The following is a 72089-nucleotide window of genomic DNA, read 5'->3' on the forward strand; positions in this document are numbered from 1 at the left end:
CTGGCTCCATTGAATTCAATGGGCAAACATCGTTCTTCTCTGCCACAGCTGTTACAGCTATGGAAGAGGAGAACGATCTTTACGCTGACAGTGCGGGGGGGGGGGCACTCTTGCCGCTATTGTGGCTTAATAGTGGGACCTGTGAACTTGAGATGCAGCCCAACATGTAGCCCCTCGCCTGCCCTATCCGTTGCTGTGTCGTTCCCATCACTTTCTTGAATTGCCCAGATTTTCACAAACAAAAACCTTAGCGAGCATCGGCGATATACAAAAATGCTCGGGTCGCCCATTGACTTCAATGGGGTTCGTTACTCGAAACGAACCCTCGAGCATTGCGAAAATTTCGTCCCGAGTAACAAGCACCCGAGCATTTTGGTGCTCGCTCATCTCTAATTGAAATATCACTGTTAACATTCAGAGGCCCAAAATCTGCACAGTTTAGAGAGGTATTCCAGGCATTTTGAACTGACAATGTATCCTGTGAATGGGTCATCATTAGTGTATCGATGGGGATCCACCGCTCAGGACCACCCTCCATCAGCTAATCACATATGTGACATTTTGACCATAAGAGAAGCTCAGTGCTCCCATTAATTTCAATGACAGTGAAGCAAGTGCTCCCACCTCCTGCTGTGACCACTGACAGCAGGCTGGACGATCAGCTGTTGGACTAGGGTCCCGAGCGGTGGATTCTCATTGATCAACTATTGATGAACTATCCGGGGATAGGTCATCAGTTCAAAAAGGCCAGAATACCCCTTTGAGGCCTCAGTCACACGGGTGCATTGGCGCCCGTGTCACTGCAGGAAGGAGACGGACGTACCTGAAGACGGCCGTCTCTCTGCAGCGCCGGAGGAAAGAACATGTGATCGGCTTCATTGCCGGTCACATGTTCTTACATCAGCGCTGGAGAGTCACATGGGCGCATCTTCTAACTGTCAGTCACATGGGCGCATCGGTGCTGGTGTATGGATGCCGATGCGCCCATGTGACTGAGCCCTGACGGCTATGTCAATCTCACATTTGGAACACACACGGCACAAACATATTTGTATATAAAAATACATTTTTCCATAAGATATTTCTGGAATAATAAATTATGAAACCTTCAGAAAGCACAAAATGTATATGTCTGCATGACAAAAGTATCTGCTGCTATGAGAATGTGACATGAGGTACAGGCGATGTGTTGCAGACATTTTTTCACTGCGTATGTTTGCCAATTTATGTTTCTATACCTGTTCTATACCTCTATGTGTTTCTATACCTGTTCTATGCCTCTATGTATTTCTATACCTGTTCTATGCCTCTATGTGTTTCTATACCTGTTCTATACCTCCATGTGTTTCTATACCTGTTCTATACCTCAATGTGTTTCTATACCTGTTCTATACCTCTATGTGTTTCTATACCTGTTCTATACCTCTATGTGTTTCTATACCTGTTCTATGCCTCTATGTATTTCTATACCTGTTCTATACCTCTATGTGTTTCTATACCTGTTCTATGCCTCTATGTATTTCTATACCTGTTCTATACCCCCATGTGTTTCTATACCTGTTCTATACCTCTATGTGTTTCTATACCTGTTCTATACCTCTATGTGTTTCTATATCTGTTCTATGCCTCTATGTATTTCTATACCTGTTCTATACCTCTATGTGTTTCTATACCTGTTCTATACCTCCATGTGTTTCTATACCTGTTCTATGCCTCTATGTGTTTCTATACCTGTTCTATACCTCTATGTGTTTCTATACCTGTTCTATACCTCTATGTATTTCTATACCTGTTCTATACCTCCATGTGTTTCTATACCTGTTCTATACCTCTATGTGTTTCTATACCTGTTCTATACCTCTATGTGTTTCTATACCTGTTGCCACCAACTACATTAACCCTAGATCTGACCATAAACATTACATTAAATTAAAAAATGAACTAAAAACATCAGAAAATGTTATTTTTTAACTAGGCTACAGCAGCATGGAAACCACGGTGCTAACATGCAGGAAATCTACAGTGAACAAGCTGCTCTGCGCTACATGGAGCAGCCCATTCATATGTCTGTGCTGCAGGCAGAGTGCTGCCGCTTCTCCCATGGCCGATGGTCAGCACCATGGACAGTGGCTCAGCACGGAGCTGACAGGCAAGCCGGCACTCACTGCCCTATCTTTTTTACCAGATTCTGTGCTGGTAAAGAAAACTCAGTGTGAGCGCTACCATAGCAAGCTATTGGTTGCTATAGAAGTGTGGCTTACATGCTGTTGTAACAGCCTGTAAACCACGCTCGTCTGAACAACTCCTTAAATTGTATTTTTACTGAAACAGATTAGTAAGTAATTTAAAAAAAAAATCCATGTTTTGTTGGGTTCTGTTGGCTAGCTTGCACAGTATTTTCAATAATTATTACCAAGGGTCTATTTACACTGCTGTTCAAACTGTGGTATTTGTTCAGTACGTTTTGACTGTATGGGTATATCAAAACTGACAGAGACAACTCCTTATGCTGCTTTTCCCACTGATGTACATGTAGTTTAGGGATTAAAAATGTTACGTGGGGTTGGTGGGGGTTCTCAGATCCGCGTGCAGGCATTTTTCAGTCTCCTTTGACTTGTACGAGCAAAATCAAAATTAATGCCACACTCAATATAGCATGCCATGATTTATATGCGCCGTAATAAAAAAGAACAAAAAAAAAACATATTGTGTCAAACACAAGTACAGCAACCTCCATAGGAAAACATGAGCTCTCTGTTATGAACCCTATTCACAGACGTGACTTGGTTAAAAGTAATAAATTTTATTAAGTTTTATCTAAAAAAACACGATTGGGCACAACAAAGGACACAACACAAAATCTAAGTTGTAATGGAAAGGCGTTAACCCACCAAATAGTGGATAGAAAAATGATTGGTGGGTTTCAAAATTACAACTTGGTATTACTTCTGATACTCCGTATTTCTTAATGTCGCACGTCACTTAGGAATACAGTCTGCATGGGGGCTGTTCATGGATTTCCCAAAAACCGGAACCCCAATTAGATATCTGTAGTTTTATTAATATAATGACAGAATTCGACCAGAGATACTCAGGTTGCGGAAACGTGATGTTCAACCTGAGGAAGTGAATATCTCTGTCAAAAATACTGCCTAGTGGGCTGAAAAGTTTTTAACAGCTCAAAAGGACAGTATGTCAAGGAAATTGATTTTAGTCAATTTTTATTCCTTATGGCCAGTACTCCTACTCATGGCGACAATGTTTGAGCAGAAACTTTCAGATTGCAAAAAAGTGATATTCAACCTAAGAAGATAGTTATCTCTGTCAGAGCTTGTTGCCTAGTGAGCTAAGACTTGTGAACGGCTCAAAAGGACAGTGTGTCAGAGATTTTAATTTTGTCAATGTTTTTTACTCATTATAAACAGTACTCCCACTCTACGCGTTTCACCACTGAGTGTACGTGGATCCTCAGGAGACTTAGTACTTAGAGAGTAGTAATAACAACAATAATGTTTACAGAGTTATGATGGTAAACAATTAGGGTATCACTCCATAGATAGAGTATCACTAAAATATTTAATCCTCAATCAGGAAATGAGCTCTTAGCGTTCAATTTGAGCTAGTAGGGTTTAACCTCGGTGAGGGAATAGATAAAGATTGTAAGTACGAGGTTCATTTCTTTCAAATGTTAAACCCTTCTTCTCTATCAATCCCTAGCCTACCATCAAGGCGATGGGAACTAACCTATGTCATGCTCTGACCTCTTGAGCACTCTATCTTTCTGTAGGGATTGCTGTCCATGCATTAACCTTGAGCTTACTGGGAGAGAGGAAAAGGGGGAAAAAAGATAGAAAAAAGAAAGGAGGGTGTAGGGAAAAATACTCCTCTCTACCTAGGGAGGATTGACTCCTTGTCCTGCTATGCTAACGGCCTCATTGCTTGTATTTGCATGAGTAGTTAAGGACTTTAGGACTTGAAACCTCCTTCACTCATTTATAGGGGATTTGGATCTGTTAGAGTTATTACCTCCAGACCAAAATTCCAAACCCAGTAATCTCATGCATGTAGTACTCTTTATCCCTACTCTCATTGTAAGGAGATCCTATTGACCATTACACCTGGCATGGGACTATTGAAAGTAGGATTGATAGAGAAGAAGGGTTTAACATTTGAAAGAAATGAACCTCGTACTTACAATCTTTATCTATTCCCTCACCGAGGTTAAACCCTACTAGCTCAAATTGAACGCTAAGAGCTCATTTCCTGATTGAGGATTAAATATTTTAGTGATACTCTATCTATGGAGTGATACCCTAATTGTTTACCATCATAACTCTGTAAACATTATTGTTGTTATTACTACTCTCTAAGTACTAAGTCTCCTGAGGATCCACGTACACTCAGTGGTGAAACGCGTAGAGTGGGAGTACTGTTTATAATGAGTAAAAAACATTGACAAAATTAAAATCTCTGACACACTGTCCTTTTGAGCCGTTCACAAGTCTTAGCTCACTAGGCAACAAGCTCTGACAGAGATAACTATCTTCTTAGGTTGAATATCACTTTTTTGCAATCTGAAAGTTTCTGCTCAAACATTGTCGCCATGAGTAGGAGTACTGGCCATAAGGAATAAAAATTGACTAAAATCAATTTCCTTGACATACTGTCCTTTTGAGCTGTTAAAAACTTTTCAGCCCACTAGGCAGTATTTTTGACAGAGATATTCACTTCCTCAGGTTGAACATCACGTTTCCGCAACCTGAGTATCTCTGGTCGAATTCTGTCATTATATTAATAAAACTACAGATATCTAATTGGGGTTCCGGTTTTTGGGAAATCCATGAACAGCCCCCATGCAGACTGTATTCCTAAGTGACGTGCGACATTAAGAAATACGGAGTATCAGAAGTAATACCAAGTTGTAATTTTGAAACCCACCAATCATTTTTCTATCCACTATTTGGTGGGTTAACGCCTTTCCATTACAACTTAGATTTTGTGTTGTGTCCTTTGTTGTGCCCAATCGTGTTTTTTTAGATAAAACTTAATAAAATTTATTACTTTTAACCAAGTCACGTCTGTGAATAGGGCTTTTTCAAATTTTCAGTCGACTTGTGCTGCCCTCTCTGTGAATACTCTGTTATGAACCCGTACTATACAAAACTGATATAAATCTTTTGGGGCCCTTTCACGCAGGGAGAATTATGAGCATTTTGCACCACAAATCACAAAAAATGTCACAGCAAAATCCACACAACTCTGTATGGATTTTGATGTTGAATGGAAATGCATCAAATCAGCCTGCAATTCTGCACCAAAATCTGTTAGATGTGCTGATTTTGATGTACAATTCAGCAAATTCGGTAAATTCTGTTGCATCCTGTCAGAAATATTCTGCCTGTGTGAAAAGACCCTAATATGGCCATATGTATGAGCTGTAATACTCAATGATCCTACTCTAGGTGGAGGTCAAAAATTTTGACAGGGCAGGCTGAGAAATTTCCCCCATTAGTGACCTTTTTTATGACTGAATTATAATTTTCCTTTAGCAAACTGTATAGATATTTCTGGCTTTGAAAATAGTTTTTGGCAGTTCTTTTTGAATAAACTATACTTATAAGAAAGGTCTTGGCTGGGAAAATTTGATTTGGAAGTGAAGTTGTAGAAAACGGTAGTATTTGGTGATTAAAGTATATTATGCGTTATTCCTTTAAATGCTGCTGCAGACCAGAGTAACTTTTGTTCTCATTTTCCAGAGGCAATTGTTCTCTACTTCCCGGTTGCCAATTCTAAAATATTATCAGCTGTCTAAAACCTAATTCAGACAAAACATTTGTGTTTAGAATTTGATGACTTTTTGAAGGACATATGCCTGATAACTAGGAGCTTAAACAATGTCAAGAATTGTACAATAAATCAATTATTTCATGGCAGAAAGTAGAATTCTGAAGGAAGTTAGTAGAAAAAATAATAAATTTTTTTGGAAGTCAGTTTTGACTGCTGCAGACATATTTATATGTTTGAACAGAATGTCTTATATTCTATTCGGGTCTTCAGGCTTTTTCATGGTTGCATGATGTCATGATTTATGTGATAATAGCCAATCATTTTATTGCTAGCCTTCCTCTATCTCTTTTATCTTTAGCTCTTGAGACTATAATTGTCTTTTCTAAGGAAACACATTTTCTCATATGTGGTGTTTATATACACTATGAGAAGTGTAACTTATTATCTGTCTATGTTTTCTCTCTTGATAATGATTTTCTTGCACTAAATCTTTTACATACTGTACAATATACAATCCATTTTCAGGTCTGCATGCTCGTGGCGGGTCAATTTTTCAATGCCTGCAGGCGGTATAATAAACAACATTGTGCTGGACAAGAGGTCAAACTCTGAAGCTATCAAGTGGAAGCCTTGGGAGTAATGTTAAAAAGTATTACATCTCCCCAGGCATATTAGATGTTCTATGGAATAGACATCCAATAGGAGCATATACAAATACAGAAAACAATATTTGGCACTAGAGCTTTTCTGAGGAAGAATTATTCTACCATTAGCCTAATAAATAATGAAAAAAATTGACCTTTGGACTTTTGAAGTTTTGACAAAATCAATTTGCAAAATCTGTCAAAAATGTATGAAGTAATGTTCTGTTTTAGATGTCTACTAGTGCACAATTGTAGTAAAAATGGCCTGTCATGAAATAAATATGTTTTAGCCTTAGACCAAGTAATAAATAAGGTTTCAGTGCCTATGCAAGGATTAAAAAAAAAAAAACTGGAGAAAAATAATAAAATGTACCATTAGAAATCATATAAAAATGCATTAAGCTTCAAGGGGCTCTCTCATAAGGATAATTTATTTTTAACCACTTCCCATTATTGTTAAGCCTCAAGTCACACGGGCGTTTGTACGTGCGTCTGTCAGTTGCGTTTGCCAGCCGCATTTAAATAAAACTAATGATTTTCAATGGGAACAGGCACATGTGTGAATTTTACATGTGCACAAAGGCATGTGGCGACAATTATAGGATACTGGTTCGCAGAACGCATGTAACTGCTTACTGCGGCAAACCGGTGTCCTGCGTATGTGAAACCTTGCGCTCAATGGGGCCGGCAGCAGCAGCGATGACCCCATTGAGAACATATAGTGAAGATCGCGATCTTCTGCCACAGCTTTCACAGCTGTGGCAGAGGAGAGTGATGTTCTCCCATTGAATTCAATGGAGCCAGCAATACAGCCAGCTTCATTGAAAGCAATGGTCTGCTGACAAGTGCTGCAGTGATTTAAAATTCCTGCCTGCTGAAAGGGCTGCCTCTGATTGGCTGAGCATTTTAACAAATTAAAGGCAGCTCTCTGCTATTGAATGACAGCTGAGAGCTGCCTCTGATTAGTCCCTGCGCTCAGCCAATCAGAGGGAGCACTCACCTATTCATGAACGGGTGAGTGCTCACTCTGATTGGCTGAGCGCAGGGACCAATCAGAGGCAGCTCTTAGCTGTCATTCAGTAGCACCTCAGCTAATCAGAAGCAGCTCTTTCAGCATCCGGGGATTTTAAATCCCCCCCTGCTCAAAGAACTACATTGAACAGCCGAAGACAGTGCAGAGAGGATGCGGCTGAGCCCCGGCAGCTGAAGGAAGGTGAGTATGGGGTGTTTATTATTTTTTACATTACTTTGCCTTGTTTTTCAGGGAAGGGCTTATACCTAAAGCCCTTCCCTGAAAAACAATTACTGGGTGCTGGCAGCTGGATCCGCTACAGCAGCTGTCATCTGTGACAGTTGCAGTAGGGAATTCTTTATTCCCCACAGGGATTTAGAGTTCCTTTGCTGCATCTGTCACAGTTCTGGCAGGTGCAGCAGGGAATTCTTTACTCCCAGCCCAGATAAAGGAAACATCTGCCGCATGCGGCAGATGTGTTCTTAGTTTCGGTGAGGGACACGTCGGCGGCGGACAGGTAACTATATTTTTATTTTTTTACACTAAAATGTTTGGTTTTAAAGGAAGAACTTATATTTAAAGCTCTTCCCTGAAAAACAATTACAGGGTGCCGGCAGACCCCTGTCTTCAATAGAGGCGCCGACAACAGCCGCGGCTCCATTGAAGACAATGCGTGCATTCCCTATTGTGCACGCATGTCCTATCTTTGCAGGCGCACGCCTGTAAAGCACTGTCATGTGAACACACCATAGGGAATGCATTGCTTGTAATAGAAGCGTGTGAAGCCACCCTCAGTATGTAAAAAAAAACTAAAAATAAATCATGTATGTGGTATCACTGGATTAGTAATGATCCAGAGAAAAAATGTAGTATGTTATTTAACCCTCACAATGCACGACATGAAAAAAAAGTACAAAAACATGACAAAAATAGTTAATTTTGTCTATCTCATCTTACAAAAAACGGAACAGAAAGGGATCGAAACGTCACATAGATCAACAAATGGTGCTATTAAAAAGTATAACCCTTGCAAAAAAAAACATTCACCTCACCGCTGACAAAAAAGAAAAATGTTAGGGGTCTTTGAATGCAGCGATAGACAAAAAACACAGGGGAAAAAAAGTGGGAAAAGATTGCAAAAATCCTAAATAAATTTAGTATTGACAAAATCATACTTTCCTGCAGGACTAATTTAACATATTATTTATACTTCATGGTGAACACTGTTAAAAATAAAAAAACAGGATCATCGAATGGTAGAGTTGAAATGTACCTCCAGGGTCATCGAGTCCAACCCCATGCTCAGTGCAGGATCCACTAAATCAACTCAGACAGATATTTGTCCAGCCTTTGTTTGAACACTTCCATTGAAGGAGAACTCACCACCTCCCATGGTAACCTGTTCCACTCATTGATCACCCTCAGTGTCAAAAAGTTTTTTCTAATATCTAATCTGTACCTCATCCCTTCCAGTTTCATCCTATTGCTTCTAGTCTTTCCTTGTACAAATGAGAATAGGGCTGATCCCTCTGCACTGTGACAGCCCTTCAGGTATTTGTAGACAGCTATTAAGTCTCCTCTCAGCCTTCGTTTTTGCAAGCTAAACATTCCCAGATCCTTTAACCGGTCTTCATAGGACATGGTTTGCAGACCGCTCACCATCTTGGTAACTCTTCTCTGAACTTTTTCCAGTTTGTCTATGTCTTTTTTTAAATTTAGCATATAAATAAACTGTATAAGCTTGGGATCACTGAAATCATGCTGACCAACAGAATAATGTTATCAGATTATTTATTTTGCACATTGAGGCCTCGGTCACACAGGCGATTTTTCGCGTGATTTGCGTATGCGCATGCGATCGCCGATTTTATAGAACCATTGCTTTGCAATGGTATCGTACACATGAGCTTTTTATGCGCTTGTCCGATTAATTATAGAACAGAATTGGCTCAGCGCAGGGACCAATCAGGGGCAGCTCTCAGCTGTCCTTCAATAGCTGATAGCTGCCCCTGATTGGTCCCTGCGCTGAGCCAATCAGAGGCAGCACTCACTCACCCATTCATGAATTCATGAAAAACGCCCATGTGACTGAGGCCTGAATGTCGTAAATTTGAAATCCAAAAAACAAATAGCAGAAATTCTTATTTTTACTCAATCTCCCTAAAAAATTAATAAAAGTTATACGATATGTTATATGTACCCAAAAATGATGCCATTAAAAAATACTTGTCCCACAAAAAAACAAGCCCTGGAATGCAATGATGAAAAAAAATATATATTAAAAATTAGTTGGTCATTAGAGCACAAACAGGCTTCGGTACTAATTTACTTCTTACTGTTGTATAGAAAAATGTAAAAGAAAAAAAAAGTGCAGATAAATGGATAAAATGCAATTTTGCCATTGTTTTTAGGTTTTGCTTTTACAGGTTTTGCTGTTCCCTGCACAGTAAAAATGACATGTAACTATATTCTGCAAGATAGTACAAGAAGGTAATACCAAGTTTTCTCTGGAAATTGCTTTTGAATTCTCCTCTCATTTTGTCCCTGACATTACACGCTACCTCTGCCTGAACAACCTCCCTCTGCTTGTAGTCTGTCCACAGCCATCCTATCACTAGAGGTGTTGCCTTGGGGTTTGTTGGATATTGAATGCTTTTCACTCTTAGCCTCCAGGTACTGAGATTCTTATAAGTATTAAGTTATTATCTACCTGGCTTTTATCGTAATAGATTTGTCGAAAGGTATAGGTTAAATGAGATATAAAGTTTCAGTGTTATATGTAACCAGGCTATTAAACAAAAAAAAATACAATGGGTTGTACAAATCTGTTATTGGCCTTTTCTTTCATATTTTCATAAAACATTAAAATTAAAGGGCAGACCTTCATGTCAAAACAGCCCAAATTCCATATCAAAATATACATGTAGCAGTGGATTTTGATGTAGATTTTCACATGGATTTCCGCCTCTTCAAATGACGCGCTGTGTCGCGGCGGGAAGGGGCCAAAACAGGCAGGTCACAGCGGGGAGGAGCCAAAAACTGGGGCGGGGTCGAACACGGCTTGATGCTCGTTCAAGTAACGAGCACCATCGAGTACGCTAATACTCGAACGAGCATCAGGCTCGGCAGAGTATGTTCGCTCAACTCTAATGGACAGGCTTACTGAAATCGGAACCTTTTTGTTTTGAGCATTAATGAAAAGGAAAAATGAACTAATGTTTATGCTCTTTTCGCTAATTTAGATGAAATTGCTGTTGAATCTCACAGTTTGTTTCTTCAGGTCTTCTAAAAACTTTCATGCATGAAATAATTCATATCTAAAGTTTGCTCCATGTGGCAATACTGTGTAAATTGAAAATGAGTGGAGCAGCATTGCGCATGGAAGTCACCCATTCCATTCAATCCCCTCCTCATTAAGGGGCATGCAGTACGACTGCACTGAGGAGGAGGGGAGAGCATGGGATCCCTTTCCTCGGGATCACTGGGGGGCTCAGCAGGGAGCATGGGATCCCTTTCCTTGGGATCAGTGGGGGTCACAACAGGGAGATCCCCACTTATAAGAATTGTATCCGCTTTTCTGTGGAGAGGTGATAAAAGCCCATTATGGTACAACTAGATCTGCTGTTACCAAACAGTTGTAGAGAGGACTCTCGGATAACTGTAGTTTCTTTTAAATCCATATAATTATAGTTTTTAATTTTTTCTATTCGTGTTTTTTGTTCATATTTTAACTTATTTTTGTGAAATGAAGTTAAAAGTATATATATATTTTCACTACTGTTTCTTCTTTACAGTGAAGTAGCTTTACATTCTGTTTTTCATTTTCTTATTCGTTTCACTGCCGGGAGTCCTAAAATCTTGAATTTTATTTCTCGGAATCCTTGCTATATTTATGATCTTCACAAAGTGATACAAAGTCACCGTAGACAGTCCTTGTTTATGAGCAGGCTTTTTTTTTTACCACTGAATATTGTAATATGTCGGGAGTTTAAGTACGCCTAAGCCCAATTATTTATTCCTTTCTGATTGTTGGCGTGTTTCTAGTGCAGTCTTTATATATCACTGACTCCAAGTACAGACATTGGTTTTAGATGTTTAAAATTCATGTGCTGCTTAGCTGAGAAATGTAAGAAGTATAAATCTCCGAGATGGTTATTTATAGACTTACTGTTATGTAATATTGTTCTAAGATGGCATTTATTACCGTCCTGACTTTTATTATAGCCTTTCACAGGAAGTCATTCAGGAATAGCATAGATAAAATAACTTGATTAGGAGATTCATCTGCTTCAAAAAGCCTTGTTTCATTCTGAACTTAAATAAGAACAGAAAAATCAATCTACGGCTTCCATATTTCCTGTTTTGTTCTTTCTGAAGGTGACCATTAGAATGTTAAACCTGTAAAAGATGATTAGATTTGATCTCCTTGAAAACATTTGTCTTTTTTTCTCTCCTTCCACCGTATATTCTCACTTCATAAAGTGTTCCTGTGGTTTCTGTTTTCATTTGTCACAAACCACCAACCTAATATATCTGCTGTAAACTTGAGCCTACAAGCTGAAATATTGATTTTTTTTTTCTTGATGTACTGTAGCCAATCATTCCTTCTTGTTCTTTCTCACTAAGCTCATGTTTAGGTTGCTAAGCCTTGTTTTATCGGTCTTTTAATTGCAAATTAAACAAGCAGAAACAAAGAGTTCCATTGTTAGGCCTTAGTCAGACGGGCGACTTTTCGCGCAATTTGCGCATGCGCATGCGTCCGGCGATTTTATAAAACCATTGCTTTGCAATGGTATCGGACACATGGGCGCTTTTTATGCGCTCATCCGATAAATTATAGAACAAAAAATCGCAGATCGCACCTATCTGCGATTCCTGTTCTCTTTTGTATATGCGCTCAATGGGGCCGGCGGCAGCAGCGCCGACCCCATTGAGAACATATACTAGACAAATCATTCTTCTCTGCCATAGCTGTAACAGCTGTGACAGAGAAGAACGATGTTTGCCCATTGAATTCAATGGAGCGGCAATACAGCCGCTCCATTGAAAGCAATGGGCTGCCGGCGTGCGCGGGGTGAATTGTCGGGAAGGGGTTAAATATATAAACCCTTCCCTGCAATTCATTCTAAAATGTGTTAAAATTAAAAAAAATTGTATACTCACCTTTCCACTGCAGCCGGAGTCCAGCCGCGGCCGCTGTCAGTTCTCCTGAACTGCTTCTTGGCACTATTCAGCCGGCGGGGCTTTAAAATCCCCGCCTGCTGAATAATCTGCCTCTGATTGGTCACAGCCCTGACCAATCAGAGGCTGAAAACACTCACACACCCATTCATGAATTCATGAATGGGTGAGTGACTGCTGCCTCTCAGCGCTGAGCCAATCAGGGGCAGGTCTGACTCACATCCATTCATGAATTCATGAATGGGTGTGAGTGAGGCATGCCTCTGATTGGCTCAGCGCTGAGCCAATCAGGGGGCAGGTCTGACTCACACCCCCTTCACACCCACTGCAGGACGGCCACGCGGAGCTCCGGCTGCCGGGAGAAGGTGAGTATACAATTTTTTTTTATTTTAACACATTTTAGGATGGATTGCAGGGAAAGGCTTATATATTTAAGCCCTTACCGACAATTCATCCCGGGCTCGCCCGCAGCGCATTGCTTTCAATGGAGACGGCTGTATTGCCGTCTCCATTGAATGCAATGCGCTGGACAGCTCCGGCCCGTTTCTAATGAAACGCGGCTAGGAGCAGATTTTCGGGCGATTTGTGGGCGACTTGCGCGCACCGGTCACGCGATTTGCGGATGCGCATCCGTCATGCGATCCGCAAATCGCCCGTTTGACTAAGGTCTCAAACAGAACTTATCATTTTACATAACCTTGTGAAAACCCACAAAATCTTCCCAAAAATATACCTTAATGGATACTACACAGCCTGTAAAGTGCAATGTTTGTAGGGGAGAATGCCTAAACAATACACTATGCAAAATATAGAACCGCGCTATAACTTTTTTCTTACATGTTCCATTGGAATCTGTAAGCAAAAATTCTTTGTGCTTCTATAACAACTTGGAGACGTATGCAGGTGCAGCATGAGCTACATAGACTTCTAATTATTTTATATTCAAGATTTCAGCATATGATCAATAAAACGTAACAGGGCTTTATGACATTGATGGTAGTAGAAAGATGAGATTGTGTAAAATAAGAAACACACATACTCACCGCCGGCTGTGTGCTGCTTCTCTAATGTTGCTGGCCGCCAATTCAGTCTCTGTTTACATTGGCTGCAATGGTGGCATGGGTTGTTTACTCTTGTGACCGCTGAAGCCAATGGAAGGCCAGCAGAGATGTCATTAGTGACGTTCCATAAGCTTGCCTTTGGGTCTCTACATTAGAAGCCCACTAGACAAGTTTGCCGAATGTCACCAGGCCTTCTGGCCAGGTGACATCACCTGTCAGATGCCACAGCACTGAACTGCCAAAACAGAGGTCCAGCACTGCGATGAATATATATTTATTTTATGTAGTTTTATGCATGGAGAAAACCTAACGAAGACGCTGGATATACAACAATTCAAGGAGGAAACTATATTAATTCTGAAAATATGTCATATTGTACCATATTTTATCTAATGGACTAATCAAATTAAATTGTAACATGACTGATATCTCTACATCTATGATCTCTTTTAAACTACAGTAAAAGGTCCAAGTAGTCAGATTTGAAGTATATGGCAATGAAGCCGAAATCCACTCTATTCAGGATGAAATGTAATGAAAGCGTTTTCTCTTCAGTTGGGTTAAGAAAAAACAAGCCTCAATAAAGTGAATTGGAATTGATGTCATTATTTACATGTTGATAACCACTTCAGGGCGCCCACCCACTGGCGTTTGCGATTTTCGTGCGTGAAAAACGCAGCGTTTTCGGCGCATTTTTCGCGGCATTTTCGCAGCTTTTTCTGTTAATTTACATTGACATTCATGGGTGCATTAAGAGAAAAATAAGGACACATATGCAACTGACAGTTCCTATGTTAAAAATTGCAACGGACTGAAAAAAAAAACGCCAGTGGACAGGAGTACATTCAAAACTAATTGCTCTTGAGAAAAAACGCAAAACGCAAAGGAAAAAAAATCGCCAGTGGGTGGGCGCCCTTAAACCAATTTTAATCAATGGAATTTCTCAGCAGATTCACTACCGTATTTTACATGCTATGTTCTATACGTAAAATATGGTAAATAACAAATTGAAAGTAATCCAACAATGGGTATCACATATCAAATTGGTCTACCAGGAAAATTGACCTTGATGTTCATAGCACCTAATCACTCTGTTTCTTTTGTTTAGTAAACCGTATGAACAGGAAGATGCTAAGTAAAAAAAAATATTTTTAGCTCCTCTTGGCAGTACGCCCAGTTATAATTTCAGATAGTTTTAATAAATGAGGTCACATATCTTAATTTTGCTGCTATCGGGGGTATTAACAGGCATATTTTTAAGGGGGAATTCAGACTCCTACCTGCCCTAATCTCCTAGGGGCACAAGCCCCAAAACATATATTTTGCCCTCCAGCCCCCCAAATACTTTATGTACATACACTTGCACACATATATGTACATACACAATGTTTAATAATACTGCCATAGGGAGCACAAAAATAGAGCTATACAGGATCCAAACAGTTCAACCAGTACATAAATAACAACATTATTGCTATGCACCACATGCATATAGTACTACCTGCATAATTATAATAAGAGTCGTAAGACATATATATATATATATATAAATTAATTATAATTGTCGCATATACAGAAATTGAAACATTACATACATAAAATATATTCATTGTTTACTCACACAAATACTGTAGCTTCCTGTTATAACCACCGTTATAATCTTAGTAGATGCACTTTGGATATTTTTTAAAGTATTAATGCATATTAGACGAATATATGGGTATCTTCTGACTCTTTCCTAGCATCAGATGTTGCAGATTAGTAGGGTTGGCCAAGTTTGATCCTTTGCTTCCTCAGGAGATAAATTGGAAATTGAAAGCCACTTACTGCCTTGTCATCACTTAAAACACATGAACGAATGAACATGTACCACTAAAAAAGGGTGTCTGAAGGAAAATATGTCATACCATTGCTACTGAGGTCTATAGACTCCTTATCTTTTATGGTGCCTCTACACAGTGCATGTTCACTGTGGGTTTTCGACAGTGGAAAATCCACAGTAATTACTTAGCAAATCCGTAGTGACCAATTCCACACCTAAGGGCTCAGTCACACGGGCGCATCGGCACCCCTACACAGGCACCGATGCGCCCGTGTGACTGAGCCCTCACTGCAGGAAGAAGACGGCCGTATTTCAAGAGGGACGTTTCTCTGCAGCGCTGAAGAATGAACACATGACCGGCAATGAAGTTGGTCACATGTTCTTTCTCCCGGCGCTGCAGAGAGACGTCCGTCTTGAGGTACGGCTGTCTTCTTCCTGCAGTGACACGGGCACCGATGTGCCCATGGGACTGAGCCCTAAAGGGTATGGATAATGCAGTGGATTTTGAAGTGCATTTGACAGGGATTTCAACCCTTTTATTGTAAAATTTGAAATCCACAATCAAAATCCATAACATAAATAAGCATGCAGCGGATTTAGAATCTGCAGCTTATTTGAAATCAGTTGCAGATTCTGTGTGGAAATATTCTGTTCCATGGGGATTAGATTTCTTAAATCCTGTCCACATGGCCTGTACTGTAAATGTTGTGGAATTTCCACAAAAAAATCCACTGCGGAACTTTTGCAGCTCTTATGGCATTTGTGAAGGCACCCTTAGGGCTCAGTCAGACCACTGTATTTTTAAACACATGTTAGGTGCGTTTGCGATTCGCATCTATTAGTACCAATGTTTTTCAATGAAAGCGGTCACATGTGCGTTTTTTACATGCAAATAAAATTTGCACCTTTCAAAATTAGGGCAGCGATTCGCCAAATGCACCTAAACGTGCACACGCACCTAAAATTCGCACATAAAGTGTGGTGCCATCGCTATCCCCTGCTGTGGATGTGACAGGTGCAGCAGGGGATTCCTTGGATGTGAAACCCCTGGATGCTGTCACATCCAGGGGTTTCACCTTGTGGTCAATGGGGCCGGCGGCAGCAATGCTGACCCCATTGACAACATATAGAGAAGATTGCGATCCTCCGCCACAGCTGTGACAGCTGTGGTAGAGGATTTCTTCATCTTCACGGGGGAAGGGGGGGGAGGGGGAGCCCCTCATCACTGAATACTGTGATAGCACTGTCACAGTGTCCAGTGTGAAGGGGACTCCCCACAGAGATGTAGAATTCCCTTGCCACAACTGTCACAGCTGTGGCGGAGGATCACAATCTTCTCTGTATGTTCTCAATCGGGGTCGGCGCTGCTGCTGCCCCAATTGGCCACCAGGTAAATCCCCTGAAGGTGATAGCATTCAGGGTTTTCCCATTAAATCAATCCCCTGTGACAGCCATGGAAGGGGATTCTTTCATCCCTGCTGCAGTCCCCTCATCACTGAACACAGTGTCACAGTGTTCAGTGATGAGGGGACCTTTGTGGAGCCACTGCACTTCTACAAGCACAGCTGCTCCACACATATGTAAAAACAGCACAGAGCTTCGGTCACGCACATTTTGCACATCCACGGAGCGCCTTTTTTAGCACACATAGGCACACAAAAAAAGCTTGTCTGACGAAGCCCTTAGGGCTTAGTCACACGGGCGTTTATTGCCGCGATTTGCGCATGCGCATGCGTCCGGCGATTTTTTAAAACCATTGCTTTGCAATGGTATCGGACACATGAGCGCTTTTTATGCGCTCGTCCGATAAATTAGAGAACAGAAATCGCAGATCGCACCTATCTGCGATCTGCGATTCCTGTTCTCTTCTCTATATGCGCTCAATGGGGCCAGCGGCAGCAGCGCCGACCCCATTGAGAACATACAGAAGACAAATCATTCTTCTCTGCCACAGCTGTAACAGCTGTGGCAGAGAAGAACAATGTTTGCCCATTAAATTCAATGGAGCGGCAATACAGCCGACTCCATTGAAAGCAATGGGCTGCCGGCGTGCGCGGGATGAATTGTCGGGGAGGGGTTAAATATATAACCCCTTTCCTGCAATGCATCCTTAAATGTGAAAAAATAAAAAAAAAGGATGTACTCACCAGCTCCCGGCAGCTGGAGATCCCGGCGGCCGGCCTGCAGTGGGTGTGAAGGAGGTGTGACTCAGACTTGCCCCTGATTGGCTCAGCGCTGAGCCAATCAGAAGCAAGTCTCAGTCACACCCATTCATGAATTCATGAATGGGTGTGACTGAGATCAGCCTCTGATTGGCTCAGGCTGAGCCAATCAGGGGCAAGTCTGAGTCACACCTCCTTCACACCCACTGCAGGCCGGCCGCCGGGATCTCCAGCTGCCGGGAGCTGGTGAGTACATCCTTTTTTTTAATTTTTTCACATTTAAGGATGCATTGCAGGAAAGGGGTTATATATTTAACCCCTCCCCGACAATTCATCCCACACTCGCCCGCAGCGCTTGCATTCAATGGAGCCGCTGTATTGCCGGCTCCATTGAATGCAATGCGCTGGACAGCTCCGGCCCGTTTCTAATGAAACGCGGCTAGGAGCAGATTTTCGGGCGATTTTTGGGCCGATTTTTCGGCGCCGGTCACGCGATTTGCGCATGCGCATCCGTCATGCGATGCGCAAATCGCGTGAAAAAACGCCCGTGTGACTAAGGCCTTAAGGTGCACACTAAACAATTCAGAGAATATACACTGGATTTTTCTTCCCAAATTGCTAAGAAACAATATACATTCTATTGCAGTAACAGCAAATCAGAAACTTTGACATAGCCTATCCACACACTGCATAAAGAGTCAGCATAGAAATTGACATGGTGTGCAGATTTTACATTTGCAGCATGTCATTTTATGTTGCAGATTTTCACAGCAGATGTCATCCTTTAGGCCTCAGTCAGACGGGCATTTTTTCGCGCGTTTTGCGCATCGCATGTCGGATGCGCATGCGCAAATCGCGTGACCGGAGGCGAAAAATCACGGGAAAAATCTGCACCTACCCGCATTTATCGTCGCTGCAAAACGCCCGTCTGACCGGAGAAAAATCGCCGTGCGCATCAAAATGCGCATGAAACTTCGTCTGGCCGGCGAAAAAAATGATTTTGGTGCGCACATAAAACGGCGAACGCAGATAGGCGCGATTTGCGAATCGTCGTGTCCTATAATTTTTCGCAAAAGCGGACATGTGACCGATATCATAGCGAACTATTGGTTCTATATATGCGCGAAACGCATGCGCATGCGCAAAACGCGCGAAAAAACGCCCGTCTGACTGAGGCCTTACAATGCATAGGGTGAAATATACTGCAAATCCACAGCAAAATGCACAACACATCTGCATGAGACACAAGCACATTTTGCTATGAATATGTCATGTTAATGCGCCTTGACAGTTTGAGATACGCTGTGTACCTGGTTTTTTACATCATATATTTTACTCTTTTAACTTTCACTTATTACTGGAAATGGTTTGTTATCTGTTTTCTTTTGCTAGAAGATAATCTAATTGTTTCCAACTCTTTTTCATTCTACTTCTGGAATTGCTCTTCAATCAAACAAGCAGCACATTATATTCACTTACATTCGTTGTAATTGTGCTATCAGGAACCAAATTATTCTTGGGCTGCCATCAGCTGCGGTAACAACTCTTTTCGCACTGATACTATTTTCAGCCTGCCTCTTATGAATTTATTGGAAACATTAGCAGTTTTTCATTATCTATTATGAAGCTTGATGATAATTTTTAGATTTTTTGCATAATAGCAGCAGCAGAACATGATAACAACAATAATTCTAATAAATTATTATTATGGTATATACAGCCAAAATGGTTGAATATTATTGTAGCTCCACCACATATGAAGCAAAGAGCCATCTTGTCTATGGCATCTCCAGAAAAGATTCAATACAGTTGGATATATTTTACGCAAATGGTACCACCTATAGAGGATTTTCCTTGAAATCTAAGGTGGATCGCACATTTAGATGTCTTACTACTAGCCATAAAGGCCAAAGACCACTGTACATCAGAGCAGTTACTCTGAGGTTCTCGCTCCCACTTCATTTGGAAGGGCAGTTAAGATGGAGCATCACTAGTGGTAAATATGCTTTGGGCATGCCTTTTTCAGGTTTTTTTTGAAGTTCAAAAAATCTTCATAAGGAGAAACCTTTATGGATGGATCATAATTAACACTTACAATGAAATGTAGCTAAAAATATTTGCGAAAGTCTTTCGGAGGAAATATGAAATACTCTAGAAATGAAATAAAACGAAAGCAAATAGCTCTTGTCAAAAAAATCCTTCACCTTAAAAATACCACTGGCAATCCAATTGTGCAAATTTAAGTCAGGTATTAGTTGTTGAATTGTAGTGAGTGGGATGTTTAATAGTCATAGAAGCAAAATATTTGTTGTTTCAAGCCAAATATTGATAGCTGCCTCAATAGTGGGATAGGATTTGCTCACCGAGAGAAAGGAGATCTTAGATGTCCACAATAAAGAGGTTAAGCTAGAATAATTAGACAAGTGAGATTTGATTTCCAGCCAAAGTTTAGTTAAATCATTTATCCTCTAGCACCTGAATTGATTTAAACTTACAGCTTGATAATTTGCTGTTACATTAGGGCAACTTAGACCACCTGAGGAGATCGGGAGATAGAAAAGCATGGCTGCTACTCTAGCTCTCTGTTGTTTCAAAATAAAAGTCATAAGGATTCTTTGAATCCTTCTAAAAAGATATTTGGAGATCCGAATGGGAGGGTTTCTATAGTACAAAAATTAGTACAATAATTTAGGAAGAATTAAGATTGTTACTGCTGAGGTATGACCAATCCACGATTTGGGAATTTAGAATATGTAGTTATATCATTTTGCACATTGTTGATAAGAACCTTGTAATTGACAGTGCCTAGATGGTCAAGAAGATATATGAGGGTTTTACTTAGATAAGGATTAAAACCATCTAACCATTTATAAGAGAAATGTTGTTGCATACTTTGCTGGGTGGTAGCTGAAACACCCATATTCAGGATTAAAGATTTAGTTGAATTGACTTTATAGTAACTAATATTACTGAACTTTGCAATGACTTTAAATACTGTAGAAGGGGACAATTTTAGGATAAGAGAGGGATAAGATCATGTCATCTGCGAATAGTCTATTTGAGCCTATTTGAATACCAGTAGTATCTGGGGACGAGTTAATAGACTGGGCTAAGGGCTCAATCATCAAAGCAAAAATCAATGGTGATAGTGGGCATCCATAGCGAGTACCATTAGATATATAAAAAAGTGAGAAACGTACACCAGATACATAGACTAGAGCCAATGGAGATGTGTTCAATGCTAAAATCAAAGTCAAAATATGTTGTTCATTTATTACTTTGATTGTAGCATGAGTAGCCAGGCTCATTAGCTTGTTATGTGTTTGTATATTTTGGTTAGACCAGAGGAGGTAGTGGTCATCTATGTTTAGGAGGTCCCTTTCCATGTGCAACAACTGGAGGTTTGTGCTTGGAGTTACCAAGGAGATCCATCTAGCGATATGTATTGCCCTATGATAGTTTTGAGCATCCAGGAGACAAAAGCCACCTTGTTGTATCTTTTGTGTTAGGTAATCATGGGCTAGGCGTGGTTTGAAATTATTCCAGATGTATGCACTGAGGAGCTGACAGAATTTTTGAAAGAATTATATGGGATAGAGATAGTGACAGTTTGAAGAGTATAAAGAATAGTTGGCATATTGTAGGTTGCTACTAGATTTTTTTCTGCCCATCCAGGAGATGAAAGGTATGTTCAGGTGTTTTAGTTGGCGCCCAAGGAAGCATTATTTTGGCTCCCTTCCAAAAGCTTTACCTCAAGAAAGGATAATTTGCCAACAATCTTACTAACTGTAGCCAAGCTACTCATTCCTTTGATATGGTGTAACAAGGAACCCCCGTCTCCGGCCCAGTGGGAAAACAAAATACATAAACTTTTTCGCTTTGAGGGGCTCGTGAGCTGGGATAAAGGGCCTAGCAATAAATTCCTGAACACCTGGTCACCATGGATCGAATTTAAAAAACAATCAGATGGCCATACCACACCATTTAGACTCACCCAATCTCCCTCAACATCTAACACAGTTCCCCCAAGCATTTGAGGCCTTTTATACATTCTTTCAAACAATCTTTAGAAACATGTCCACAACTAATAAATACCAAGTCTCTAGACTTGAAACTCTTCAAAACTAACCTAGATGACGTACCCTTCCCCCACCCTTTTTACTGGTTCATAGATTAATGTTTCATGGTTAATGATTATCAATATCAATAATTTGCAATTGATGCAAAGCATAATCCTTTCAGAGCCTATTCCTATAATTGTACTTAAAACTCTTTGTACTGTAATAAAGTGTTTCTAATGCGAGACCTGCATGTCTCAATCACAATGATATATAACTTTATGCATAATTTATTAATTTGCCTTGATGTACATTGCTAGAGATGAGCGAACCTACTCGTTTCGAGTAATTACTCGATCGAGCACCGCGATTTTCGAGTACTTCAGTACTCGGGTGTAAAGATTCGGGGGGCGCCGGGGGGCGGGTGGAGTCGTGACGGAGCAGGGGGTAGCAGCGGGGAATTGCCGGCTATATTGCCGGCTCCATTGAATTCAATGGGCAAACATCGTTCTTCTTTGCCACAGCTGTTACAGCTGTGGCAGAGAAGAATGATTTGTCTAGTATATGTTCTCAATGGGGTCGGCGCTGCTGCCGCGGGCCCCATTGAGCGCATATACAGAAGAGAACAGGAATAGCAGATCGCAGATAGGTGTGATCTGCGATTTCTGTTCTATAATTAATCGGACGAGCGCATAAAAAGCGCTCATGTGTCCGATACCATTGCAAAACAATGGTTTTATAAAATCGCCGGACGCATGCGCAAATCGCGTGAAAAAACGCCCGTCTGACTAAGGCCTCAGATGGTATCGCTAACTTGATGATTATCGTTATGGGCAAAAAAAATCAAACAAATTATCTCAAATAGAAGGAGAGTACTTAGGATGCTAAAGGATGTAATTATTCAAATGCCAAATCATGTTTGGAGAATAATTAAACCTTTTGTTCACTGTCATGCAGATTGAGGCATGATCTGACTAAGTAATATTATCAATTTGCGTGGCATTAATCTTAGAAACACGAGCTCAAGAGAACATTTATATTCAGAATAGTCACTTAAATCATATGCAAGCCAATACTGTATTTTAAATTGTGAGGTAGAACCTTAAAGAACATACTTTCAAAACTCTGGGGGTATAAAAACTGCCTCCACATTAAGGCTCCTTCACACGAGCGCATATACAGGGACAGGGTTTTTACGTTTTCACAGCTGCTCCGTATAAGTGTCTGTTTTTCCGTGAACACGGAAAGTGTTTTCTCGTCCATTCACATGCCTGCGAGCATCGGTTTTAGTGGGAAAATACGTCCCACCCCGGAAAACCCTCGCTGTGTCAACATCCTCTGAATGCCTTCCAGTGCCTATATAGAGGCACATGTAAGCTTTTCACAGCGTTGGATGCTGCAAAAATGCCTCCCCCTCCCTTCCTTTTCCCTGCTCTCATAGGAGTCTATGGGACCCGCCAGCGTATATTGGTCAAAATATAGTTCTAGAACTATCTTTTTGGCCACCTTATATACGCCGGACATATTTTGGCCACTTATGTTCCATCTTACACGATGCTGATGTATTTACACGCCATATAATCGCCCATGTGAACAAATGTATTGGGAACCAATGCATCACTAGGGTAGAGTATATACGCCCATGCGTAAAAATGTGCAGTATATGCGCTCATGTGAAAGAGCCCCAAGATACAGAAAAATATTCCATATAAGAACAAATAATTAAAAAAAACACATTTCTGTGGAATACAGCGAAGACCTGGTAAAGAGGAAGAAAACATACATCAGCACTTAGCATGATGAATTGGTTTAAGACAATAGTAGCCCATAAACACAGAGAGTTAAGGCTGATTTACATGCAATGATTATCACTCAAAATTTGTCCAAATGATGGCTTTTGAGCATTACTGTGCACTTACCCTGAACTATTCCATTTGTCCATCGCTGAGTTCAGCTCAGCATAAAATCCGTCATCTCTGATAAGAGGGACGGCATGCTGTGTTCTTTGTGGGGAGCGCTGATAGCATTGTATGCAGCCAGCAGCCCGGGGCAAAACAAAAGTGATGTATTTAGAGAACAGACAACCCACTGTTCTCTAAATACATGCAAATGGGGTTAGTTAGCTACTAATGGGCTGATTAGCCCATTAGTACCTAATGCAAAATGATTGCTTAAAACTGTCAGGTTTTGATGATTTTTGAGCGATCATGTTTGTGTGTAAATGGACCTGTAGAAATAGCTATACAAATTTGCATTAATTCCAAACTGCTACAGTGTAAGTTCAAAAAGAGTCAAGGAGCAAAAAAGAAAACAAAATATCTTAATATGCATCAAGCAGTATGTCTCTTGCCATGGGGACCATATGCCACTTTTCATATATTTTTGGTGGAGGATCCCTTTTGTTAGCAGACATTGTGAGTATATCATCAAAAAGCACAAGGTTCTATTCTTTGCATAAAGTTGCTTCCATCTGGAGTAGAAGCTTTGACTGTCAAGCCATTCTTTGTGATGATAAGCTTCGCCGGAAAGCCCCATTTATTTTGAATGACATGGTCACTGAAAGAAAAAGTTCTTCTGAGGTCCGCAAAAATTGCTATAATTTGAAAGCGGTTTGGCAGATCCAGAGATTTCCTGGAAGCTTCGATTAACTTCTATTTTATATTTTAAAAAAAGTGCACTCTTGCATTATTGTTCCTCATAATGGTAGGTTGAAGAGTTTTAGGCAAGTGATGTGCATGGTCTATAATGAGGTCAGCCTGAGAAGATTTAAGACTGAGAAGGACAAAGTAATTGACTAAAAATGTTTTCAAGATCTCAGATTTAACATTTTCACATATATCTCTGAATCGCAGATTATTTTCCTAGGGTCTTAATCTACAATTGTGTCTTGTAATCACAGGCAGCTCTCGCCGAATGAATGACGGACGAGAGCTGCCTGTGATTGGCTGAGCACCTCAGCCAATTACATTCAGCTCTTTCAGCTCTTTAGAATCCCCGCCTGCTGATAGATCAGCACCACAGAGCAGGGGACAGCAGGAGAAGATGTGACTGAGCTCCCACAGCTGAAGCAAGGTGAGTATGTATTTTCTTAGTTTTTTACAGCACTTTTACTGGATTTTAAGGGAAGGGCTTATATTTAAAGCCCTTCCCTGAAATCAATTGACGGGGTGCCAGCAGCAGAATCCTTTACCGCAGCTGTCATGTGTGACAGCTGCGATAGAGAATTGAAGAATTCCTCTGCTGCATCTGTCACAGATGTGGCAGATGTAGCAGAAGGGAATTCTTTTTACTAGCGGGGATAAAGGAAACATCTGCCGCATGTGGCAGATGTGTTCTTCATCCCCGCTGGGGACACAGCAGCGGCGGAGAGGTAAGTTTATTTTTTATTTATTTATTTTTTTACACTAAAATTTTAGTTTTTCAGGGAAGGGCTTATATGTAAAGCCCTACCCTGAAAAATAATTCAGATGTGCCGGCAGACAATTGTTTTCAATGGAGCCGCCAGCAGCATCCGAGGTTTCATTAAAAACAATGGGTGCATTCACTATGGTGCACGTATGTCTTATCTTTGCAGGCACACGCCTGTAAAGCACGGACATGTGCACACAGCATAGGGAATGCATTGGGGCTGATAGATGCATGTTTTTGTGTGTGCGTATGCATGCACAAAATACACGCTCGTCTGAAGCCACCCTTAGGGTGAATGCACACACACGGATTTGAATTGCGGAATCTGGAGCGGGCAATCGCTTCTCGATTCCACAGTAAATACTGCCCATAGCATGTAATGCAAAAGTGATTCTTCATGCACATGATCGTAAACCAATTGTGGTTATCACTCGCGGATGAAAAATCATAGCACGCTCCATTTTCCTGTGGATTTTGCACTGACAGCTTCCATTGAAGTCAATGGAAGACATCCGAGCCATGCCCTGTTCTCAATTGACATTGCGGATGGGCCGCAGATTCCAAGGAAAAAGTAGAAGTTTAAAAAAAAAATCTGTACTACACATGTCTGAAGGCAAGCCGCATGGACCATCCGCAGTACAGAAAAGAAGAAAATACAGGTATGAGCAGATGCTGGCTGGACAAAGGGTAGGATTCCACTGCGGGCTCCCTCATGCGGAATCCAACTCAACCATGTGCACGTGGTCTTAATGCCTTCTCATTCCAGGACGTACATTTACATCTTGCAGTGTCGGGGTATGCATGAAGAGAGATTGCGGGGCGAACTCTCTTCATACAGCACGGGCGTCAGCTGTTTATTACAGCTAACACCTGTGGGCAATAGCTGCAATCGGCCACGCGGCTGATCGCAGCTCTTAACCCTCTAAATGTTGCTGTCAATTCTGACAGTGGCATTTAAATCCCCAGGATGATTTTTGGGGAGTCCCATGTGGCCCCCTGTGTGAGATTACAGGGAGCATTACAGGTGTCATGGCAGCTGGGGTCCTTCTGATAAGCCCCAGGGCTGCCTTAGCAGACTGTCTATCAAGCCGTCCCCATGGGGTGGCTTGATAGACTGCCTGTCAAATTGCAGTATGACGTAATGCTGTAGCATTACATCATACTGCAGGAGCGATCAAAGCATCACTAGTTGTGTTCTCCCAGGGATGCTAAGAAAAAAAAGTTAAAATAAGGTCAATAAGATCAAGTGTTATTAATTATAAAAAAAGGGTATTAAAAGTTTAAATCACCCATCTTTTGCCATATTTATAATAATAATAAAAAAAAATCATAAAAGAAAAATGCATATTTGGTATCACCGCGTCCATAAATGTCCGATCTATTAAAGTAGTGCATTATTTACCCTGTACAGTAAATGCCGTTCGAAAAAAATAAAGAATGCCAGAAATGCACTTTTTCATTCACCCTGTCTCATGGAAAAAATGCAATTAAGAGCGATAAAAAAGTCGTATATATTCCAAATTGGTACTAACTAGAGATGAGCGAGTATACACGCTAAAGGCAATTGCTCGAGCAAGCATTGCCTTTAGCGAGTATCTCCCCCGCTCGAGACCTCGAGACTGCAGGTTCAGGTGCCGGCGCGGGGGAGCGGTGAGTAGCGGCTGTCAGCAGGAGGGAGCGGGGGGGGGGGGAGAGAGGGAGAGAGAGATCTCCCCTCCGTTCTGCTCCGCTCTCCCCCGCAGTTCCCTGCCCGCTGCCGGCACCCGAACCTGCAGTCTTGAGCGGGGGAGATACTCGCTAAAGGCAATGCTCGCTCGAGCAATTGCCTTTAGCGAGTATACTCGCTCATCTATAGTACTAACGTAAACTACAGAACATCCCACAAGAAATGAGCCCTCACACAACTACGTTGATGGAAAAATAAAAACGTTTTTGTGCACAGAAGATGCAGCAAACAATAATTTTTTTAAATGAAATGTCTTTGAAAAAAATAAAAGTAGTACAGCAAAAAAAAACCTATATAAGTTTGGTATCATAGTCATTGTATTGACCCATAGAATAAAGTTATCATGTCATTTTTGTTGCAGTTTGTGCGCCGTAGAAACAAGACGCACGGAAAGATGGCAGAATGTCATTTTTTTTCCTTTTACTCCACTTAGAATATTTTAAAAGTGTTTCAGTACATTATATGGTACTTTAAATAGCACCATTGAAAAATACAACTCGTCCCACAAAAAAACGAGCCCTCATGCAGCGACGTCAATGAATAAATAAAAGAGTTACGATTTTTAAAAGGCGGAGAGGAAAAAACGAAAATGGAAAATAAAAAGGGACTGCATCATTAATAGGAGGAAGCAAAGTTTCATGATTTATCTTTTTCCTTATCTCTGTCCTTACCTTTCCCATGGTTGAGCTTGATAAACATATACAGTAAAGCCCTTTACAGAATAGATGTAAATATATTAAAACTCAATTTTATTCAAGATGCGTTAAAAATAATTGTTATAGGACTAGGACAAACACAGAATTCCTTGCCCCCTGGTCACAGTATCATGATTGTGGAAGCACAGTAGGAGACAGGAATAATTAACAATTGAGGGTCAGTAATGCACAAGAGCCCGCAGATGCATGTGATAGAGTGCCCCTCATGGTAATATCCCAATAGTATGATAGGGACCAAAGACCTCTACATAGATTTGTTACATAGAGTCAATACCTGGGAATATGTGTTTGGCCCGGATGTAGAATGTAAGTTGACAATCTCCCCTATCGGCGCACAAGGAATGAGTCCTAATACTCGGTAGTATCATGCGATTTTATAGTTCAGCAGTTCGTGGTTCAACGCGTTTCGCTGTCAATAGTACAGCTCATCAGGAACCATGGCTTAAAATATGAGGCTGCAAATATGCTCGATGAGATTGCAGATATGCCAAATGAAAAAAGAAAAAAAGATATTTTTTCTCTGATGGCACCTATACAAAAGTGTCGGCAGATCCCCAATAATAGAAGAGGGGGAAAAATATACAGCGGGTCTGGTCTTAAATAAAACCAATTGGGAAAGGACCCTCAATGTTATGGGGAGCAGAATACTATGAGCGTTGTAGCCTTCCCCAGTAAAAGTGGCTCAGCTACAAACAACCAATAGATTGCTAATGCTCCCAGCCTAAAGATACGAAAAGTTGCCGTGCAGCAAAGAGGAAACTACTCTCGCTGTACTCGAGTCCCGAGTTTGTGAGCCAAATTGACTGCTGACACTGTCTAACCAAGATAAATTAGGTGCGACAAATATGAGGCTGCAAATATGCTCGATGAGATTGCAGCTATGTCCAAAGAAAAAATTCTGATGGCACCTATACAAAATGTTGGCAAATCCCCAATATTAGAAAAGGGGAAATATACAGTGGGTCTGGTCTTAAATAAAACCCGTTTCTGTTAGATAAGGCTCCTCAATGTAATGGGGAGCAAAAACTATCAGCGTTGTAGCTTTCCCCACTAATAGTGGCTCAGCTACAAACAACCAATGGATTGCAAATGCTTCCAGTTTAAAGATACGAAACATCTACTAGAGTCCTTAGTTTGTGACACACAGTAACTGCTGACACTGTATATCCAAGATAAATTAGGTGCGGCGCAATATAATAAAGATGAGGTCTATCCTGTAACCTTGATGGTAGGCTACAGGCATTGATACAGTAAAAGCCCCATTTAGACACAACGATTATCGCTAAAAATTTGCTCAAAGGCAATCTTTTGAGCGATAATTGTAGAGTGCATTTACAGGGCAAGGTGATCGCTCAAAATTCGCTCAAACGGCAGTTTGACAGTTTTGAGCGATCACTTTGTGCTCTGAGCGAGGTATACAGAAGACAAATGGCGCTGCTTGTCTTCTGTATACTCCTGCTGTCTGGTATACAGCTGAGCGCTCCGAGCAGGGTATGCAGAACACAGCTGGAGTGCTGTCTTCTGCATACTCCTGCTGTGTTCACAGAGCGCACAGCTGGTATACAACTGTACGCTCCATGCGAATTATGCAGAACACAGCTGGAGTGCTGTGTTCTTCATACTCTGGCTGTGTTCTCCAAGTAGGATACCAGCTGAAACAATTGTATCAGCAGTATCCCGCTTTACTCAGTGCACGACACTAATAAGGCTCATTGTTCTCCTTCAGCTTGCTGAAAGAGAACAATGAACAACTCGTTAATGAAAACTGCACAATATCCCTGCAGTTAAACCCACGGATTCTAGCTCAAAAGACGGCTTTGAGCGATTTTTGAGCGAGAATCATTTCGTTTAAATGGGCGTTAACTTCTGTCAACCATACATACGTAATTGCCTTTACTAGAAGTAAGTCCCTATAAAGCATTAGGGAATATTAGACACAGATGTCACAAAGATAGTACCTTACTAGGAATAGCTACATGTAAACATACCATAAGGAAATTGGGAGGTAGTAATTGAGTCAGAATGCGATCATTTCATCAGGCTTTTAAAAATTCATTTTTCTTTTCGAGACACATAATCCAGGCGTCAGTAGGTTGACTACGACAGACTGCAAACACACATAATCATGCTTAGTCTTTTGAAGTATAATGTCAAATGGCCATAAGTAATCCAATTAATTAAAGCAGAATCTGAGAAAGGAAATCTACTGTACTTCATATGAAAATGGAGACGGACAGCATGGATACTGCGCAGAATATGAGGCTGTCAATTCGATCCTAAAACAGTTTTTTTATACAACTACAAACATTTAGTTAGAACAGCATTTGATCAGAGGTCTATATATCAGAGTTGCAAAGTATTAAAGGGTTGTCTCATCCTAGGTTGCTCTGTAATACTCTGATATTCAAGAAATTGATGCTGGTTGACCACTTGACCGGCAGTGGCTACTACAGGGAAGAAAGGGGTTATCTCAATGATACTACTGCTTCAATTTTCATTATGCGAAATATTAGGTTAGAAGTGTCACTGTCATCGTGTCAACAGGTGCCAGGCACATATGCGGGTCCAGTATGACATCCCAACATCAGCACCAACCATTTGATACGCATGTGCAGTGTCATTCAGAACTAGATGCTGAGGGAGAAACATCTCCCTTTTGTTTTTTTTATGATTGACTTGCTGAGTTGTCTATTGTCCCAGCCAGCCTATCAATGGTTAATTTGGGGTATTTTTCTCAGTTCCTCTGCTTAGAGAATGCCAGTAATACTTTTGTTATACTTTGGTATTATGGTCCCGCTCTGCTGCTTGGTATAGCCTTGCCTTTTTAGCTTTTGTGTACTTATTTGTGCTTTTCATTATTGGATTACTACTGTTAGTCTCTTCCAGGAATCTACATTTCTTTCTATTGTGCTCTGTCCTTGGTTTGTCAATGGGTCTTATCTGTCTTGCCCTTCTCTTCTGCTTACCCTTTCCTCCTAATTACATCTAGGGACAGATAGGAAATCTAGTTACATTCCAGCCTTGGAGTTGCTCTTTTCAGGGTGAGTGCTCCACTCTTTTGACAGGTCCACTATACGTTATATTGTCTAGCACTCCTAGCATATTTTTTATCCTCTGCAATATATATATATATATATATATATATATATATATATATATATATATATATATATATATATATATATATATATATATCATTCGGCCTGTCTCTGTACTAGACCTTTGTATCTGTTTGTTGGTTTTGCCGAAAGGACTGAACAGACATCACAGTTACATGAAGACCTGGGACCCACACTGAAATCTGAAACAAAGGGGCAGATTTACTAACATGGTTGCGCCTCGTTCCTGACTTCTACAGATTTTTTGCAAATTTTGTATCTATTGCTAACATTGTAATTTTGTGTCAAAACAAATAGTAAATTCTGACAGAATGCTCACCATGTTGAGTTGCACACTTAGAACATTGCCATGACTTGCTGACTCATATACCATGCTAGATTTAGTAATATGCAAATAAGGGAAATGGAACAATACCTCTGCAGCACCACCTATTGGAAGGCAGCATTACTGAGAGGCAAACACCTCTGGCTTGATTTGCAAGGCTTGTATAAAAAGTCTAACATTGACTTCCAGGAATGCTGCCTTCCAATAGGTGGCACTGCAGAAGTATTGTTCCATTTCCCTTATTTGCATATTACCCATAGGAGCATGAATGGCCTTCTGGGTCTGCTCACTCACTCACCTTCTAGGTGCTCTCCCTAAGGAGAAAAGATTTAGTATTGACATGTACAAGATTTTGGGGCGCAAAATACTGGACTAGCATATATCCCCGTTCAAGGAGTAATCTAAAGAATAAAGTCTAAAATGCGACAAGGTTCTCCAAATTAGAAAACAGTGTGCTACTCAGTAATATATTTGGCACATTGCCGGGTTGCTATGCATAGAATTTGGACATCTCACCAGTGGTGTTCTGAAGAGATTTTAATTAAAAGAGTTGTCTATTTACTGAAAAACCCCACTTCAATGGGTCCCCTTGTATTAAAATACTAAAGTCAAATACAGTTATCCTTCCACAGCTATAAGGATCCAGTACTGCAGGATAGTACTCACTATGATCCCAGTGATTGCTGTGACAGATGATGTAACAAGAAATCAGGGAACCTGTGCAGCCAATGAGAGGCTGCCTTGTCACTGCTCGTTCTCCTTACCTAGGGTTCATATTGACATGGGATTGTCCACTAACTGGACAAACTCTTTAATATTTTCATTTGTATTCCACCTTGTGGGGTCCTTAAGAGCTGAAACCCTTCAGAATTGCCTGATTTACCTGTATTGCAATTTGGTGCAGATTGGTCCAGAACAGACAATATAAATTCATTTATATATAGTTGTAATTTGCAGATTCTGCCTGGCAATACTTCTTCTTATTAATCAATAAATAGAGATGAGCGAGCATACTCGATAAGGCAAACTACTCAAGCGAGTAGTGCCTTATTCGAGTACCTGCCCACTCGTCTCTAAAGATTCGGCTGCCGGCACGGGTGAGAGGTGAGTTGCGGCGGTGAGCAGGGGAGAGCGGGGGGGGGGGGGGGGGAGAGGGAGAGAGAGATCTCCCCTCCATTCCTCCACACTCTCCCCTGCCACTCCCCGCCCCTTGCAAGCGCCCGAATCTTTAAAGACAAACGGGCAGGTACTCGAATAAGGCATTACTCGCTCGAGTATTTTGCCTTATCGAGTACGCTCGCTCATCTCTATCAATAAACTATTTTTTTATTGTTGAAAACATTATTTTATTAAATCCAATAAGAAGAAGCTTTTGTTCTGTTCCATACAATATTTCCAGCCTGGATATGAGCAATGAACAATGAGTGCTTAGAAACTGCAAACATATATTCTGTATTTGTTCCACTGTATTTGTTCTCTCACGAAAATAGGTAACGTACATGTACTTGAATTTTAATAACATGCCATTTTTTTCCTTTCTATTGTTTTTTTTAAGTGCACAAACTCTGTTTTCATTTTCTTTTTATTTTCATATACAAATTGTATGAAATTCAGAACAGGTATGAATGCATATTATAATTACAGCAGTATTATTATCTATGAGGAGTAGTTATTTTGGAGAATAAGTGCAAATTTAAACTTTTTTTCATGCACCTTTTCATGGTTACATAAAGCAAATGCAAAATAAATATTTGTCTCCAGACATTATAAAGCCACCCAAAAAATTATGTAACTAGAACTTAACAAGAGCCCAATGAAGTGCAAAACTTGAATGGTAGCTTAAACCTAAATTTCAGCCAACAGACACAAATCCTTGAATTACTCTAGGAAAGGCGATCAATGTCTGATTGGTAGGGGGCTAACTATTGAGACCTCTACCAATTCCAAGAACTGAAGTTCTGTTTTCCCCCACCTTCTCACTGCAGGCTTACTGCACCCCTATAGTGGGAGCATAACTTAATGTGATACCAATCCATCCATTTTGAATGGAACTGGTACAGATAGCTGAGTACAAGTGCTCAAATATTTACATCAGTTACATTAACCCTTTCCAATCCAATTTGTATTCTGGTTTTCCTAGGGGGCTTACTCTTTTTCTGTTGTTATACAATGCGGCTATATGCTGGCTAAAGCCAGTACTGCATGAGGTGGCACACTGGATAGGCTCTGACAGCAGGAAGACTGGCAATATACAGTAAGAGTACCCAGACAGATGTCTTCCAACATCGGAGCTGTACAGCCTTAAATCATGTCTTTAGACGTCAGACAGTGGATTGGAGAGGGTTAAAATCAATGGAGCGGAAGCTACACATGCATGGCCACCTCTCCGTTCGATCTGATATTACTGTGGGTGGGAGACGTGACCCCACAGTGAGGAAAAAAGGAGGACACAGGACCCCCCCATCATGGAATCAGTGGGTAAACTCTCAGCGGAGACCCTCATCAATCAGACTTTGCCTGAGAATAGGTGATAACAATTGATTCTGGTACAACTCATTTAAGGATCTTCTGCCAAATATCAAAGGACATCTTTATGAAGTCTTATGAGGTGCGTACCTGAATAGGTGAGAGCTATTGTAGTGGGTTAAGGGGATCAACACAATACTAGGCAGCTAGTTTTAATATTATGGCTATGGATGAGGTGGACTTTATATAGAACTCAGTTTGTGGTGCAGTTGGTGATATTTTACTGATATATTATGCTAATGGGCTTAAATAGTAATCTAACGACAATCCTTCACACAACCATAACTCTTCATTAAAAACACAAACTGCAAAATATATAAAAACCCAAGGGCTCAGCATTTTCTGTTTGTTTTTATATTGTAGCAGAATATTTTTAGTGTTTTCTGTAGGGTACATAATCATATCTAACAACCACATGACTCAGCAGTACTGCTTAAAATAAGATTTACATTTTGGCACTCACTGTGTGCTAGTACAGTAGTCTCTAAATCTTATCTGTGCCAAATTGTGAAAAAAATGTGTTTGGCCCATTCTCATGCATGATAGTGTCTAAAGGCTAGTTCATAAGTAGCTCTGCTCATGATCTGCTCTATCAATCACTATACTGTACTATGTGACATTGTTATATGGACTCGACATTAAATGATCCACAGTATTATTATACAGGGTTTCTCATAAGGCCTTAGTCACACGGGCGTTTTTTCACGCGATTTGCGCATCGCATGACGGATGCGCATGCGCAAATCGCGTGACCGGCGCCGAAAAATCGGCCCAAAAATCGCCCGAAAATCTGCTCCTAGCCGCGTTTCATTAGAAACGGGCCGGAGCTGTCCAGCGAATTGCATTCGATGGAGCCGGCAATACAGCGGCTCCATTGAATGCAAGCGCTGCGGGCGTGCGCGGGGTTAATTGTCGGGAAGGGGTTAAATATATAACCCCTTACCTGCAATGCATCCTTAAATGTGAAAAAATAAAAAAAAAGGATGTACTCACCTGCTCCCGGCAGCTGGAGATCCCGGCGGTCGGCCTGCAGTGGGTGTGAAGGAGGTGTGACTCAGGCTTGCCCCTGATTGGCTCAGCGCTGAGCCAATCAGAAGCAAGTCTCAGTCACACCCATTCATGAATTCATGAATGGGTGTGACTGAGCTCAGCCTCTGATTGGCTCAGGCTGAGCAAATCAGGGGCAAGCCTGAGTCACACCTCCTTCACACCCACTGCAGGCCGACCGCCGGGATCTCCAGCTGCCGGGAGCAGGTGAGAACATCCTTTTTTTTTATTTTTTCACATTTAAGGATGCATTGCAGGTAAGGGGTTATATATTTAACCCCTTCCCGACAATTAACCCCGCGCACGCCGGCAGCCCATTGCTTTCAATGGAGCGGCTGTATTGCCGCTCCATTGAATTCAATGGGCAAACATCGTTCTTCTCTGCCACAGCTGTTCCAGCTGTGGCAGAGAAGAATGATTTGTCTTCTATATGTTCTCAATGGGGTCGGCGCTGCTGCCGCCGGCCCCGTTGAGCGCATATAGAGAAGAGAACAGGAATCGCAGATCGCAGATAGGTGCGATCTGCGATTTCTGTTCTCTAATTTATCGGACGAGCGCATAAAAAGCGCTCATGTGTCCGATACCATTGCAAAGCAATGGTTTTAAAAAGTCGCCGGACGCATGCGCATGCGCAAATCGCGGCAATAAACGCCCGTGTGACTAAGCCCTAAGTGTGGAGATACCCATATAATGAAAACCATTTGGCAGAAGATGATCCACTTTTGCATACATACTGCGGGGAAAGAAGGAAACATGTTAGGCTTTGCCAACAAAATGACAGTCATTTGGAATGCCACTATCTTGGATTCAATGAGAAAGTAGGTATGTGAGATATCAAACTGGAAGAGAAATCCACCAGAAGAACAATATTGCGCTTTATTTTAATATAACTTAATTCATTTTCATCTTAACACAGTGATCTTACTTCATTATAAGCCTATGTGAATGATGACGTTAGCTCAAGCAGAATGTGTTGGAATCATTCTTGTCAGGGGAGCGAAGTACACAAGTCATTAGAGCAGATTTCAAGATTTTAATCAACGCCACCGAACTTGACCTTCCACTACCCACAACTGTATTTATCTGTGTTAATACATTATATTACTATATTTTATATGTACTTTAGACTTATTATGTACTTACATACATATGAACATTTTATATATTGTTCATGTTACGTTTGACACCTGACCCATTTAGGGAGGGAGGGGCTAATTACCCTCATTGATGAAGTTGTATATTCCTTGCTTTTTCATGTCGAAGACAAGTTTTTTTTTAATTTAAACATGTAGCAACTATATGAAAAAAATATGTCCTGTGCCCATGGTTTTAAATGGTTAAATAAACATGACATTTTAATATAAAACTCTGGCTGTGCTGAAGTTGCCTGCATTTGGTATATTGTTTCTTTGTGTACCTGAGAAAGAGAAGAATTGACAATAAAAATAACATACATACAGTACTTACCTCTTGCTTAGAAATTCCACTGCTTTGACCTGGCAAATTATGCCCATGGGACCTATTTTTGTGTCAAACTAAGATTATTTTTTAAAACATTTTTATTTTACTTATAGCCTTGCAGATGTACAAAACAATAAAACATCAGACAAGTCATAACAATAAACATTGCATCGGATCCTCATCCAACCCCTGGACACACAGCTAAATGTAAATGACCAATTTCTTATCTCTCAAATAAACAACTGATGAGTTTGTCCCATCTTTACCTTTGTTGGTGACCATCCAGCCATTCAATGTTCACATCTATGACGGAGGCTCTGTTAGAACCCTTTGGGGGAAATCCAGTATGTATTCCCAGATAAAATAAAACAGGATACAACACTATTTCATTTGTGAAAAATTCTGCTCACATCCTAGCAGACAGACAAACATAGTTATAGTCAATGGGGTCCATTTTGCCATTTTGCGGCATGTAGCATTTGCAGAATTCATCACTTCCAGTTTTTCTGTTGTTCAGCTCTGAGAATAATGGAAACCATTAATGTTGATGTGAACTTAGCCTAAAGAAGTTGAACCCTGTTTTGGTTTAAACTTTGCTAAAAGTTTGGTTCAGGGTGAACTCAAACCTTGGGTGGTTTGTCTTCTTCTTCTTCTTGCTTCCTCTTCTTTTTCCTCCTTTTAAAAAGACGTAAAAAAGAATAAGGACAAAAAAGGAAACAGCAGAAGAAAATAATCTTATTATTTATTTCCCCTTTTCCTTCTTCTTTCTACTTTTTCCTACTTTTTCCTTACTATTTGTCCCTCTTCTTTTTTTAATTTTTCCTTCTTTCTTTTGCTCTGCTTCTCCAACATAAAGGCCCCCAACAGTACATTTAAAGCACATGATGAGGTACACAACATCAGACGTGGAACATGTGAATATCCCCGGGATCTTATAGTCCTGCTCTGTGTTGGGGATTTGTATCCTGACTGTAATCAGTACATGTGAGCAGGTCTTGCAGCTCCTTATTATAAGGTTCCTCAAATTTGGAAGTTGCCTGTAACACAAAAGCAGAGGGTCTGCAAATATGGTATATATTTATATATATATATGACAGGCCATCACATATATATATTTGACAGGCCATCAATAGTAGGTGAACCCTGCTGATTAGCTGATGAGCTGGTGCGCTCATGCACTGAGTTGAATTCTGCAGGAAGCAGACAGCTCTGTTCCAACTGCAGTGTCCAAGCTTGATATTGCAGGCCATTTGCTTGAATGGTAATTTTGCTTGTAATACCTAGACTGGCCTCTGCAGTGGGAATGGAGCAGTCTGCTTCCTGAAGTAAAAGCACATTGGTCCAGCAAATAGCTGGGTTCTGGGGTGACAATTGGATAATACCTTTAAATAGTGGGATTGCAAGTTCCTCTGATCCTGGCTTTAGAATTTAAGAACCAAAGCTATTAGTTACAGCTTATTCTTAGAGTAGGAGTACTCAGGAAGCTGTTAACATCCTGTCCTGCAGCTAAACCAGAATATAAAACTGCAGACTGAGGAGTCTGCCACCCATTATCAAAATACAGTGGAAGGTTGTTAATAGGTTAACAATGAGCTGTACATTTGTGACAGTCCATGATAGTACTGGCTCTATTTGTACAGGATCTGATCACAATATTATGTCATTCTCTTTATCTATGAGTTGAATGATTTCTTTCAGCAATAAATTAGCAATCTGTTATATAAGGATGTGATAGCATTGATATATTCCGTAATTTTCTCATTGCAGGTCTGGAGATTTTTTGATGTAGAATATGTCTATAGTTTCGGAAACATACTTGGGCCTGTGAATGTTACAAAAGCATGAAAGTTTTAAAATCCAAATAATTTCTAGACAATACATTCGACAACAGCGTTAAATATTGCATTGTAAGTAGGAAGGACCAATGTACTTAGCAACAAGAATCTGACCTCGGTGTGATGTTATTGGGTGATACAATAGCTCCACATCTTGAGATACTAAAATCGTTGTGCTGCGCAGCTAATAATTAACACAGCTCTGGACTCCAGCATGCTATTATGTTGTGAAAGGTGTTGTTTAATTTGTCTCAGTGAGTTCCACTAATATGTAATTAAAAGAGCAAATAGTGAACATTTGAGAAAACTGTGATGCAAGAAAGTGCAAAATGTGATGGTTCTCAGTAAGAGAAATCAAGTAATCTTGTAGATATGATACCTTTTAGTTGCTAACAAAAAATCATGATGTTATAGCAAGCTTTTGAAAGTACTTAGGGTTTTTCATCAGGCTTAAATGGAATAGATTATATATATATATATATATATATATATATATATATATATTTATATAACAAGGTACATACATTAATTTGCACTTAAAATAATATTAGAACAGAATGAGCAGAGGAGTAAATATTTAGTTAGTAGAGATGAGCAAATATACTCGTTTCGAGTAATTACTCGATCAAGCACCGCGATTTTCGAGTACTTCCGTACTCGGGTGAAAAGATTCGGGGGGCGCCGGGCGGAGGGGGGGGGGCGTGGCGGAGCGGAGGGTAGCAGCGGCGAACAGGGGGGAGCCCTCTCTCTCTCCCTCTCCCCCACTCCCCGCTGCAACCCCCCACTCACCCACGGTGCCCCCCGAATCTTTTCGCCCGAGTACGGAGGTACTCGAAAATCGCGGCGCTCGGGCGAAAAAGGGGCGTGGCCGAGTAGGTTCGCTCATCTCTATTAGTTAGTCCACTGATAGGAATGTGACAGTTTTATAGGATAGGATAGTTCACTGATAGGAATGTGACTACAAAGAAACTCCATCATACCCTACATAAGGATGACTGTCTGAAAACCATGTTCAAGCCTCCCCTTCCAAGTTACAGGCAACCTTCAAATTTGAGAAACTTTATAATCGGTCTAATCACACACAGTGTCTGGAAACCTCCATAGACACTGAATATATCGCTGTTCACACCAATACCCTGGGACTTGCACACAAGATAAAACAGGACTGTTCACACACCTTGTCTGGCACCTGCACAGACCCAATGAACACAACACCAATAATACACATGTCCGGCCACCTGCACAGACATGCACAACACATCATGCATAAATGCAAAACCCTAGGGTGACAGGGAAACCCAACACAGAAACCCCACTCAGAGCTCACATGCATACAGATAACCCAGTTCTCACACCAAGGGTCAAGACACTGTGCTGACATACAGGAAACACCCATGTGACACATAAACAGAAGACATCAGATGTTTGGAGGCCACACCTGTCAAAGGGAAGGGGAGAAGGGGTCTGGATAAGAAGAAGACAGGGACTACAGATGTTCAGACCGTCCTCAGAGAAGGTGAGAGATACACGACAGACTAGACCCAGATAAAACCAAGCTCAGAGTTGGATTAACACAAAATGCATAAACATGATAAAATGACCAGCATTCTCAGGCAATAGAAGCTAGTATGTATGTGCAGCAGACGAGAGGGATTGGCTGGCTTGGGAATACCACACCTAGCCATTTCAATTATCCCAGACATGTGAACGTCTGCTCATGAAATCTCATAGAACTGCAAATCCCAGCAGCACAACCTAACAATGTGCATACACATGGCAATTCATTCATTTCAATGACAGTAACGGAAATTGCCAAGTGATTATGTCTTGGTGCAACCCCTTTAAGGATGATATTTGTAATGATTAAAAAAACTATACAAATTGAAGCACATTACTGCCAGGGGTGTTGCTTTAGAGGATAGTGGCCACATGAGTAGTTAAAACAGCACATAATGTGGGAGACGTCTGTTACAGATATAGCATTGGAAACTATAACAGTGTGTTTTAATGGAGGCTGCTGAAGGATACTTTGGTTCGCATGCCCCTTCATCAGCAGCAATGTTTATGAATGACCACTGAACTGTATAGTTTGTAGACTGTACAAACAAATGAGGCTTCACAGAAGGTGAAGTAGGTACTATTTTGCTAATAACAGTATTGCCTCTTTTACATGGAACAATAATCTTTCTGATTCTTGCTGGATTACAAAATTTTGAATGATAATCATTGAGTGTAAATGCTGCCACTGAATGAACGGAAAATGATAATTTGCTTTCTTATCATTTGTTATGACAAACTTTGAAAAACTGCCTGTTTACTGTTGATTGAAGCAGGCAGGTAGAAGCAATCTCCAGCCGGCTCCACCATCATTCACCAAGTGATCTTCACTCCTGTATGAAAGCACAAAAGCAATTGTCACTGGGACTATTGTTGGGCTCTTAAGTGCCCGACAATTCTCCCGTATAAAAGGATTTTATATTAGTAAGTGGCTTCTGCTTCCACCTCATTTCTGAAAATAAAATGTCAAACCCTTTTAAGCAACTTTATAGCAAATGGCATACATGGTTTCTTGGCCTTCTTTGACAGTTCTCGAATTCGAAACATGTCTTTTCCTTTTTAGCTACTACCAATAAACTTACAGACAAATACATTGTTGTATGCTACTCATACATTAAAATTCTGTATAAATAGCTTACTATACAGATTTTGCATTTCTGATTTGCTACTTTAAGTCATAAGCAAGTGTTAATTCAAAAACATTTTAAAGTCAAGCTACCTTAGTAGAATGTAAATTAAATGTGGAGAACCTAATTTATGTCAGATTGAAAACATGAAATGCTTTACCCCAGACCTTGTTGAGACCTGGATATGACTCACAAATTGGATTTGAGAAAAATGATTTAAAAGATTAAATTAATAAAGGTGCTCTCAAGATATTGAATCTTATAAATATTACAATGTCATTTAAATAAAGCAAATGAAATCGTAAAACACTAAAGAAGTTAAAATATAATGAGTGGATATCTATTTGTTACATTTTAATATGTCAGCAGCATAAATATGCAAGATGGAACTCCTACAGTCAGAGGCCCATATTTTGGGAATTCTTTTTAGCATGTGTATATACATATTTACAATTTGGTATTTATACTTAGGCTTAAAAAGGACCTGAAACCAGAAGCAGTAGATGTTATAGAACTTAGTGCTGGCTTATATTAACTGAGATGTGTTTGAGGAGTTTTACTGCCTTGGAAAATCCCCACTTGTTGGAAGAGTCCCTTGGCAATAAGAGCACATTTACACAGGATAACTATTGCTTTCATAGAAGAGTGACAGTTTATCAGTACATCGAGGTGGAGTGTGCCGGAGATTTCTTCTTGCCTCATACCTCCATCATCTATGAATAACTGCCTGTTTACAGTAAGCGAGAAGTCATTTAATAGTCACTTACTTTCAGTGAAATGAAGAAAAGCAACTAGGGATTAATGAGCAATCTCTCACTCAGTATTCTTTCAGGTCCTACTTTTACATGGGGTGATACACAATCGAAATCACTCATATGAGTGAGTTTCAGGCCAATAGTTGGACCATGTAAAAGTGCCCTAAGCCAATTACAAAGTTAACCCCTGATGGAATCCCCGATGTTCAGCTGTAATTAATGGGAAAGCCTTTCAGTAAGTTTTTGATTTCTCTGCATGTGTAAATAGAGGTTGGCTGTAAGAAACCCACCTTGTCCCTTTACAAAATGTTCTGTTATGTTTGTACTGAAGAAAATCACTAGTTATTGATATTGCTGTATACTTTATAAAACTATATTGCACTGTGTAATGTTTTTGTACACACAGAGTCCGGGCATTGCAGCTCCACCTATTGGATGGTAGCCTTCCTGCATCAAAGCAATGTCCCTTTATACAGGTCTTTAGAATAATGATTAATAATTAAAATCCAAGCAAGAATCTATACACAGACAACTTTTTCAGCTTTTGCCCCTGAGTATTGTTTAGTAGGATCCTGGCTTGGGCAGTGAAAGGCTTATGACATGGTTTGGGAGTAGAGATGAGCGAACGTACTCGTTAAGGGCGATTTCACAATTGAGCATCCCTATTTTCGAGTACCTGACTACTCGAATGAAAAGGGGGGCAGGGAGCGGCGTGGTGGAGCGGGGGGTAGCAGTGGGGAACAGGGGGGAGCTCTCTCTCCCCCCCGCTCCCCTCTGCAACCCCCTGCTCACCCCCAGCGCCCCCCGAATCTTTTCACCCGAATCGTGAGGTACTCGAAAAAAGCGATGCTTGATTGCGAAATTGCCCTTAACGAGTACGTTCACTCATCTCTAGTCGGGACATATGTCATCTCTCCTTAAGGAGAGTACATAGAAGGTGATTAAGGAGACTTATAAGGCCATGCATGCTCCTCTGCAAAATATATGCAAATAAGGAAGATGGAACAAAACCTCTGCAGCACCACCGATTGGATTACAACCTTCCTGCAAATCAATGCCAAGCTCTTGATGCAGGTCTATAGAACAATCATTGGGAATTGAGCACCAAGATACAGATAGAGAGAGCCCATTGAACAAAGCAATCAAGAGTGTGTATGTTAATCCTTTTGAAGTTGTTTTGTGGTATGTTACAGCAATTTGAAGTTAAAGTGGTACTCTTAACGAGGAGATAACCCCTTGAATGTTTTGACCACCATTTGATTAGGGGCTGCTTTCTTATTAAGATGCAAGTGTTGGTAGAGTATACACTGTACTGCTGTCGTCAAAAGGCAATTCCTGAGAATGGTAGTGGCTTATCTGTCACCAGGTCTCTCAGAGGCATAGGGACATCTTTGTTCAAAAAGTTGGGAAACTCTGCAAATTACACTTAAGCAGGGAAGGCCATGGAAGGTAGTAAGCTTGATTCGATTGGTAGTTGCACAGAAAGTTCAGGCAAGAGCCTTCTTGGGTGTAACTTAACATTCTGAAGGATTTGGGGTGTAGCACGCAGATCTCTGGGCCCCAGCAAGACACTGATCCTGGATCGGCAACTTTTCAACTGTTCACATGCAAACTTCTCACCAAGTATGAGTTTAACCATTAAACTGCTTTATCACTGTAAATTACTGCAACTATTAAGCTGTGAGAAGAATAAACTCTTTGTTCCTGCATGCAGTATCAACAATATTCCAGCAGGGAGTAGTCCCATAACAAAGACTTTAGCACAGTGCTGATTTTCGGGCTTGCCACAAAAGAGTTGCTCCATGAACAGCACCTCATTATCAGCATATTTGCTATGTGGGATTATGTGTTCTATTTTCTGCTTTCTTAGCCTTATACTGCCTATGTCCATTTCTGCTATACTCTTTTCCGTAGGTTTGTGTCACCTAAATTGCTCACTCAGAATCTATTCATTTGTGCTTCATGTGTGGCTACTACTATTGTTATTATGCAAGTGGCTCTTTGAACTTTAAAACTGATGTTAAGACAAGCCTCTAAAACAGATGTTTACTGTGTTTTTTTAATCTCAGATTAAGCAATGTCAAATATGGTTTACAAAGATTAATACTTGAGCCTGTAAACACCAAACACAAGATAAATCATAGTTAGTTTTCATATTACCAAAGTAACATAATGCCAGCTTAAGAGCTTAACAACTGGCTTTATTTGTTTTAGTTTGCTTTGTTTTATAAAACTGATGTCCTATATGTGTACCTTGTATTTATTGACAATAAAACATACTAAAATGTATTGCTGCCTGTTTGTCATCCCACATAATTTTTCTGACAGATTTGGCTTTAGGAGCAATAAAAGGACACATGGGAAAATGGGTTGAGCAGGACTGAATTACAAATAGTTTAGCCTTAGGTTGTGGATGTCTATGTATAAAATGTAACTTTTTCTTTTGATGGAATGCTCATATCAAAGGACAACTATCACTGTGATAATATGTCATCAGTTGTAGTGTATGTTCATTCTAGGATATAGCTACTGCTTTGAAGAATTACAGCAATATGGTGAGCAAGTTAATATTGAATTTTGAGTTGGGTGTTGACATCTATGACATTGATGAAAATGAAGTATAATAACTTAAAATAGTTTTTATCATCAATGACATATCCACAAGTTATGTTGTAAATACCAGTACAGCGGTTAACACTTATTTCTTAACAGTAGTGTTGAGTGAACCAAGACAGTAAAACTCAGTTTCAGGTAGAACTTTGCTAAAAATTCTTTTTCGTGTGAACTCAGACCTTGGGGAGATCGTCATACCCACTAAAATGGCTTGTTCTTCCTATTCCTTTTTCCTCTTCTTGTTACTTTTGCCTTCTTCCCCTTCCTCTTCCTTTTGTTTCAATGGCATTTATGAAGTTTTTAATTTTAAAACAAAGTTACAAAGATGTAGGATAAAGACATATTGAAAGTATATAAACTAATTATCCATTTATAGTACATCTAAATGTCTTACAAAACAGGATAAAGATAGTTCGAAGTTTAAGAAATAAGAATTAACAAAGAACAAACAACATGTAAATAGTAACCATGCAAAAATACGTTTCTGCAAATCATATCCTAACAGAGCTTGTTAGCTAAAAACATAAGTAATATATGAACCCACAGTATGAAAAATGAATGCATAGCTCATGCTAATGCACAAATGGCACTAGATATCCAGGCTTTTTAAGTTTGCTGAAATGTAGAGAATGTAAAGGTATTGCATGTTAGCATTTTTTCATAAACATATGTCTGGTTGATCAAGGTAATAGTTTTTCCTATATTGAGGAAATCGAAACTTGGGAATGAGAATGCTTACAGCTAAGTGGATGTCAAAACGTTTGCCAACCAAACAGAAGAGGAGATGTATTGATACATTGTATATCTATTTTCTCCTTAATAAGTTGAAATAGAATGCAATTTTCGATGACAATTAGAACTCCTCTAGATTTGGAGAAAAAATGTGATTGAAATATTGTAGGGTACTCTGGATGTTTTATTTGGAAGATGTCCTTTGAAACTGTGGTGGTCTCCTGTGCGCAAAATATATCTGGAGATAATGTATTTATAGTCATCTGCATAAGTTTTTGTGGGCTATTTCGCCCTTCAAGATTTAATGATACAACCTCAATCACCATATTTGAAATTAATTAAGCTGAACATATTAACGTAATGTCTTGTTCGTTTGAAGAGATAAGTACCTAACAACATAAGTTCATCAACTATGTGGCAAACAATGAATAAGGAAATAAACAAAGCAGCTTGGCTAGAGCTGACTAAGGTGGATGGGGGTAAAAGTTCCCAGTTGTTTTCAGATTCTGGCATTCCACTTTTACACACCATCAGGGCAAGCTGTGTCTTTCAATAATAAGTGTTAGGGTTGTGTTAGCTGGGATCTGTTGTGCCACAGTGTTTCTAGGAGCACAGCTCCACAGGTGTGGTTGATTGAGCTGGTTGGGTGTGGTTTGCTTCAGTCAGCCAATCTCACAAGTATGTTGCTTATGTATACCAGCTCCTTTGTCACTGTCTTCTGGTTTTTCCTCCTGTAGTATGAATAGCCTTGTGTTCTTGCTGTTCTGTGCAGGCTTCAGCATGTTAAGTGTGAACTGTGTTATGTTCCTTCATGTTTGTATAGTCTTCTGTATTTTTGTTGCATGTGGCTGGACATGAGGTGTGTGTGCAGCATTTAGGATGTTCAGTGTGAAGGTTGTCATGCTCTTGCCTGTCTGTGCATGTGGTTGGACATGAGGTGTCTGTGCATCATTCAGAATGTTCAGTTGGAACAGTGTCATGCTCCTGCATGTCTGTGCAACTCTCAGTAAGTGTAGTATGAGCTGTGTCTTGCTGTGGGTCCTTTATCATCTATAATGAGGTAGGTCCCTAGGTTCCAGTGTGGATGATCAGCCCACATTGTAGGCAGGTTTCCTGCAGTTAGTTGCCTCATTAGTGTAGGGACCCATGAGACAATGAGGACCCTGGAAGTTGGGCTTGCGGGCTTAACTATTTTGGCCAAAATATGAACCAATACCTCGTAAATTCTATTGTTATTCCATCTGGCTATGTGTGCAGGTATGCAGGTGAGTGTTTTGAGCATTTGTCAGTCAGTGTGTTATGTCTGTCCGTGAGTTAGGTCCTCTGTTTCTGAGTTCGCCCGCCGACAAGTTTTGTGTCCAGTTCCCAATTCTGCAGTTCCAGCACTGATAAGACTCTGCTGAGTGATCATGTCTCATTTTGACATTACATAATGCACATATACACAGATAAGGAGATATTTGTTCATGTCCCTGTTTGCCAATTTTACAATAAGGTTTCATTTCCTCCATAAATAATAAGCTGGTGTCCCATCTTTGGAACACATATTGTGCCTATAGAAAGAACTCAAATCCCAAGGACCCTGTTCTTAAAACCAAGAAGGTAGCATGCAGAGGTAGCTACACATGTGTGCTTGATTACTATTGAAATCTATTGCAGTAGAGAATAGGTCATCAATTCTAAAAGCCAAGAATACTCCTGTAAAGTCCAATATTATACCTAATGCTTTTATATTCACTATGTGAATAAATTCTAAAGGGGATGTGGCAAACTGAGTCCTTATAGATCTTTACTACAGATTAGTCAATACTGCATTGTTAGGCATCATATTTCCTTTAGAAGTGCTGCTTCTCTTTAGTATGGCATTTGATGGAGCACATGAATATTTATTTTGTGAATTTTCACTCATAAATCAGAAGTCTCATATTACAAATCTGTACAAAAGAAATCCATAATAATGCTATATGTCTGAAGCTCCACTGTGAATTACTGTAATTATGATGACCATGTAAACCATTAAAAAGATAGCTATAGGTAATGACTAAGGTTGAATTCACACGAGTGCTACGTTTTTACTTTGTTTGGCTCTGTCCTAGAAGCCAAACAGCAGAAAAAACAGAAGTGTTGGATTTAGCATGTACCATACCCAAGTTCCACCCGATGAACCCAATTGATTAAACTGGGGTTTGTCGGGCTTTTAGCATCTCACCCGAAATTTTCCCAGATTAAATAGTACAGCATGATACTCTATTTTGCCAGATATGCACCAAAGGTTTTGTAATGGAGGCTCCAGTGCAGATGTGAAAACAGCCTAGCAAAGCATACAAATAACTTTCTAAACTAAGATTTATATTTAATACTTATTGATATGAATGCATACATCCCTAGTATAGTCCTTCTAAATAGAAGTGTTGTATACTGTTACAATCCCAAATACCATATGTTCCCTGCATTATGAATTTAAGCTATTTTTCTGTTATGTTCTAATATTGCTGTCAGATATATTTTACAACTATTGTTGGCAGAGAACAGACACTAATAATTTCTGTCTACACAGGGTCAAGCAATGATGAGTGTCCATACACAATACAGTCATAGGACCTCTGATTCCACTTTTGTGGTACGGGTAATGAAGTCTAAAGCCTTTATGAGTGTTCAGTTGAGATAAGCACCGTGACACACATCAGCCCTTGATAGAAGAATTTTAGGAATGTTGAAAAACACATTTCCAAAAGCATACACTTTAAGTAATGATGCCTGCATATGTGAAAATTCAATTGCTTTGTACCTATATTGTATAATATTGTGCTTTTGAAAGGAATTAGCAAGAGACATTAGATTGATGTACAACATTCAGAACCTGAGCTTCCAAAGTAAAAAGTAATAATAATGTTATATTTTGGAAGCTACTTTTCATTTTCTGTACAGCATTTTGAAACAGCTCATCATATCAAAATGCGTTATCTGTTTTATAGGACTTCAGTTACACCTACTGAACTAATTGGGAAACCATGGTACACATACTAGTTTTAGCCATGTGCTATAAAAAATTTACAGGACAGGAAAACTAGGTAACTAGTTATAACTTACTCATAGATTTGAGACAATATGTATGTCCATCATTAATCAAAATCATAACTATCGAGGACTAATGTAAAAACAAAAAGCATTATATTATAGGATTTGTGCACATAGGCAAAGGAGTACAAAAGTAAGTGACCCCCTATGTTATGTACCTTATCTAATTCTCTAACTTCCCAGTGTCGAACAAATTTGAATTTTGACATGGTCATTATTTACATCCTAAGTAGGAAAAGTAAAGGGGTTGCAACTTAATTATTCAATTTTAAGTGTAAAAGTAAGTGACCTCCTTTGTAATGTACCTAATCTAATTCTCTAACTTCCTGATGTCGTACAAACTTGATATTCGGCATGATCTTTGCTTAGTTGTAAATAGGAAAAGTAAAGGGGCCACAATTTGATTATTCCATTCTAAACACAAAAGTAAGTGACAACTTATGTAATCTAATTAATAGCAAACATCTGTACCGCACAAACGTAAAATTTGCCACAACCATTATTTAGGTCCTAAATAGGAAAAGTAAATGGGTCACAACTTCAATATTCAGCTCTTAGTGTGAAAAGTTGTGCAAAAATCCGCGATACATTAGATCCTTTTTTTTAATCAGAAACCATAAAGCCTAAGGAAATGATTTGTATACTGAGGAGAATCTGCCTTGCCGCTATGTGTATATACTGAGGAGAATCAACTTCACAAGAAATTGAATGTGTTTGGAGGTTTTAACTCCTCCAGGCACACCCACACAGCTGTCCCTACTGATTAGCATACCCTCAGTACACAGAAGGCCTGGTTCCAGCCCCCTGCAGGCCATTCTCTGCACCGCCTTGCAACAATATAAATATATATATATTTATATATTACTAATTCAATAAACTAATTACAATCCTAATTACTAATTACAATCCAAAATATGTATTATTGTAATCATTAATACTAGAACAATTCATTACATAAATACAGCATCAAAATCGAGATGATCTATAAAATGATAAAGTCAAGTCATCTAGTTTGTGATTTCCAATATGACCTCAATAATGGTCAAGTATCACAGGAGATGTCAGTTTTCAAACAAGATCGTTATTACCCATCATTACTCTACAGCCCATACAGTGACTATATGACTGATTAGAGGTAGCTAGAGACAGAATAAACAATTAAATTGTGATTCACACATGATATCAGCTCTACTTAGCATTGTTTTTTTTTTCTCCATGCAATCCAGACTGACATGACAACTTCTTCTGGACACAACATATCTCCTCAGTGGTTGCAAAACCGATGGCTTTATTTCCTTGATTTTTCATATCCATAATCTCCGTATTAAGATACATTTTTAATAGAGCCACACATGGTTTTCCCTAAGTACTGTATAACAATGCAGATCACAGTGTCCTTTGAATCATAAATAACAAGCTGCACTGTCTCCCTGTGGTAAATAAGAAGCCACGAGTTTCCCTTGCAGTAATAAATAGCCATACTGCCCTCCTGTAGTAATATATGTATAGTCATACTGTTCCCCTGTAGTAATAAATAGCGATATTATCCCTCTGTAGTAATATATAACCATACTGTCCCTCTGTGTATAAATAGATGTAATGTACCCCTGCAGTAAATAGGGAACTATTCTGTCCTTTTGTAATAATAAATACCTATAATGTATCCTGTAGTAAAAACAATAATCTTCCCTGTAGTAATAAATAGCCATAATGCTTCCTATAGTAATAGCCATAATGCTTTATATTGTAATAAATAGCCATTGTGTCCCATGTAGTAATAAATAACTATAATGTCCCCTGTAATGATAAATAGCTATAACATCCCCTGCAGTAGCCATAATCTCCTCTTTAGTAGCAGCCATAATGCCTCCTCGATTTTTAGCCATACTGTCCCCTTTTGTAGCCATACTGTGTCCCCATAATCAAATAATAAAGTCACTTACCTCACCATAGCCCCACAGGGATTTCCATCCACTGCTAAGCTTCTTTTATCCAAATCCTGCAGAAGGATCCTGGCATGGGATGACATCACTGTGCCACCTGCATTACATACAATATACTAAGTGGTGGTGCAAGTAGCCCAGAGTGGCTTCTGGCTCTGGCACTTGAGCTGTTAAATGTATTCATGTCTTAAAGACACAAATACAATTAACCTTGAATTCTGCCAAACAGGATAAACAGGCAGCCCACTGATCACAGGCAGTGGCCCCCTGTCCTGATGTTTGGTCACAATCCCATCACTCTTCAGCCTCTCCCAATTTCTTTGACCCAATTTCTTTGGTCACAATATTTAGTCTGACTCTTTCATGAACAACAGTTATAATCGAGGGGGTTTATGCACAGAAGCAAGGGCATATGCCCACTATTGCCCACCATGGCTCTGGCAATCACTATGCTTCTTGGGCATTCTGCACACTCCTGTTCTAGCTTAATGCACAGCACTTCTCTTGTTTTTTACAGTTACCATACTTTCTCACATAGCAACTCCCATCAGAAAGCATTTGGACATCCCGTCCATTTCTGTCTGATGTGCTGAACACAAAACATGGACATATGCTATTCTCAGCTGAAAATCCAGGTCCAAGTAAAAATAAAAGCTGTGTGCATACAGCCATTAAAATAAATGGGGGCTATTTCTGTTTGATTTTTGGATGGATTTTTCAGTCCAAAAATTGGGCTGAAAAAACAGCCTGTGTGCAAGTATCCTTAACCCGAGGTAATATCATGGTGTGTTATGTTATCATCATGGTTTATTAACACTTTAAATTACTTTACTTTCCCTTCAATGGATTGTCACTTTGTCATGGTGAGAGGGCTTGTGTGTTCCTGTGAACTTGTAGGTGAAGCTGTTGGAGTCATTTGACCCCAGAAGGGCCTCCCTGGGTGGTAAGGCCACAGAGGAGGAACCAGACTAAGCACAATCTGAAGTCCTCAATGACGGAGCAGGCGGATTATAACACGGTACATGTTACAATGGCTGTAAAGATGGAGGAAGGCTGCAACAGATGAGAATCCACCAGTCGTTGGGTTAACCATGCCACTGGATGTGAACCTCATTTTGTGAAGACTGTGAGTTGATCGGATGTGCACTGATCTTTACACATAAATCAAACTCACAGTCGTCTTTCAAAAAATGAAAACGTCCCATGGGGATCACTGAGTGACGGCGGGGCAGGACTGTGCAATCTGGAAGCCCCTAGCCATAGACTGGCACATGGGCGGAGGATATGGATTCAGTTATTCTATCTCAGGAACCAAGGCAGCTGAGCAGTTCGTCAGCTGTATCCACAACTAAGCAGCCCTATTTAGGACCCACTCTGCTCACCCCACATAGGGAGGGGGCTACAAAAGGTGCCCTAAACATAGTCTGCCTCTTTCTACCCTGACGGGACTACCGCATTCAAAGGCCTCAGCACCTTGCGGTCAAAAAAGAAAAGTGAACTTTGGAACATGGAATGTTTGGACACTATTGGACAATGCAGATAATGAATGCCCTGAGCGCAGAACTGCTATTGTAGCAAGGGAGCTGAGACACTTTAAAATCAATATAGCAACGCTTCAAGAAACCCAGAGAGCAGGAGAGGGACAGCTGAAGGAAGAAAAAGGAGGCTACACCTTCTTTTGGAAGGGCCTGCCAGAACAATAATGAAGAATATACGTAGTTGGCTTTGCAATAAAAAAGACCTGATGAAGTATCTGTGTTAAGCAGCCATCAGCATCAATAAGCGACTCTGGACTATCTGAATTAATCTTTCCAAAAATCAACAGGCAACTATCATAAGTGCCTATGGACCAACATTAGATCTGACAAAGACATCAAGGAAAAATTTTACTACCAGCTGGACACCATTCTATCGGAGATACGCAAGGAGGAAAAAATCATCCTCCTGGGTGATTTTATTGCAAGAACTAGATGAAACTTTGACCTGTGGCCAGGGACTATAGGAAAAAAATGAAGTTGAAAGCAAAAACTTGAATGGCATCCTACTTCTTAACAAATGTGCAGAACATAACCTTTTCATCACCAACACATTCTTCCTCCAGAAAAATTATTTTAAGACATCGTGGAAGCACGTCCAACCAAATCATTGGCACCTCTTAGACTATGTAATTATATGTGCCAGATACTGCCGCAATGCACTTATCACAAGAGCCATGGCAAGCGCTGATGATTGATGGACAGACCACAGGTAAATTTGATCTATTGTGGCCATAGTTACCCAGTTTACCAATTTATACAAATTTACTTGGGCTTAAAATTCCACACCGTACATAAGTATTTCATTAACCTTCTCCAACTCAAAATTATTTGAAGTAGACTTTAAACCTCTAATCCCCTCGACTAAAGTAGAGTTAGATAAACTTAGAACTTACAGCATCTCCTGGCTAGGTAGAATCACTACAGTCAAAATGATGATTCTTCCCAAAATTCTTTATTTTTTCCGCAATGTCCCAATCCATTTACCAATAGCCTTTCTCAAAAAAATTCAATCACTCATCAAATCTTTTATTTGGAGGAATAAAACATCTAGAACAAAATCTGACATTCTCTTCCAGCACCAAAGGAAAGGGGGTCTTAGCTCTCCTTCAATCATACAATATTATAAAGCTTCTATTTTAGAACAGCTTAAGTCTTTATGGCTTAATGATCACTCAAAATTAGGGGTCTCACTTAAAAACTTTATAATTGGGAAATTCTCACTTAGGAACCATTTACCAGCGCACCTATTTTTCAAGTGTAACCATCCCTTCTATTCGGACACACTTCAAGCCATTACAAATATTTTGAACATATTAATTGTCCAAAAAGTACTAATTGCATTCCTTATGCATAACTTAAGTATCGATATTCTATCTATTGCAATTGAAAACCTAGATCTATCAAACTGGAAAAAACAAGGTATCTTTCAAGTCAAACAGTTTTGGACAGACCAGGGTTTCATTACCTTTCCAGATCTTGTATCCATTTTTAAAATTAACAGATTTATTCAAATATTTCTAAATTCATCACCTACTGCAAAAATCTCCCATTTCCCATTAGAATTTATGTCCACTCAAAACTAGAAGCCTGGTTGAATTTTATTCAAGGAGCCAATAAAGGAATTTCGGTATGCTACCAAATTTTAAACTCTTACACACAATATCCATTAGCACCTATAAAAAAGAAGTGGGAAATAGATCTTCAAACTCCAATAACAGATGAACAATGGCTAAATAGTTTCTCCTGCATCTTATCAGTATCCAGATGTACAAACCACTTAAAAAACCTACACAAAATACTGTCCTGAGGGTACCTCACTCCCCAGAAACCTAACAAAATTTCTCCATGCTACTCTGAAAACTGTTGGAGATGTGGTTTACCCGAAGGAACTCTAGTATACCTGTGGTTGAACTGTCCATATATTTCAGGGTTGTGGAGTCTTTCCAATTAATGTCTACTCTTTGCGATATACAGTTATTCCAGAACCCAGCTATGGCTCTACTAAACCTAGATTCTGATCAATTACCTCATAATGTACATACCCCCTTGTTACATGTTCTGATAGCTACAAGAATAACTATTGCCCAATTTTGGAATAGTAATTGTATTCCGTCTATAACAGATATAATTAAAGTTATGAATAACAATAGCTGGTTTGAATATATGCATTTCTGCACATCAAATAGAAAAGAAAAATTCATTAAAAATTTGGAAGTCTGAATCCAAAGCATTTTTTGCTACATGCCAAAATCCTATTTGCTTTGATTGCCCTTCTCTCTCTTTTCTTTTCTAATTCTAAATAGTAGACCAATTACCTAATCCAAAAGTTTCTAGTACTATTATATTTAACTTGCACATTTCCACCTCTATGTAAGAAACTCTGTAATGACCAATCCAACAAGGTTTTGTTTTCTGTTTATTATTACTTCTGTAATTGAATGTTCAAAAAAAAAGATCACCCCAAACACAGACTCCAAGGCAGAAAGATAAGACATAAAATGAACACACAAGCCCTTTAAGAGTCCTCTGCATGAACCTTTCTCCAAGCAATATTCAAAGAATCATCTATCCATGGAATACCACTGAAAATGATGAGGAACATTAGAATAAACTGAAGATCACCGTTATTACAGCCTGTGAAGGAATCATTGGATACCAAACTAAGAAACATCAAGACTGGTTTGATGAAAATGATAACGGGATCTAACAACTAATTGATAAGAAAAGGAAAGCCTTCCAAATATGGTAAAGAGACACCAACTGTGTTGCTAAGAAAAAGGTCTACACTAGTGCAAAAGCTGAGGTCCAAAGAAGGACCAGAGAACTCAAGAACATCTGTGGACAAAAAAGGCTCAAGAAATCCAAAATTTTGCAGATATTCAAGATGCACGGTGTTTCTTTATCTATGGCCCAACAAATCATTGCATTCATCCCTCATGTTCATCTGATGGAACTAAACTTCTAAAGGACAAAAAAATCTATTCACTACGTTGCAAAAGAGCAGTATCATAACCTCCTTAACTGCAGTTCTAATGTGGCTGAAGATCCTCTCTTGCAAATCTCTGCAACAACAAGTTAGAGATGAGCTGGCAGCAATTGCCTAGCTTGGAGGAAGTCAGTAAAGCCATCAGCTAATTAAAAAATAACAAAGCCAGTGGACCTGATAGGATCTCTGTTGAAATCTTTAAAGAGGGTGGACCTAAGGTGACACAACAACTCCACCAACTGATTGAAAAAGTGTGGACGACCAAGAAAATCCCGGCAGACTTTAAGGATGCCACTATCATCACTCTTTTCAAAAAGGAGGAAATAGCAGAATGTGAAAACTATTAAGGTATCTCCCTTCTAACTTCTGCTGGGAAAATCCTTGCAATAATCCTTGCAAACCGTCTTTAGCCCATTTCAGATGATATCCTCTTGAAATCCTGTAACGGCTTTCGCCCTTCTAGAGGAACAGTAGATATGATCTTCACAGCAAGACAGCTCACAGAAAAGTGCAGGGAACAAAATCAACCACTATAGATGGCTTTCATTGACCTCGCAAAGATATTTGATACAGTGAATCACAATGCTCTTTGGACTATTCTCAAAAAAATTGAATGCCCTAATAAATTTGTGAACATTCCGCGGCTTCTCCATGATGACATGATAGCAATGGTCTTAGATAGCAATGGCTAACAACGTGACCCATTTAGGGGGGAGTCAGAGGTCAATCAGGGTTGTATTATTGCCCAAACTTTATTTTCCATATTTAAAGCCATGATACTGCACTTTTTTTGATGGGAAGCTTCCCAACAGCATGGAAATCATCTATCGGGTAGATGGTAAGCTATTTAACCTTAACAGACTAAAAGCCAAATCCAAGGTCATAACATGCATCTATTACAAAGCTCGAATATGCTGATAATAATGTGGTCTGTGCTCATTCAGCTCTACAAGCCACATTGAACATCTTTGCAGAAGCATACGAAAAGCTTGGCCTCTCACGGAATATCGAGAAAACCAAAGTTCTCTATCAGCAGACACCAACTAATCCTTCTGCAATGCCAGAAATACAGCTTAAGGCCTTAGTCAGACGGGCGTTTTTCGCGCGATTTGCGCATGCGATTCGCGCATATATAGAACCAATGGTTCGCTATGGTATCGGTCACATGTCCGCTTTTTATGCGGATATGCGATAAATTATAGGACACGACGATTCGCAGATCGCGCCTATCTGCGTTCGGCGTTTTATGTGCGCACCAAAATCATTTACTGCAGCTAGCTGCGTTTTTTTCGCCGGCCATTCTAAGTTTCATTCGCATTTTGATGCGCATGGCGATTTGTCTCCGGTCAGACGGGCGTTTTGCTGCGACGATTAACGCGGCTAGGTGTAGATTTTTCCCGCGATTTTTTCCCCCCCGGTCACGCGATTTGCGCATGCGCATCCGTCATGCGATCCGCAAATCGCGCGAAAAAACGCCTGTCTGACTAAGGCCTAATGGTGTTGGAAAATGCTGACCATTTCCGCTACCTTACCAGCCACCTCTTCAGCTAACATCGACGCTGAAATGCAACACTATCTGAGTTCTGCGAGTGCATCATTTTTTTTTTTGAATGAAACAAACAGTGTTTGAGGACCAGGACATTTGTAGGGATATCAAGATGCTTGTTTATAAAGCTATTCTTCAACCAACCTTGTTATATGCCTGCAAAATATGGACCATCTACAAACCTCACGCTTCACTTCTGGAACGATTCCATCAGTGTTGCCTTCAAAGGATTCTGTAAATCTCTTGGGAAGACAGGTTGACAAATGTCAGCATTCTGGAAGAAGCAAAGACCACCATTGAAGGAATAATCCTTTATCATGAACTTTGCTGGACTGGCAACATTGTGCGAATGCCCGATTACCATCTCCCAAAGCAATTACTATATTCTCAACTCAAGAATGGAAAGCAAAATTTCAGTGGACAACAAAAGAGATTTAAGGATGGGCTTAAATCTAAGCTTAAAAACTGTGGCATAGATATTAAGAACTGGGAAGTCCTGGCCCTCAAGCGCTCAATTTGGGGGTCAGCCATTACCAACAGCATTGTGAATTTCGAAGAGGCATGAATGGAGGGCAAAAGGGAGAAAAGTATCAAGAGAAAAGCACGTCAAGCCAACCCTTATTGGGACAGTCTTCCATTTGGAAACCAATGTCCCCACTGAGAAAGAATCTGCAGATTAAGAATATGTCACTGCAGTCATCTACAGACCTGCTGTAAAGCCCCCATACTTGGAAGACAATCATGCTTTGCCACGAGTGATAGCCGATGGTGTGCTGTGCTATCACAATCAAGGTGAAATGTGTTACATCTATAGTTTTGCAACAGTGACTGAGGCATGAGACCATGCTGGAGACTGAGGTACAAATGTGGAATAGCCAAATGAGCATTCAGCCAGTCACATCAGTTTATTTAATGTGACAAGCATTCATCCAGTGCCTTATGCTATTTACATGTCCCATTATTTTCTATGGACTGCCAGGCTGTGCAAATATTGTAAGCCGGTACATTAACTACACAGCTTACTGTGAAAATCCTGTCTAGGGTAACATTTACACGTAATGGGGATGCTATGGATTTTCTGCAGTGGAAACTCCAACTGCCAAATCCTCAGCATTTCAGCATCAAAATCTGTCAAAATTTGTACTATTGACTGGGTTTCAGCTTTTGGTCTGCAGCTGATTTCAGTCTGCAACACCACTCCTCTCACCTTGGAATACTGAGCCCTCACTGTAGTGAACATCCTTCCCCTGGCAACCGCTACTGAGAGCCACCACCACCGGTCAGGTGATACACCCACTTCCGCAGCATTCCTGCTACATCTGAAGTTACCCTAGAAGTGCTAAATCTGTACTGAATACATCATTGGAATCCAGAGACTGGAACCAGGTTCTTGAATCAGTGATATAGCTACTGACTCCTTCATTACTACAAATAATCACTTTCTTCAAATTAACTCTCTAACTACCAGTAAGCACCAAAGCTTGCAAAATTGTGCAACATGTGAATCATGTTGAATATGTCTCCAAAGCATAGGGTATCAAGGGCCATTTCACTATTTGCCTTAGGCACCCTCGGTAAATTCCTATTGGCACTTTATGGACCTTTCACATGGAACAGAATAGGCCATATGACGCACTGCAAGCTGCATTAAATTCCGCACCAATATCCACAAGCTACCTGTGGATTTTGATGTGGAACTGAAAAGGGCTTAAAACCTGCTTGCAATTCTGCATCAAATCTGCAGTTATACCTGTGGGTTTTCGTGTGGAATTACAAAGATGCAGATTTGGCTACTTCCTGGGGTATAATTATGTCCCGTGTGAAAGGTCCCGTATGTGGACACTTTTGGTGCTGCAAATTGGTATTTATAGTACTGAAATGAGGTACCTCTTCCACTGCATGTGGACAATTATTGGCGACATTCTGGAGGTCATTAGTAGCCGAGAAATACATTTGGGGTGGTATATTACACTATATTATAGTGGTTTATTTTACTCTACCCTAAAGCGACACATAGAAAACAGTTGCAAAAATTTGAACTTTTCTACTTTGCTATATCTGTATATGTAACAGCTTTTTTAGAATACAATTGTTAGATTTTTTTCTACATTCTGGTGTGAACGATTACCCTGTTAAATACAAAAATGTTTTCATTTTTTATGTTACTTGCTGGAATTGGAAGTAAAAATTCAGTGCAACCTAATGAAAAATGCTCAAACTCTGGTAAACAAATTTCATTACACACGGAAAACACAGCCAGGTGCATGGAATTGGCAATCAGAGTAGAGCAGGGAACTTGAGAAGTATGTAATAAGGAAGAAAACAAGTTTGACAAACATAGATAAAACGGGCTACAGTCTATACGTAATCATATTTGTATAATAAAATACAGATGACGTCACAGAACAACCAGTCTACAATTCCAAAGAACATCTGACTTTGAATAACAATTATAACTTCATATGGAACTTCATATGGAACTTCATAAATAGAGAACTAATATGCTAATTTGGGTTAAATAATCATTGGACTTGAAGGAAAATTGCATATTCTCTGTTTACTTTCACTATACATTATGCCTCGTTCACACTAGCGCTGTTTTAGCATAGTGAAAATATTGGGTGTATACTGCACTAAAGATCGCGTGAACAGGTGATTTCCAGCTATTTTAATTAGTTGTGAAATTGCCCATTCACACGATCGAAGGTGTGGGGTATGTGTTATCAAGCTCCCATAAGAGTCTATGGAAAGCACACACCAAGGATAAGTCAGGTCCTATCTTTTCATGGACCATAGATGCAGCATTGCAGTCTCATGTCCTATCTTTGCTAGGTGAGAGTATTTAGTGCGTCTAAAATTCCTTCATCTGAACGGTTCTATAGGAAACCATTGGTTCTATTAGAAGCAATTTCTTTGTGTGCCTCTAATGCGCTAAAATAGCACTCATGTGAACGAGGCCTCATAAGTAAAATATTATTTCTATTTATAGTTATAAAATATTGGTTGTAGCATTATATGGCAGATATTCAAATGAAAGGCCATCCATTTAACCCATGGGCAAGTTGCGTCTGCTAAAATAAAAGCTGCTGTTATTGAGCAGCAGATCCTCTCTCTGAAGTGTATACAGTCTAATATCTGTTTACTAAGTCATAAATAATTAATTTATCTTTTTCTGGATTGGTTTCTGGTATTGTGCTAAAGTATTATAGTTTGTAATGCGGAAACTACAAACAATAGATGCTGCCCATAGCATCCAATAAGAACACAGCTTTTATTGCTTGCAGTGTATGAATACTTTCACAGTTTTTTCATTGTCTAAATGCATTTTTAAAAAGAGGCACTAGCGCAATTAGTCATGATTAAAATAGCCTATTTTTTCTCATTTGTCTCCACTGTTACATAATACAAACAACTCTGGTTGTTTGACATGGCAATACTACTTATATTCATTTTTTCTATTATTTAGATTTTCTTATGTGGTAAATAGGAATAAGTTTTTAAAAATGTTTTTACCATTTTTTGGTCCCACTAGGGACTTGAACATACCACTACTTGATCACTTAAACAATACTCCTGTATTGCAGTGCATTGTTCTTTCAGATCCCTCTTATTACACCCCGTTTCTGACAGTATGTAATAGGAAAACTTATGTCAGTCACTACACTGGCTGCCCATTCACTATAAAATTAAAATTAAATCTATCATTCTCATCCATAAGGGTGCTTTCACATGGGACATAATATTCTGCAACAAGCTTGTGGAATATGCCCTCTTGTAAGCTCTCCACAGTGCTGACCACACTATATCTCCTCCATCATCTCTGTCTACCACCCTACTCGTGCTCTCCAATCTGCTAATGACCTCAGGGTAAGTTCCAGTGTAATTCGAACCTCCAACTCCTGTCTCCAGGCCTTTCTTCCTGACCTACCGGAGTTCTCTGGAATGCAGTACCCCAGACAATCAAGCTAATTAAGCTAATTCCCAACACCCTAAACTTTAAGGACTCAGTCAGATGAGTGACTTTTTGTTTCGCGCCTATGTGCGCAAAAAAAAATGCACTCCAAGCATGTTGAAAATACACATGACCGCAGTTCCGTGCCCATTGCTTTATATAGGGCTAACACTACTGCTGCCAGCCCCATTGATAGCAATGGGATGCAGGCAACCCCTGCAGTGATTGGAATATAAGCCCTTCCATGAAAATCATCCCTAGCTGCTGTAAAAAATGAAAAACAAAAATATACCACCTCTCCACCACTGTCAGAGCTTTGGCGTATCTACTCGCTGGCTTCACGACACTCTTCTGAAGCTTCTTCTCCTGCCGGGGATTTTAAAATACCCACCTGCTGAAAGGACTGTGTCTGATTGTCTGAGTGCTCAGCCAATCACAGGTAGCACTCAGCCATTCAATAAATTCAATGAATCGCTGAGCGCTGCCTCTGATTGGCTGAGTGCTGAGATCAATCACAGGCAGCAATTACTTGTCATTCAATGAATGGCTGAGCGCTGCCTGTGATTGGCTGAACGCTCAGCCAATCAGACACAGCCCTTTCAGGAGGCAGGGATTTTTAAATCCTCAGCAAGAGAAGAAGCTTCAGAAGATTGTTGGGAAGCCAGCGAGTAGATAAGTCAAAGCCCAGACAGTGGCGGAGAGGTGATTTTTTTTATTTACAGCACCCAGGGATGATTTTCAGGGAAGGGCTAATATGTCAAGCCCTTCCCTGAAAATTACTGTGGGGGTTGCCTGCATCCCATTGCTTTCAATGTTGCCAGTGGTAGTAGCGCCGGCCTCATTGAAAGCAATGGGATGGCATTGCTGTTCTTTGCCACAGCTGTGGCAGGGGATTTTTTCATCCCCATGGTGAGTTGCCTTGTCACTGAACACTGTGACAGTGCTGTCACATTGTTCAGGGACGAGTGGACTCCCCCCTGTGGGAAATCTTCGTATAGGGACTCAATAAAAAGGAACAATATTATAATAATATTATAACAATCAGAAAGTAATAATATTATAACAATCAGAAAAGTAATAATATTATAACAATCAGAAACAATCCTAGTTTTTTCATTTAATATACATCAAGATCGCGTAAAAGCGCTCTAATATAAATGGCCAGAGATATTTATCCTGGTCGTCTAGGATACAGCTGATGCACAGCATAGTACGAGCCATGAAGGACTTTACACACTATTCCTACGTAGTTAACGCAAATAGCGTTAACACCTGGTTGCCTAGGATACAGCTGATGTATATCACGGCGAATACTAGGACTAAGTTTACACATTATTCGTACGTAGCTAACGCAAATAGCGTAAATACCGGACGTATTTTGATTGACGCTTCAGGAACCTATGACCGTGGATATAGAACAATCAGGGCATGTAGCTCCACCCAGATTTTACACGCGTCATCTACCCGGAAGAACTATACTGTTATCTGATCCCGACATGGCGCCTCGCACCCGACAGACGCCCAGGACGCCAATCCCCACCACTACCTTAGCGAATGGGATGCTGCCGACGAAAAGTGAGTTTTCTATATATATAGTGAATGTGTAATGCTACAGTCATTGTGCTTGACAAAGTCGTTGTGTATAACGATGAAACGCGTTGCACAGAGGATTTTTTAGAATAAAGTTTTGAAACTAGTGGTGTCCATAGCCTGACTCTGGTGTTCAGGTCCCAAAGAGCGCGGGCCGTTCCTTTTTATTGAGTCCCTATACGAAGATTCTTCGAGTGGGTCCTGCTAGCCAGCAGGACACAGGAGCCCAGCAGCCGTAAGGACACGCCAGATTATTTTAAAGCCGACGAGGATGTGGAGGTGCTGGTGAAACCTCTGCACAGGGGTACTCGCCAGACACCGGGTGAGTCCAATTGATTTATTTATTCATTTGTCTTAGCACTCTAATTTATAATTAGAGTATTAATATGAAGACTATATAGCTCCAAGCCAACACGGGTAACGCCTCCCTGCCATCCTTATTGCCCTGTGGGGAATCTTTACATGTAGCATGGACCTTCCCGGTGCACGGATGTCCGTTCTTTTGCAGGTACAAGTATTTTGCACCTATAAAAGACAGACATGTGAACACTCCATAGGAAACCAATGGTTCTATCAGATGTGCTTTTTTTTTTACTCACATAGGTGCGTGCAAAAAAAACGCTCATTTGACTTCGCCCTAAGTGCGCCTCAAAAGCACATCTCTTTAGTGATGTATATTATATCCACTAATCTAACTATTCCCCATCTATATTGTTTCTATACTCTGTTGCAACTAGATCAGAGGATATATATGGATGCACTTACGTACATATGTTGATATTGCCTGCTGACCAGCTCACACAACATCATATATAGTACCCTACTTATATAAGTTGGCCAGACCATTGTTCAAAACAAATATTAGTGCTTGGTGTGTCACCCCTTCCCTCATAGATTGTAAGCTCTTGCGGGAAAGGCCCTCACCCTTAAATTTGATGATTAGTTTTATACTGTATGTAGCACCTGATTTAGTCTCTATATATACACTCTGATTTATAAACTGCTGTGAGATATGTTAGCGCTATGTAAAGAGATTATTATTATTTTTACTACTACAGTGTATTATTACAAGCTGCCATGATATACATACTGAACCCTGCAATTGTGTCATGGGGGTAATTCAGGTGATAGAGGGATATCCCTTTTTGTCTAATGGCTTAGATGATGCAATCCCCATCTGTTATCTCCAATCCTGGCCACTACAGACAGGTGTTAGTTGTGTAACACAGGCATCACCTGCCACGTGTGAAGTGGAGCTCATGCCATTCACATCTTCTGACATATGACATCCATGAATGGCAAATGTCAGGAATAGGTTATTTCATATCTATGTAAAATTTGGGTAAATGATCATAATTCATCACACAGCAAAACACGTAGCATGAAACATTATCAGCTATACATAGATCCAATATTCTTGTCTAACCATCCTACCTCCCTTCCATTATTTAGTTAACTGAAGGTAATTAAATGTTCTAGGTTCATCAGTTGAATCTGCAAGGTGCCAATTGACATTGTGATTTACATGTATCTAATGTTTGCAGATGTAAAGTAAAACTTTCATGCCATAGGTAATTTGAAGTGGTAATAAAATATCCACAGAGCATTTAACAAAGAACACTGGCCTGGAAGCATAATTAGGCATAGCAAAATGCTTATGTTAGAACCTGGAAATGAAAATTGATTATGAAAGCCTACGTGACCCATCTGCTCCATCTAATACTTTACGTAATCATTGTGAAGGCTTAGAAGAAGAAAGTTATTATTGCAGTTGGATACAATTATTGATATTCTAAAATAAAACATAATTTTACTTCATTTGGCTTTATATTTTTTTTAGAAATGGTTTTGTTTGAATTTTTATCTAGTATTTTGATTGTAGTTTTCTTTAAGATCTGCTTATGTTTAATAATAACAATATTTTAGTCTAAAAGATACAGGTAAAATTATGATTCATTAAAAGGTAAGTAAATAATGTTAATTGCTTACAAATCTGAGAAGTAATTTTAGCATTACTCTGCTTGTAGGATGTTGAATAGCCATCTATGGTTTCTCATTCAATGTAACAATAAAAAAGGCATTCTAGAACTTTTAATTTTTTTCTATTGATAACCATTGCCAACTGATGATCTGCAGGGACCCATTGCTTGGATTCCTGTCAATCAGCTGATTCCTGGGACTCACCATGGTGCATCGGTTAAGGTTGGTACTGCAGGCACAGCTGCCATTGAATTTAATAGGAATTCAATATCAGTTTTACAAATTTATTTTATATTAGTTTCTTTTCATTTACTTCAATTTACACATGTTTTTAATGCATTTGTTTTGTATTATTTTCTCTTTTTAACATTCGGCACATGCTCATTTAAAGACTGATTTGTTAAATGGACATCAAAAACAAAACCAGTCAGATATCTTCCCAATCAGTTCCATCATCCATTGACTATAATAAAAAGAATGAAGCATTATTTCCCTTTGATTTTCATATTTTTTGTGCAAAAAAATATCCCAACAGTGTGTGCTGCTATCTCCATTTTAAAAACAGTAGTCAGATGGACTGGAATTGAATTCAGTATAACTAAGTTCAGAAAATGCCATTGAAATCAATGGAACTTGAAACCAAACAGTATTTTTTCTGTTTTGCAACTACTCTAGCAGAACACAAAAGCAGAAATAAAAAAACTGTGATAGGAATGAGCCCTTATAAAGGCAATGTCAATATAAAATGGGCAATGAGGGTGGATCTGTAAAAAAATCCCAAAGAGGGCCGTAGCAAGAGATTCCCTTTTTTAAGGGTCATTCACATGTAGGTAATTTGCTGTGAATTTTCCTCAACATAAAAAATCTGCAGCAAATCAGATAAGTGTAAACACATTCTAAAGGTTTCCTAATTGTTACGGGCAATGAGTGTGGACCCACTGTGCCAATCAACCGGTTTGGTTTCGAGCTAGACCTAAGGGTATTATCCTGATGGTCCTGCGGTATTCACCCTTTAACTCCTGTACAGGGATCTGGACTTAGCCTCAGGAAACCGAGCAGGCCACTACCTCTTGGAGTAGTCCTGGTGTGATTGGCAGCTGACCCACGGGAGTCAGAAGCATTGGTGCAAAGCACTGTGAAACAGTCAAAACTATAAAGAGAATCCGGTGCAAAGTCAGGCAGGAAGAAAACAAATGTATACAGATAAAAGTCCAAGAATAAGAGCAGACACAAAAGTCAGAGACAGGAGATCTATGCTGGGTGACTGAGGCAAACACACATCAACACTCAGGTAAAGGGACATGATCCCTAGCTCAACTAAATAGGAGGGCAATAGCCTAATAGCCTGCAGCTGGGCTGAAAGCACTGGAAAGGATTACCTCCTGCAGTACTGATGGAAAGTAGAAGCTGAGAGTCCATTTATACAAGAGGCGCAGAGCGACGCCCATGTCTGTCAGGAATAGCAAAAGGGCGGCAGACACGGGTAGCTGACCTAACACTAATTAGCAGTTTTAAACTTTGGATACAACAACTGCATCCTTCATGAACAGATTTAAACTTTAAACATTATCTAAAAAAAGGTTTGATTATGATTAGAGATGAGCGAGCATACTCGTCCGAGCTTGATACTCGTTCGAGTATTAGGGTGTTCGAGATGCTCGTTACTCGTAACGAGTACCACGCGGTGTTCGGGTTACTTTCATTTTCTTCCCTGAGAAATTTGCGCGCTTTTCTGGCCAATAGAAAGACAGGGAAGGCATTACAACTTCCCCCTGCAACGTTCAAGCCCTATACCACCCCCCTGCAGTGAGTGGCTGGAGAGATTAGGTGTCACCCGAGTATTAAAATCTGCCCCTCCCGCTGCTCGCCACAGATGCATTCTGACATTAGTTCAGGGAAAGTGGTATCTTGGTGGAGCTGCTATAGGGAGAGTGTTAGGAGTATTTTAGGTTTCAAGAACCCCAACGGTCCTTCTTAGGCCATAGAAATCGCAGATCGCACCTATGTGCGATCTGCGATTTCTGTTCTCTTCTCTATATGCGCTCAATGGGGCCGGCAGCAGCAGCGCCGACCCCATTGAGAACATATAGAAGACAAATCATTCTTCTCTGCCACAGCTGTAACAGCTGTGGCAGAGAAGAATGATGTTTGCCCATTGAATTCAATGGAGCCGGCAATACAGCAGGTTCCACTGAAAGCAATGGGCTGCCGGCGTGCGCGGGGATGAATTGTCGGGAAGGGCTTAAATATATAAGCCCTTCCCTGCAATTCATCCAGAAATGTGTTACAATAAAAATATATACCGGCGTATAAGGCGACGGGGCGTATAAGACGACCCCCCAACTGTCACCTTATACGCCGGCAATACAGTGGAGCAAAGAATAAAAATCATTACTCACTTCTTCTGACGTTCTGCAGTGCTGCTGCAGGCTGTCGCTCCCTCCTGGTTCCCGGAAGACCATTGCTTTCTCTACGAAGGGCTTTAAATCCCCGCCTCCAGAAACACACGTGCCTTCAGCCAATCACAGCCAATAACAATGATGTCATTGAATGGCTGTGATTAGCTGTGTTTCTGGAGGCGGGGATTTCAAGCCCTGCGTCCAGAAAGCAATACTCTGCCGGGAACCAGGAGGGAGCGACAGCCTGCAGGAGCACCGCAGAACGTCAGAAGAAGTGAGTAATGATTTTTATTCTTTGCTCCACTGTATTGCTGGCGTATAAGGTGACAGTTGGGGGGTCGTCTTATACGCCCCGTCGCCTTATACGCCGGTATATATTTTTATTGTAACACATTTCTGGATGAATTGTAGGGAAGGGCTTATATATTTAAGCCCTTCCCGACAATTCATCCTGCGATCGCCGGCAGCCCATTGCTTTCAGTGGAACCTGCTGTATTGCTGGCTCCATTGAATTCAATGGGCAAACATCATTCTTCTCCGCCACAGCTGTTACAGCTGTGGCAGAGGAGAACGATCTTTACGCTGACAGTGCGGGGGGGGGGGGGGGTCGGGGGGGGGGGCCACTCTTGCCGGTATTGTGGCTTAATAGTGGGACCTGTGAACTTGAGATGCAGCCCAACATGTAGCCCCTCGCCTGCCCTATCCGTTGCTGTGTCGTTCCCATCACTTTCTTGAATTGCCCAGATTTTCACAAACGAAAACCTTAGCGAGCATCGGCGATATACAAAAATGCTCGGGTCGCCCGTTGACTTCAATGGGGTTCGTTACTCGAAACGAACCCTCGAGCATTGCGAAAATTTCGTCCCGCGTAACGAGCACCCGAGCATTTTGGTGCTCGCTCATCTCTAATTATGATTAATAAATTAATAAAATCTGGTTTATGCCAAAGGAATTACGATAGGAAAATTAAAGCCTTAAAAATGCTGATCAGTTCTGACCAGCTATACAGGATTTAAGAATAATTAAAGCCAGCACAGAACTAATCTGAGGGGTTTAAGGTGTCTATCATACGTAACCCACTAAGACTGTCTCATCCTGCTGAGTAAACCCACAGAATGAGACAACAATAATGTACTCCTTTGATATTTCTTTAGCAGATTAATATGTGATTTCATTTATAGAGTGATTCTCCTATGGCAAAGCCTCAATTACAGTAATAAGAAGAAAGACAAACTGAAATGATGTAGAAGTTCTATTGTGGATTGCAGTAAACTGATGTCAATGTTGATTTCAAAATAATTCTCATACATAATTCTGCTTCTAAAAATAAATAAATAGTCCACAATATTTCTCATAGTTGATGAAGGGCACGAGAATTAACTAAATTAATGCAATTTGTTAGATTTAAATCATGATTATAAAAAAAAGATATATTCTGTCAATAAGTAAATAACAGTTTGATAAGCAAATGTTTTATAGCACGCTAATGCACAATTAATAGTTTATACAAAACACTACCTTTCAAAAGCTTTATACATGTCTGAGTTAGCAATGGAGCCAAAACAGCTAAGTCAATTTTTATACACATACTGGAAAATTTTAATAGACCTCTTTTGACTTCAATAGGGTCCATGAAGGGTTTCCACTATTTTTGATGGTAAATAGCAAACTGCTATATTTTTTGTTAAAAAAGAAAAGCAGACAAAAACCATTAACCCCTTAGTGACGGCGCTATCATAAAACTACGTCCTGCTGTTGCAGGACGTGTATGGAGGGAGGTAGCGCCGCTATCCCCCTCCATACAGCGCGGGCGTCAGCTGTTTATTACAGCTGACACCCGCGTGCAATAGCTGCGCTTGGCCGTTCGGCCGATCGCGGCTATTAACCCTTTAAATGCCGCTGTCAATTCTGACAGCGGCATTTAAATCCCACGAACGCTGTTTGGGGGTCCCGCACGGCCCCCCAGCGGTGAGATCGGGGGAGCCGTGCAGGTGTCATGGCAGCTGGGGGCCTAATGAATGGCCCCAGGGCTGCCTTACCAGACTGCCTATTAAGCCATCCACACAGGGTGGCTTGATAGACTGCCTGTAAAAAAGCAGTATGACGTAATGCTATAGGATTACGTCATATTGCAGGAGCGATCAAAGCATCGCATGTTAAAGTCCCCCATTGGGACTTCAAAGTAAAGTAAGAAAAAAGATCAATAAAGTTTTTTAAATTGTAAAAAAAAAAAAGTTATAAAACTTTAAATCACCCCCTTTTGCCATATCAATTATTAAAAAATCAAAATCATAAAATAAAAATATGTATTTTGTATCGCCGCGTCCGTAGAAGTCCGATCTATCAAAGTAGTGCATTATTTTTCCTGCATGGTGAACGTCATCCGGAAAAAAAAAATAAAGAACGCCAGAAATACACTTTTTTAGTTACCCTGTCTTCCAGAAAAAATGCAATAAAAAGCGATCAAAAAGTTGTATGTATTCCAAATTGATACTATCGGAAACTACAGGACATCCCGCAAAATTTGAGCCCTTGCACAACTACGTCGACAGAAAAATAAAAAAGTTATTGCGCGCACAAAATGACAGCAGAAAGTAATTTAAAATAAGTACTACAGCAAAATAATAACTAAATAAGTTTGGTATCGTAGTAATCATACTGACCCATAGAATAAAAATATCAGGTCGTTTTTGTTGCAGTTTGTGCGCCGTAGAAACAGGACGCACCGAAAGATGGTGGAATGTCGGTTTTTTTTTCCATTTCTCTCCGCTAAGAATTTTTTAAAAGTTTTTCAGTAAATTATATGGTACAATAAATAGTGCCATTGAAAAATACAACTCGTCCCGCAAAAAACAAGCCCTCATACAGCAACGTCGATGGATAAATAAAGGAGCTGCGATTTTTTAAAAGGGAGTAGGAAAAAACAAAAATGGAAAAAAGCAAAAAAGCTCCGTCACTAAGGGCGAGCACCCACTGGCGTTTTTTTACCTGCGTTTTGCGTTTTGCGTTTTGCGTTTTTCCTGCACAGGCATAGAGATAACATGTGTTCCTGTCCACTGGCGTTTTTTTTGCGTTGCGTTTGCGTTTTTAACATAGGAACTGTCAGTTGCATATGTGTCCTTATTTTTCTCCATGGAAATTAATGGAAAAGCCGCGAAAACGCCGCGAAAAACGCCGCGAAAACGCCGCGAAAAACGCCGCGAAAACGCTGCGGACAATGGACATTATCACGCATTATTTTTAACATGCGTACATCGCGCGTAAAAATGCCCGTGTGACTGAGCCCTAAGGCAATAATGTAATTTTGAAGTATAATGTTATCATAGAGTCATAGAATCATAGACTGGTAGAGTTGGAAGGGACCTCCAGGGTCATCGGGTCCAACCAGGATTCACTAAATCATCTCAGACAGATATTCGTCCAGCCTTTGTTTGAACACTTCCATTGAAGAAGAACTCCCCACTTTCCGTGGTAACCTGTTACACTCATTGATCACCCTCAATGTCAAAAAGTTTTTTCTAATATCTCATTTGTTTCTCGTCCCTTCCTGTTTATCCCATTGCTTCTGGTCTTTCCTTGTGCAAATGAGAATAGAGATGATCCCTCTGCACTGTGACAGCCCTTCAGATATTTGTAGACAGCTATTAAGTCTCCTCTCAATCTTCTTTTTTGCAAGCTAAACATTCCCAGATCCTTTAACCGTTCCTCATACATGATTTGCAGACCGCTCACCATCTTGGTAACTCTTCTCTGAACTTTCTTCAGTTTGTCTATATCTCTTTTAGGGCTCCTGCACACTTGTGTTTTTCTTGCGTGTTTTTTTCACGCGATTGTCAATGGGACTTCTAATGTTAAAAACGCATTGCACAAAAATAGCAAAGCACCAACTTGCGATGCGTTTTTTAACATTAGAAAGTCCCATTCACAATCATGTGAAAAAAACACACAAGAAAAACGCAAGTGTGCAGGAGCCCTTAAGGTGGGATGCCCAGAACTGGACACAGTATTCCATGTTATGTTATAACTTGTTTTACAAAGCTGCAGAGATATGGCTCTACCTGTGGTATTCCCCGTACTTAGTGCTCCATTGATATTCAATAGTTATAACCTGCATACTCTGCTGTTTTACTGGTTAGGCATTCATAGTTCCTTCAAATTCTGTAATGACAACACAGTTTGTACAGTTGTGAATGTACACTTGTAAGTAACAATGGAGCATTGCAGGAGATGGAGTTTTTGCAATGCCCGATGGCAATTTTAAATAACAATGTGAAAATCCGAAGCTGACTGGAAAGCAGCAGTGATATAGGTTGACAGAAAAAGGTATTGAAGTTCAATTTGATGACTTAGTAGAAATGTTAGGGAAATTTTGCCCAGTCTCCAAAATACCCCATTAAAGGCTAGTTTCACAAAAAGGGCAGATTAAAACAATTAAATACCTAACTCTCCATTACTTTGAATCTCATCCTCAAATTCCCCTTCCATGTTTCAATGCCTCCTTCTACCTATCTCTAATATGTGTTCTGAAGAATTAGAAAAATGTATCTTCTTCTTTTCCAGAAACAGTACCATTCTTGTTCCTGAGATCTGCCTGGTATTAAAGCTTGCTCCCATTTAGTTACATGGCAAGGAGGGGTTATGGAAACACCACCAATGATCAGAGAGATGCTGTTTCTCAGGGGAAGAAAACAGAACTACTCTTCTAATTATGCATAACTTCTTAATTGACATCCTATATTGGTGAGCACATTGTCTATAACTTCCATAGATATTCTTGAGCAAACCAAAAAAGTCAAACACTGTTTCTGTTTGACTTGCTAAAAGCTCAGCTTGGCGAATCAAGGTTGCCAAAGGAAGAAGAAGGAAAAAGGGGGAGGAGAAAGAAAATAAGAAGAACAAGAAGAAGGAATAATACATAGAAAGTAAAAAGAAGGAGAAGAAGAAGAAAACAGGAGGAAAAGAAAGAAGAAGAAATAAGGAAAAAGTAGTAAGAACGAAAAATAATAATTTTAATTCTACTTTTTCCTTTTTTCCTTCTTCCCTTTCTTCTTTTTCCTTTTTTTTGTTTCTTCTTTGTTCTTTTTCCTCATTGTCTTTGCCTTATAAGGCCTCAGTCACACGGGCGCATCGGCACCCTGTACATCGGCGCCGATGCGCCCATGTGACTGCAGGAAGGAGACGGCCGTACCTAAAGACGGCCGTCTCTCTGCAGCGCCGGAGGAAAGAACACATGACCGGCAATGAAGCCGGTCACATGTTCTTTCCTCCGACGCTGCAGAGAGACGGCCGTCTTCAGGTACGGCAGTCTGCTGGTGTCAGTCACACGGGCGCATCGGCGCCGGTGTATGGGTGCCGATGCGCCCGTGTGACTGAGGCCTAAATGTGCATAAATGCACTCCTAGGTGACCTAGGAGTGTTATACAGGGTTTTTATGGCTTTAAGACAGCGTTACCCGCCAGTTTTAGGGACATTGGTGAAATTCCAGTTTGCTCTGAACTAATTCAGTTTAAGGCCTCGGCCACACAGGCGTTTTTTCCCGCGATTTGCGGATCGCATAACGGATACACATCTGCAAATCGCGTGACCGGGGCCGACGATTCGCTGAAAAAGCTGCACCTAGCGGCGTTTTCAGTGAAACCGCCACACACTGCCCGCTATCCTCTGCCACAGCTGTGCCACAGCTGTGGCACAGCTGTGGCAGAGGAGAACGATGTTCGCCCATTGAATTCAATGGAGCCGGCAATACAGCCGGCTCCATTGAAAGCAATGGGCTGCCGGCGAGTGCGGGAGGAATTCTCGGGAAGGGCTTAAAAATATAACCCCTTCCCTGAAAATCATCCTAAAATGTGTAAAAAAATAAAATAAAATGTATACTCACCTTTTCCCAGCAGACGGAGTTCAGCCGCGGCCGGCAGTTCTGCTGAACTGCTCTGTGTAGTATTCAGCAGCTGGAGATTTAAAATCCCCGCCTGCTGTATGAGCTGCCTCTGATTGGTCACAGCCCTCACCAATCAGAGGCAGCTCTCACTCACCCATTCACGATCTTTAGTATATGTTCTCAATGGGGTCGGCGCTGCTGCCGCCGGCCCCATTGAGCGTATATATAGAACACAGCGATGTGCAGAACGCAGATAGGTGCATTCTGCGAATTGTTGTGTCCTATAATTGATCGCACATCCGCATAAAAAGCAGATATGTGACCGATCCCATTGGGATGCATTTGGTCTATAGATCTGCAGATCGCAAGTGCGTCTGCAGATCAGACCAAAAAACGGTCGTGTGACTGAGGCCTCAATCACACTTTTTGCCAACATTTGATGACCCTGCCAAATAGAACTTTTCAAAAGTTTGCTCATTCGTTGTCGTTGTTAGCTGTTTAGTCGTTCACGACTCTCGGCAACCC

Source organism: Eleutherodactylus coqui, chromosome 10 (genome assembly GCF_035609145.1).
Source record: "Eleutherodactylus coqui strain aEleCoq1 chromosome 10, aEleCoq1.hap1, whole genome shotgun sequence".
Lineage (NCBI taxonomy): Eukaryota > Metazoa > Chordata > Amphibia > Anura > Eleutherodactylidae > Eleutherodactylus > Eleutherodactylus coqui.